Below are 72,089 nucleotides of genomic sequence, written 5' to 3' on the forward strand. Positions count from 1 at the left end.
AGTATCTATGGGAGTTAGTCTAGGAAGGGTCCTGCCAGATGGTCTTGCATCTGTTGCAAGCAGTGGTCACTCCATAGCCAGTCCTGCCTCAGCATTGGTTACACTGTTACCCGAACTGTGTCATGAGCAACAAATCCTTCAATTCTCCCAGATCCATAGGTGATGCTGAAGGTCTTCCTGCTAAGCCGGAAGGTGGAAGAATCGACATGTCTGAACCTAATGCGTTTAGCTGCAGACATAAGACATGAGTGTTATCACGTGCCAAGGGTGGAAACAGGGTGACAGGGCAAGTGAAGGATTGTCCGGGTAGGGAGTGTCTGTACTCACAACAGGTTGTGCTGATGCAAAAGATGGAGGGCACCCACAACTCAGATGAGCCTGTGTCAAAGATAACCTGGAATTCCTGAGGGGGTGTTCCAATGGTGATGTTACCCAAGTAGAACAACTACAGGGAGAAGGAGGGAGTGGGTTAGTGCAGAACTGGCTACCCTCTATTCCCACACTGATGCCTCCCTCTTGGTGTCACATATCTCTTGAGATCACTTTCTAACCACCGTGCAGCTCACAGACTTTGGTCACAGATGTATCTGCATTTGATATATTTTTCCTGTGCAACATTGTATGCAGGATATTGACTCTATGAACAGGCATTGAAGTGGTACCTCCTGCATGGAAAGCCAAGAGATAACCTCTGGGCCTCCAGGATCACTGGAAATCCAGGGAGGTCCTGGTGCCTTCATTTGAGAATTTCTGTCGTCTCTTCAAACCCAGCCTTAGTACCTGCTTCTCCAGGAGGTCTTTCTTGATCAACTCCAGCCACTCCCTCTAAACTCAGACCACATCCAATCCACAGCACACAGCTGACCCTCTCATTTGACATGCATTTACTCTTTGCCTCTCTCTCAGGCCAGCATGGGCATTTTTAAAGACATCTTGAAGACAAAATAAGCCCTTTTTCTAATCTAAAAACAGTAAGCATGGTGCTAGATTCTTATGGCTTTACACGGAATATGAGCTCAGCATAACTTTTTACTGCTGTGGTTTTTGCATCTGTGGAAACTGACGTCCTCTACCTGGGATTCACAATTGTTTTGCAGTTGGTTCTACCTTTTGATCAGTGATGGTTCACTTTTCATCTATAACTGAGTGGCTCACTTAGTTCAGAAGGAACAATCGCCCTCAAACTAATGGCAAAACTCTAACACACAAATGGATGTTTACCTGCCACCTGGTAATTGCGAGGCCCAATCAAAGACCAAAAGTTGAGGATGAAAGTGCGCTCTCCTCTGGGTCGGGTCCCTCTTTTCCAGTGTCTCTGCCTCCTGCAGGAACCCCAACCCCATCATCCCACCTGACACCTCCAGATGAGCCCCAGTGCTAGACTAGAGAACCAGAAGGCCCTGTGGAGCACCATTCCCCCAAAATACTCACATCTCTGAGGTTTCTCAGGGAGTGACTAGTTAGATTAGAGCCACGAAAAGAAATCTGGGACAGTTTGTAAGCATGCTCCTTCACAAAATTGTTCAGCATGTTTCTTCCACTGACCGTATTTCTCATGGTCTTCACTCTCTTTAGAGGTATTCTTTCACCAAACATTTGACAAAAACAATGAAGATGCTACAATTAGCTGTCAGTGTTAAGGTATAAAAAACATAGATTTGAATACAGGTTCTGTTCTGCAGTCTTGGGTAAGCCATATGACCATATGGTGTCTAAGTCTCCCCTTCAGTAAAATGGTGAAATGTAACAATACAAACCCTCCATATAAAATATCTTGGGGATAAGTGAAGTGATGGATATGAGGTACCTGAAAATAGGAAGTCTCAACAATGACAGCCATTAGCATTGCTGCTGTCATCTCACTCATTCCTTCTCATAGAACCTCAAGGAAGGAGATAGAAGGGGGACTCTTAACTTCTTTTACAAGGGAGCAATTTGAAGTGCAAGAGGTTTCTGAGTCGACTGTGTTCATAATGCTTGTCCGATATAAAACAGGGTTAAACTGTGTATCTTTCTCCAAGTTGAAAGAGAAGAGAGAGTTGAAAGAAGAATCCAAGATATAGGGAACAAGTAAGGGAAATTGAGAGAATTGAGAAGGAAGTAAGGGTCAAATGAAAAATTAAAAGAAAACCACACAAAGAAAAATACACGCCCAGTGACTTCCAAAGAGATGGAGAGATAAATGACAGTGATACAGAGATGCTGACGTAGACATATACACACTGATGTAGACCGGGAAAAAAGAGGACATGTTGAATAAAATGTAGAAAGGTGCTATTCCACACGATCACATCAACATCTGCATAGACTTGCACTGAACAGTTGCAAGGAGTTGCATTTTCAATAGGTCATGACATGACTGGACCCCAAGATTTGTGCAACTCAAATCTACACCAAAACCTTGGGATCCACAGTTCCTATAGCAAGTTACTTATCAATAAGTAAGAGTTGAACTTTAAGACTCTTAGGGAAATATTCCATTCCCTTCTAACCCTGATGGCTGGAAGAATAATCAGATGAAAAGAAAAATCCGAGAAAGGAATATGATGTGACTTACAGTCCCCATACTTACTTGACTATGCACTTTGAGAAGGCCACCAGCCCGAGGAGCACAAGCCACTTCATGTTTCTTTCCTGGCTCCAAGTATTCAGGGAAGTTTGGGTTCTTAGCATGTAGTGGTGACCAGGACCCCCTAGTTATATATGCCCTGACTTACCCTAGTTTTCACCTTTAGGCCACTAAAAAATCTGAAAAAAAAAAAAAAAAAAAAAAAAAAACCCCGCACACAAAGGTCTCGATAAAATCTTTACCTTCATCAGTGTCCTTGGCGAGTGGCGTTTGAAGCTTTTCAGAATACAGAGAATTGAACAGTAATCTCTTCTTTGAAGCTTGGGTGGACAATCAAACTGATCTGCATGTATATCTAAGAAGACGGAAAACTTTGCCTACTTGGAGAAAAAAACTGCTAAGAACATCATGAAAATGGATACTAGGGGCCATGCTCGACACTCGTGGTTTCATGTCATCTTCCTAGCCACTTCGTGATATATGCATTGCTGTCTTCATTGGAGAGGAGATTGCTAGGAGGATAAGTGGTCAAATGGCAAACTGAAGACTTCATGGGCAGCCCAGGGAAATGCAATTGGCTTTAGGTAGTGGGTCTAATGGCAGACATCAGGGGCACTTATGGTGCCAGTCTGCATCAAATATTTAAGACAGAGCAGTGCTTCAATTGCATGGTTTCAATATTGGAAGAAATGTCATATGCATCCACAAAATATTTTATACCATCCAGCAACTGTACAAGGAAGAACTGTGTACTAGGCTCTGGGTTAAAGGCTTCAAAGTCAAAGTTGATCAAGACAAACATAGTCTTTATCTTAAGAGAGCTAGAAGTCTAGTTCTTACCAACTCATGGCCCCAAGAGGCAGGAGATATGATACTAGGACCAGGTTGCCCTGTTGGAATCTGGGCATCACAGGCCTTATCACTGGGAGCAGCCTTTCCTCCACTTCACACATGCTGGAAAGCAGGCCTGTTGGCCATGTTTTCAAGAGAATCAGAACTTTGGGTGTATATGTATAATCTACTGATTTTAATGTTAGAAACTAATTTTTTTTTTTAACCTGAAAAAAGGATTGGGAACGAAATCTCCACAGCAATGTGCTGGAATCAGCCTTCAGTCTCAGCAGGTTTTTGTTTCTGGCCTAGAGATGGGAGTGCAGTGGGGACAGAGAGGAATTTAATTCATGTTGGTTGATTTCAAAAGAGACTGAATGCATACTAAACATGGTGACTCATTGGCAAAGACCTTGATATTAGGAAAGATTGAAGGGATGAGAAGTGGAAACAGAGGATGAGATGGTTGGATGGCATCACCAAGTCGATGGACATGAGCTTGAGCAAGCTCTGGGAGTTGGCAATGGATGGGGAAGCCTGGCATGCTGCAGTCTGTGGCATTGCAAAGAGACAGACACAACTGAAGGACTGAACTGAACAAATTGAGAGCAAAGACTAATAAATCTAATTGTGTCAAGTTCTTGACTAGCTACTTAAAACAACACATTACTTAAGTCGCTTTAAAATTCAGGCTTATGACTCTACATTCTGCATCATTCTGTACTCCAAGGCCAAATTTGTGTGTTACTCCGGGTGTTTCTTGACTCCTCCTTTTGCATTCCAGTCCCCTATTATTGAAAATGACTTCTTCTAGGCTGTTAGTTCTAGAAGGTCTTGTAGGTCTTCATAGAACTGTTGAACTTCAGCTTCCTCAGCGTTACTGACCGGGACATACACTTGGATTACCGTGGTATTGAATGGTTTGCCTTGGAAATGAACAGAGATCATACTGTCATTTTTGAGATTGCATCCAAGTACTGCATTTCAGACTCTTTTGTTGACTATGATGTCTACTCCATTTCTTCTAAGGGATTCCTGCCCACAGTTGTAGATATAGTGGTCATCTGAGTTAAATTCACCCATTCCAGTCCATCTTATTTCACTGGTTCCTAGAATGTCTGTGTTCACTCTTGTGGTCCCTCATGTTCACTAGAATATCTATGTTCACTCTTGTGGTCCCTCATGGTGGGATTAGCCTCTCACTCTTTTTCTCTCTTATTCTCCCTCTTCTTCTTCTTTTTTTTTTTTTCTCTCCCTCCCTGAGTTATGATTTATACCTTACTGACAAATTTATTTGAAAAGTGATTGAATGACTTCATCCTATATTTAAATATAGGTAATAAATCATCTTTGAAAGATACTTAGAATACTGGAGAATTGGTCTTCACAAAGTGACAGAATTCACTTTTTTTTTTTTTTTTACTTTATTTTAGTTTACAATACTGTGTTGGTTTTGCCATACATTGACATGAATCCACCATGGGTGTACATGAGATCCCAAACATAAACCCCCCTCCCACCTCCCTCCCCACAACATCCCTGTGCACCAGCCCCAAGCATGCTGTTCTCCCTCTTCTTCCTTCCCTTCAACCACCACATGTGAGAACATATAAAAAGAGAAAGACTGATGCAAGTCAAGATGTCTCCACTGGGAAATCAATTGGCCACCACCTTGATATTGCATAGTCTCCAGTCTATGACAACCGGTGGGACTAAGAGATAAGTTTTGTAGTTATTGATGCCGAATGATGAAATATAGGGCTCATGACACTCTTCTTTCTTATATTTGTTATGTTTGAAGTTGATTTCCAGTAAGAAGTTTATAGAAAGTCCATTTTGAAATTTCTGTCTTAGTGATATCCTGACGAGCCCAAGATAGCAGATTCAGGCATGTCCCCAATGAATGAGTGGTTGGAGGACCACAGGCTTCTTGCTCCAACTCATCTCTTGCCATCTGAAAACTGTCCCCCACACCTGACACCCTTACCACCCCCCATCCCCATCTACATCTCCATTCCTCTGCTAAGCTGAGTCATCTAGCTGGAGATGTGGATGATTCAGGACAGGGTCTGGAAGCAGAAGGAATGCAGACATTTTTAAGAAAGAATGAACTGGAAAGACCCATCTCGGTTTTCCCTTCTTTAGTGCCATCTGCAGGTGAGGGATTGGGCCTGGGTAAGGAGGGAGCCACAAGTGGGACTGCCTAGATATCTACAAGTGAAGGGAGGAGGAATTCAGAACCCAGTAACCAGGAGGTGGGCAGCTTGCACAGGACCCAGGAGGGAAGGAAGAAGCATTGGGAAAAGAAGAGTGCCTACCTGAGGGCCAGACCTACCTGAATCTTCCGGTTACACTTGGAAGTCACTGCCTTCCTGCTGGAATTCTTGCTCCAGATGTGGTGGGGACAGAGCTGTACTCACTGCTAATGACTGACAGGGAGAAGGACAGCCTCCCCCAGAGGCCCTTTGAATCCTCTCTAACTGTGGGCATCATCCCAAGCCAGGGAGCAAATGGCAGGTCATCCAAAAGATGACCTACTTTAAATGGCATTTAAAATACTACAAAATTTGTCTAAGAATCCTGGAATATCTAGTTCCCAGAGGTTTTTTTTTTTTTTTTTTTTTTTTTTTTTTTGAGAGATGATTCATCAGTGCAATTTGGGTTTCTGCTGAGGAATATACAAGCATCCCCATTGGTAACTTCTGGCTTATAACTACCTGATCTCATCCCACAGATCGCAAATGATGGTAAGTTCCAGTGATCAAGGCCTCTAAGGTCCTCGGTGTCACAGCAGCTGTGTGCCAACTGGTCTACCACTCTCAGTTCGGATCCCAGGCACATGAATATCACCAACCAATTACTTGCCCCTGCCCACCAGAGGCAAACTCATCATCCTCATCAACACCCACTTCTGAGCCACTTGTCCACTGATTGGCATTGAGCTTCAGTCTGTAACAAGTGTTCTGGAGCAAGTCCAGTTTCCCTCATTCAAGAGATGGGAAACATAAACCTGGGGTGTATGACTCACTTTAGCTGCAGGTGAGTTAGTGAAAACTTGGGACTCAGGAACTCTGCTTCCCAGGCTAGGAGACTTCCAGGAAGGGAAAGATGAGAGAAAGCTCAATTTCATCCACTGCTGGATAGCTCTAAGACGTCTTCAAGCACCAGAGTGGAAGTTTCTTTCCTGTTTCCCCTTAAGTCTGGTTCCGATTTTATCAGCAGACTTGCTTCCATGTAGCAGAAGGAAAGCAGTATTCAGGGCTGTTTCTTCTGGGTTCCAGGCACAGTGGGAGAGCCCCAGCTGTAGTGACCCTATGAGGCCATCATGAAGGTGGTGACTGATTCACTCCCAGCTCAGACCCCCAGAGCTTCCGCTCCTCATTCACACAAGACAGACCCTTGGATGACTTGGTAACATGAACCTGCATTCACAGCGAGAAGCTTTCTCTTCTCAGCTTTCTAGCAACTTAGATATGGGGCTTATATTTCCTCAGGGAACCCCTGGCTGAGCGAGGTTGGAGTCTGAAACTAGCCTGGATGGAGGGAATGTGTTCCCTCTTTGATGCTCCAAATAGACCTTGGAGATTCAAAGGCCTTGAGAAAATGACAATCACCCTTATATTTTGTAAGGACTTTGCTTTATGAATCTGGTTGGAGAAAAAGGACAGAAACACAGGACAAGGCTGGACATCTCTGGGTCTCAGCTGACTGTGAGTTGAGTTCCAGCCACTAGGCTTCACAGTCAGTGCTGATGTAATTCACAAGCCACATTTGAGGAAGCAAAAGAGGAAAGAATTTTGGGCAGAGCAGTGTGGTTAAAGGGCCATGGGAATCATGCAGGGCAAGATGAAACAAGAGTCATAACTTGTTTCTTTGCCCTATCAGCTCCTTGGCATTATTACTCCTGAGAACAAGTACATGGAGATAGTCAGAGGCATTGGTGGTGATCCTGCCACCTGATGCTCCTGGTTTTAACCAGTTTGTGGACACATCCCTTAGTCCAGAGCATATTCAGTCTCGTAATAGACCCATGTTCTCCCTTCTTGGGAAGGCTGACATGGCTCATTGCTGCTAACTCACAGCTGAAGCATAGAATGAGGTCATGGTGGTTGACCTGTAGGCCAAATTCCAAGGATGGAAGGAAGATTAGCAGTGGAAGGGTAACCGTTCATTAAACTTGGTTACCTTGCTCCTTAGCAGGGGCTACTTCCCACATCTAGAATATTTATCTCCCAGCTTCTTGCATGGCCGGGTCCTTCTCAACATTTAGCATCATCTCAAATGAGTCTCTCGCAGGCTTGCTTTCCCTGGCCACTGCACTCTCACAAGCACAGACCCTGATACAAAAAGTGCCTAGAACCTTCTCTGTCAAAACAATAATTATAGTTATAAAAGTGGATAGATGGAGAGGGATAAATTGGGAGTTTGAAATCAATATATGTATACTACTTTATTTAATAGATAATCAACTAAGACCTACCGTATAGCACACAAATTCTGCTCAATAATCTGTAATATCCTGTATGGGAAAAGAATCTAAGAAACAATGGATACATGTCTATGTATAAGGAAATTAATTTCTCATGCAACTAATATTAATACAATGCTGTAAATCAGCTACACTCCTATATAAATTAAAACCTTTTTTTTTTTTTAATGCTTACATGTAGAAACTCATGGAGTTTTTTAGACTCGCAGGATTTCTGATATGATGCTGGATATGGCAGAATGGGTGCAGAAATCTAGATATTATCTGAGGTTGCATTTTCCTGAGCTTTTGTGTCTTTTGCTTCTAGTGTTACCTTTGATTTGTCTTTAGAGGATCTAATACAAGAGCTTCGAGACACCAGCTGGTTGTTAGTTGAAGGATGAGAGGGTGGCACTAATGGGAGGCTAGCTCCCTAGCCTTGGGTTGGGGCACGTTTGAGGCACAACTTATATCCCAATTTCCCTGTGAAAACAGGTTGTAGGTTCCCTCTCCATGACTTGCATGATATCAGACCCAGACTTTTTTTTTTTTTTTTTCCTTTTTCATGTCCTGTTTCCCCTGAGACCTCACTGCTTTCTCCTGGAGAATATTTTTTTTTTGGAAGCACTAGGTCTTCATTATATAGAAGGCAATGGCACCCCACTACAGTACTCCTGCCTGGAAAATCCCATGAAAGTAGGAGCCTGAAAGGCTGCAGTCCATGGGGTCGCTGAGGGACAGAAAGGACTGAGCTACTTCACTTTCACTTTTCACTTTCATCCATTGGAGAAGGAAATGGCAACCCACTCCACTGTTCTTGCCTGGAGAATCCCAGTGATGGCGGAGACTGGTGGGCTGCCATCTATGGGGACACAGAGTCGGAGACGACTGAAGTGACTTAGCAGCAGCAGCAGGTCTTCATTGCTGCTCAGGACTTCTCTATTTTCAGTGAGCAGGGGCTACTCTGTAATTGCAGTGCACTGGCTTTTGAATCCTCTGCTTCTCTTGATGTAGATCACAGGCTCTAGGGCACTCAGGCTCAGTAGTTGTGGCCCTCTGGCTTAGTTGCCCTGGGGCATTTGCAATCTTCTGAAACCAGGTCTCAAACGCACATCTAAAGCTCTGGATCAAAAGGGAAAGTGCTGGGAGCCAGGATGAGGAATCCTGGCCATGGCAAAGGTCATGAGGAAGGGGCCTGATATGCAAAGGCAGGATCAGGCCTTGTGGAGCCCCCCTGGAACTTCTCGAGCATCTACCCCAAAACCACAATCTGTCTGTCTTATTATTTTATGACTTTTACCAACTCCTCTGACATTAACAGGGTCTATCCCCAACCACCTTTCTAGGGAAAAAGTTAACTTAGAGCTTCAGTTAACAGTCTCCTGCATATAAAAGGAGTGTGTCAGCTCAAATCCCTCTGATGGCTCTCTAACTTGCCTAACAGGTTTACCCAGACTTTTACAAGTACGCATGTGATTGTTTACAGTCCCCCAACCGCAAGAGGCATGAAGCTTAAAACATCTTAAAGATATAGAGCCTTTTTTTTAAGAGCTAAGAATTATATTGGTAAAGGGTTTTCATTGTTGAGTTAATGATTGCTGCCAGGCCTCTATATCCTTTATCTTTTAGACACCTGGAGGATATTAATCAATGTAATCAGGATGTAGAAAAAGGAATATAGTAGTTTTGATGTTAGCAATACTAGACTTTGAGTTAATGAATTTTCTCTTTGTTATAAATCACTGTACTCCTCTTTCCTTATTGTAAATTATTGTATCCTTGCTATGTAAGAATGTAACCTTAATTAGTGCTTTCTGAGAGTGGCACCAGACTTTAGTAAGAAAAACACTTTTAGGGCAAATAAGTTTTCTGGTTGACTGACCCTTATCAGGAAAGGACCATAAAATGCTAATAGGCCTCCTGGCCAGAAGATGATGTAAATCACCTAAGACTTGTGTATACAGCTAGGTATACAGAGAGAAAGCCTGGTCTTGATAAGCTCAGGGCTGCTGACACTGCATGACTCTGTATTATCCACTGATCTCTATGCACAACTTAAAGTATAAAAGCTTTCCAGGAAAATAAAGACACGGACTAGTTTCTCAGAAATCTGGCTCCCCCTGTGTCTTCTTTTCTTTCTTACTCTATTTTCTGGCTGATCCCCAGCTGGAGCATAGAGGCTCGACGTGTCTACTTATTTGCCTGGGCTTCTAAGGCCCATGCGAGAGGGAGCCCAAGGCGGGGCACCCTCCGCTATTCAAGCGGGTGCCTGCAGTCCACGTAGATGGTGCAAGACCCTTGTCTCCAGCTTTATTGGCTTTCTATGTAAACAAAGGAAAACAGCCTCTTTTCCTCCTCTATTTTCTCTCCTCTCTCTCACTACACTATTCTACCCTAATCTCTCTTTATATCTCTAATTAAATAATTCTTTCTTAAATGCTGACTCCGGCTCCGCTTTGAATTACCCTGGATCCACCGGGGCTGGACTCTGGCAGGAAAGCACTCTGGAAGGATTTTGAAATAAATCACTTTTACATGAAACTTGGCACCATGGACTATTTATGAGGAGACTGATAGAAAATTGTCCCTGTTTCAAGCAACCTCCTGAGGTCAGGAATGATTGAGTTTCCCCTCCCCAGGGTTCCTACAGGATCTTGAAGCTCTCCTGCCATGTGGCTTTGTTCACTCTTCAGCTACTAAATCCCACACTAGACCACAGCTTCCAGAGAGCAGGGCTGTCACTTGACTCACTTCAAAGTATACATCAGTAGATACCGTCTCATTCAGACCCTAATGTCAAGACAAGGCTAAGACAAAGATTAGCTATTCTATGATGAGTGTCATGTTACAGGTTCAATGATTGTAATCAAAAGCTAAATAACATTGTCTTAACTACAATACAATTTCAATTCTTTGTCATATAATGTTAGTGCAGGTCTCTCCACAGAGATGAGGGCCCACTTCTTTCTTGTCACATCTTCCACCTGTGCTACTTACCTCTGGTCTAACATGGCTGCTCCAGCTCCTGTCATTATATCTGCATTCCATCTAGTGGGACAGAAAATGATACTTCCATTTGGAAGTGACATATCACCTTACTCAAATTCCACTGGCCGAAGTATCTTCCATGATCACGGCAAAGCTGAGGTTGGTGGGCACACAGAAGGGCAGAGGAATGTGATCCTACTTCAGAACATTCATGATGAGTAACAAGGGCCACAACCCTTCATTCATGTCTCTGTAATGCGTTCTTCTTTGGTTCTCCCCACACAGCTCTCAGTCTGTTTTAGCTTGCAGAGATGGCTGTGGATGAGGTTATAAGCGAGGACATGGTACAGGCTGTACAAATACGGGAAAAACAAGAATTGAAAGAAGATAAGAAAGTATAAAAATTCAAATCCATTGAAAGCATGCTTACAATAATAATTTTGCATTTATACAATTTAGGTATAATGGTTGATGAACTAATTTATCAAATAAAAAATTAGAGAAATGTAAAATATAAATATATTCACTAAACCAAACAAAATAATAAGACAATATCATAATAAACACATAGTAGTATCAGGATTAAGTTGGGAAGCACATTGCAAAAAAACTAAAACAACTATAACTTTAGCAAGATAAATTTGATTTTTCTCTCCCACTGAAACACAGCTGGAGGTGGGCCAGCCAGAGCTTGGGTGGTATCCATCTCCAAGGTTCAGTTCAGTTCATTTCAGTTCAGTCGATCCATCATGTCCGACTCTTTGTGACCCCATGAATCACAACACACCAGGCCTCCCTGTCCATCACCAACTCCCAGAGTTCACTCAGACTCACGTCCATCGAGTCAGTGATGCCATCCAGCCATATCATCCTCTGTCGTCCCTTTATCCTCCTGCCCCCAATCCCTCCCAGCATCAGAGTCTTTCCCAGTGAGTCCACTCTTCGCATGAGGTGGCCAAAGTACTGGAGTTTCAGCTTTAGCATCATTCCTTCCAAGGAAATCCCAGGGCTGATCTCCTTCAGAATGAACTGGTTGGATCTCCTTGCAGTCCAAGGGACTCTCAAGAGTCTTCGCCAACACCACAGTTCAAATGCATCAATTCTTTGGTGCTCAGCTTTCTTCACAGTCCAACTCTCACATCCATACATGACTACTGGAAAAACCAAAGCTTTAACTAGACGGACCTTAGTCGGCAAAGTAATGTCTCTGCTTTTCAATACTCTATCTAGGTTGGTCATAACATTCCTTCCAAGGAGTAAGCGTCTTATAATTTCATGGCTTAAGTCACCATCTGCAGTGATCTTGGAGCCAAAAAACAATACAGTCTGACACTGTTTCCACTGTTTCCGCATCTATTTCTCATGAAGTGACGGGACCAGATGCCATGATCGTTATTTCCTGAATGTTGAGTTTTAAGGAAACTTTTTCACTCTCCTCTTTCACTTTCATCAAGAGACTTTTTAGTTCCTCTTCACTTTCTGCCATAAGGGTGGTGTCATCTGCGTATCTGAGGTGATTGATATTTCTCCCAGCAATCTTGATTCCAGCTTGTGTTTCTTCCAGTCCAGCGTTTCTCATGATGTACAATGCATATAAGTTAAATAAGCAGAGTGACAATATACGGCCTTGACGTACTCCTTTTCCTATTTGGAACCAGTCTGTTCCATGTCCAGTTCTAACTGTTTCTTCCTGAGCTGCATACAGATTTCTCAAGAGGCAGGTTAGGTGGTCTGGTATTCCCATCTCTCTCAGAATTTTCCACAGTTTATTGTGATCCACACAGTCAAAGGCTTTGGCATAGTCAATAAAGCAGAAATAGATTTATTTCTGGAACTCTCTTGCTTTTTCCATGATCCAGAGGATGTTGGCAATTTGATCTCTGGTTCCTCTGCCTTTTCTAAAACCAGCTTGAACATCAGGAAGTTCACGGTTCATGTATTGCTGAAGCCTGGGTTGGAGAATTTTGAGCATTTCTTTACTAGCATGTGAGATGAGTGCAATTGTGTGGTAGTTTGAGCATTCTTTGGCATTGCCTTTCTTTGGGAATGAAATGAAAACTGACCTTTTCCAGTCCTGTGGCCACTGCTGAGTTTTCCAAATTAGCTGGCATATTGAGTGCAGCACTTTCACAGCATCATCTTTCAGGATTTGAAACAGCTCAACTGAAATTCCATCACCTCCACTATCTTTGTTCGTAGTGATGCTTTCTAAGGCCCACTTGACTTCACATTCCATGATGTCTGGCTCTAGATGAGTGATCACACCATCGTGATTATCCAGGTAGTGAAGATATTTTTGGACAGTTCTGTGTATTCTTGCCACCTTTTCTTAATATCTTCTGCTTCTGTTAGGTCCATACAATTTCTGCCCTTTATTGAGCCCATCTTTGCATGAAATATTCCCTTGGTATCTCTAATTTTCTTGAAGTGATCTCTACTACTACTACAAAGCTGCTTCAGTCGTGTCCGACTCTGTGCGACCCCATAGACGGCAGCCCACGAGGCTCCCCTGTCCCTGGGATTCTCCAGGCAAGAACACTGGTGTGGGTTGTCATTTCCTTCTCCAATGCATGAAAGTGAAAAGTGAAAGTGAAGTCGCTCAGAAGTGTCCGACTCTTAGCGACCCCATGGACTGCAGCCTACCAGGCTCCTCCGCCCATCAGATTTTCCAGGCAAGAGTACTGGAGCGGGGTGCCATTGCCTTCTCTGGAAGTGATCTCTAGTCTTTCCCATTCTGTACTTTTCCAAGGTTACATTATTGTCAAATACAAGTGCAGGAGTTCCAGACATCACAACTAAAATCCAGACAACAGTTAGGAAGACAGTAGGGAAGAGAAGAATCCCATCACTCAGCTACATCAGCTCCTTGAAGGCAGTCTTCCAAGAAATCCCTCTTACAGATCTGCTTGCATTTTTAAGTCACCAGTCATGACTAAGAGCACGAGTGGGTAGGAAGTGCAGTCTTGTAGCTATTGAGCTCATGGCTATATAACAAACTATTTTCAGTTTTGAAAGAGAAGCAGAGAATAGATCATTTTGTACGTAGTCTGCTGCACTTGCCTTAAAGAACAACAACAACAACAACAACAAATGAATTGATTAGGGTGAACGGCTGGGCACAGTGTGGAAGCCAGGAGAAAGGAGTAGCAATGAGAAAGAGCTAGATGGATCTGAACTGTGCTCCAGAAAATAGAGGCAGACTGGTCAGTAGAGATCTTCTAGGGACTGAAGTGAAGATTACACATACCACATGACCCAATCTGGTTTGAAAACTGCTTTTTCAACTCAGGACTCAAATTTCTCTCAATTCTTCACCTTCTAAATACCTTGTCTTTGTTACCTCACATTCTGACCTACCTGTCTCACCTTCCATATTTCTGTTCACATCACTTCTCCATATAGTCCACCAGCATTACAAGATCCAGCATTGAGAACTTAGCAACACTTTCTAGAAGTGGGTAGAAACACAATGACTATTTCTACTTTGGTATTTGTTTGTCCTGATCAAGGTCTTTTGAAAAAACTGAAATGACTAGAATTATGGAGATCTCATGTTTCCTGTAAAATCCCAACCAAGAATGTGACTTCCTTGGACCTGGAGGGGCTGTGTTCACTTTTGGATCTACAGGTCCTAGCAGAGCAGTAAGTCCCCTTTATATGAACAAGTTACATTTGAAAAGGGTGTTCAAAACTCCCAATTTCTTCAAAAATCCAGCAAAGTTACCTAGGTAGCCAACTAAGACAATTGGCTATATATTACTGTAGTCTATTAGCTTTATGATACTTTTCACAGAAATAATACATAAAAAAACAAACACAAACTTTAAAAGAAACATTTTAATCTTGCAATACCTGGATAGGGCATGGCAACCCACTCCAGAATTCTTGTCTGCAAAATCCCCATGACAAGAGGAGCCTGGCGGACTGCAGTCCATATGTTGAAAATCAGACACAGCTGAGCAACTCTGCACACCTTTAAAAATAGAAAAGTAGTACCATCTTCACTACCACTGCATTCATGCTTCTTTGCAGACAGTGTAGGCTGGAAGTAGTGCACTATTGTACTCCATACTGTTCTGTACTGTAAAGTACACAAATGCATGCCAACTTTTTTTAGATGTGCCCACTATAACATGTGTCAGATCTGTGAACTAACTGATGTGATTGCACATGCAAATGCACTTTTACATTTTGAAAGCTTTATACTTGAACGTTTGTATGTAACAAACTTGCTACACAGGTTTTCAGTGAATGTATGTAGTGAAGGAACAAGAGAGGAGAATAAGGAGCTGCCTGGTTTTTCCCCTTTTGGATGTATTATGGCCTCTCTAAATAGGAATTTCATTGGGTGTAATTGAGGCCTAGTGTATGGGAACATTGCTGCAATTGACAAGACTGGAATCCCAGGAGGTAGGACAAGAGCCGTGGTTTCTTGAAAAGAGCCAAGAGTACGAAATAGGAGGAAACAAGTTTTCACTGGTTCATGTGAAGGACGCTGCAAATGTCATCCAGCTTTGTGTGTATTGATTGAGCTGTGTGTTAAAGCAACAGTCCCTCTTGCCCAGGATGAGCAAGCGAGGAGGAGAGAGAGGAGACTGAACTGTGAAAATCAAACATGAATGTCTAGTATTGTTTGTGCATGTCACGTATGTCTAGTATTGAAGAGATGTAAGTCCTGTCAATTTTTCTGTTCCCTCCTGAGAAGAATTAGAGTTGTAAAAGAGGGAAGGTCCACACTATGCTAGCACCTTATTCTTCTGTCCAGTGAACATTGATTTCTAATGCCATTTCTTTATAAACAGAAGATGTACTTTGTATGATTGAAGTCTTCTAATTTACTGTTCCATATAAACTTTTGGTGCTTTTCTGTGCCCAGGCACATGGGGCCCTGTTGCCTGACAGGCTCTGTTCAGCTACACTGTGAAGTGTATGGGGATCTGCTGTCGTCTGGGCCCTGGGTTGTATCTTCAATCTGGGTTCACATCTGAGGGGGTAACTCTAGTTGGCTTTAATTTGATCATCTTGCTCTTTATCTTCAGTTTGTCCCATGTTCTTTCTTTCCATGTCTCTTTTTATCCCTGACTTCTTTGTGATAGAGTAGTTTTTCTGATTCCCTTTTATGTCCTTTGTCACTTTATTAACTGTAATGGTTTTTTAAGTGGTTTTTAAATCCATGGTATGCATATTTAACTTCCTAGTCTATAATTATTAATTATGATAATTTAAAATGTTTTATCATTTATCATTTCTTTGTCTGTACTGGGTCTTAGTGTGGCATGCAGGATCTTCCTTGTGGGAGGGACTCTCTATTTGAGAAGGGCATGCTTAGTACTAGCAGCATGTAAACTATATTTGAGACATGCAGGCCTAGTTGCTCAGTGGCATGTGGGATCTTAGCTCTCTGGCAAAGGAACAAAACTTTGCCATTTGCAAATGCTTTGCATTGCAAAGCAGATCCTTAACCACTGGACCAAGGAAGTCCCTATATTTACCTTTTAATACATATTACATGTTTATCCTTTTGGGTACTGTTCATTCCCCTTGTAGATCCAGAATTTCACTTGGTTTTAAATTCCTTCTGACTTGAGACCTTTTAGAAAACACTTGTTACGTTGGTCTGTTGGTGGAGATTCAGTCTTGTAGTTGTTGTATGTCTGAGAATGTATTTTATCTTGTTTTTGATATGTATTTTTCTTGGGTATTTAATTCTGAGTCAATTATATTTATCTCAGCATTTAAGATGTGGCACCAGTGTCCCCTGGCTAACATTGTTTCATTTGCCTAATCTGCTGTCATCCCCATTTTTTGTTCTACTGTGTCTGTCTTTCCTTCTAGTTACATTTCTTTGGTTGATTGTCTTAAACCATGAATTATGATGTATCTTTGTATAGTTGTCATATTTCTTGTCCTTGAATTAACTGAGCTTCTGTGTTAATGGGTTACAAGCTTTCATCATACCTGGAATATTTTCAGCCAGTAATTATGAAGTCCTTCATTTATTCTCCCGTCTTTCACTTCCTGTGGGATTCATTTTTACATACATTTTAGCACTCTTAAATTTACTTCAAAGCTCTCTGTTGCAAAATTGATTTTCCCATAGCTTCTGCATTTCTATTTTGCATGTCTCTATTTAACATACTCTATATTCTTCAGCTTCATGAATATAAGGATTATTGTTGTAGTAAATTCTGAAAGAGATGGGAATACCAGACCACCTGACCTGCCTCTTGAGAAATCTGTATGCAGGTCAGGAAGCAGCAGTTAGAACTGCACATGGAACAACAGACTGGTTCCAAATAGGAAAAGGAGTACGTAAAGGTTGTATATTGTCACCCTGCTTATTTAACTTATATGCATAATACATCATGAGAAACGCTGGGCTGGAAGAAACACAAGCTGGAATCAAGATTGCTGGGAGCAATATCAATAACCTCAGATATGCAGAGGACACCACCCTTATGGCAGAAAGTGAAGAGGAACTAAAAAGCCTCTTGATCAAAGTGAAAGTGGAGAGTGAAAAAGTTTGCCTAAAGCCCAACATTCAGAAAATAAAGATCATGGCATCTGGCCCCATCACTTCACAGGAAATAGATGAGGAAACGGTGGAAACAGTGTCAGACTTTATTTTTGGGGACTCCAAAATCACTGCAGATGGTGATTGCAACCATGAAATTAAAAGACGCTTACTCCTTGGAAGAAAAGTTATAACCAACCTAGATAGCATATTCAAAAGCAGAGACATTACTTTGCTGACTAAGGTCCGTCTAGTCAAGGCTATGGTTTTTCCTGTGGTCATGTATGGATGTGAGAGCTGGACTGTGAAGAAGGCTGAGTGCCGAAGAATTGATGCTTTGGAACTGTGGTGTTGGAGAAGACTCTTGAGAGTCCCTTAGACTGCAAGGAGATCCAACCAGTCTATTTTGAAGGAGATGAGCCCTGGGGTTTCCTTGGAAGGAATGATGATAAAACTGAAACTCCAGTACTTTGGCCTCCTCATGTGAAGAGTTGACTCATTGGCAAAGACTCTGATGCTGCAGGGATTGGGGGCAGGAGGATAAGGGGATGACAGAGGATGAGATAGCTGAATGGCATCACTGCCTCGATGAACGTGAGTCTGAGTGAACTCCGGGAGTCAGTGATGGATAGGGAGGCCTGGCGTGTTGTGATTCATGGGGTCGCAAAGAGTCGGACACGACTGAGCGACTGAACTGAACTGAACTGAACTGAAACATTTTAATGTACTTCCCTGCTAATTATGTAATATATATTTTACTTGTGTTTTTACTAACTGATTTTTCTTTGTTATGGATATGTTCATGCTTCTTTACACATCTGGATTTTTTTTCTTTTTAAATTTAATTATTTATCTTAATCAAAGGATAATTACCTTACAAAATTGAGATGAAACTGGGACAAATACTTTCACAGTTTATATGGAAGTTTTAAATTGGTTTGTGGATGTGGTCACTTTACCTTTGGATGCTGGAGATTTTAAATTTTTATAAATTATTCCTTTCACTGTTTGCAAACACTGTTAATTTCTTGGAAACAAATGCATTTTTTGTAGGCTTGCTGTAGCGTGTTTTAAGCTGAGATGAAACCAGCCTTTAGACCAGGTTTACTATTCCCCACTAGCAAGGCAATATTGTCTTCAGGGCCCTATTGATCTCATGAGAATTATGAGTAATTTCAGGGGCAGTCCTAAGATGTTGGAGGAATAGGACAAAGAGACCACTTTCTCCCCAACAAATTTATCAAAAGAACATTTGAACTTGGAACAAATTCCACAAAACCACTTATGAATGCAGGCAGAGGACGTCAGGCACCCAGGGAAGCAGCTCATTGTCTTCGAAAGGATGTAGGAAAAAATGTAAAAGATAAAAAGAGAGACAAGAAAGGTAGGCATGAAGATGTGTCCCAGGAAGGGAGTCTTAAAATTACAGAGGTTTCCAAACACCAGGAAATACTCTCACTGGTGAGTCTGTGGTGAGCCTTGGAACCTCTAGGGCAACATAACTGGGAGGAAAAATAAATAAATAATTTAAACCCACAGATTGCATGCCCAAAAGTAACTCCCAGCAGAGAAGCTGCACAGACGCCTGCATCCAAACCTAGCAAGTGGGAGCTGGGCAAGGAGGTGTGGGCTGCATTGCTTAGAGTAAGTGCAGGGCCTGTGTGGCCAGAGGGCAATCTGAGGGAACTAACATGAGATAGCAAACCAGATCCTGGGATAGCTACCCCGGTGAAAAGCCCTAAACTAAGACACCACCAGGCCTGCTCACAGAACAAAGGAGTGAGCAGAGGTAGCCGGCTGCAGACTGGCCATTACCTGCCCGGGACAGGGGAGTGAGGGCAGCCAGAGCTGGAAGGGGGCAATTGCAGCCTCAGAGAGACATCATCTACCAAACTGCAAACAGGCTTCATTGCTAACCTAGATTTCATGAGATTCTGGATGGTCAAACTCCACCTGAGAATGTGAGCCAGTTGTACACTCAGAAAACCAAGCAGAAGGAACAGGAGAGGTGACAAGCAAGAGTGACCGAACTCACCAAACACCTTGTCACCTGAGCAGCTCAGACCAGGGAAGGGCACAAAACGAAGGCCCAAAAGTGTCTGCACCTTTGAGGTGTACCCGAGTACCTGAACCTGAGCACCTTAGACCTGGGAAGTACATGCAACCCAAGGGCACACCTCAGACAGTTCCCAGCAGAGCAGCTTAGAACCTGAGCAGTGTAGACTGGGAAAGCATACACGTCGTGAATGGGAGCAAACTCAGTGTGGCCAAATTACTGTGAGCATACACCAGTGTTATCTGTTTGCAGCGTCCCTCCCTCCCCACACCACAACTGAACAAGTGAGTCTAAAAAATTGTCCACCAGCACCCCCTTGGGTCAGGGTGGAAATTAGACACTGAAGAGACCAGCAAACAGAAGAAACTACAACAGAGGGAACCTCCTTGGAAGTGACAGGTGCAGTAGATTAAAACCCTGCAGTGAGCACTGACTACATAAGAAGGGGCCTATAGATCTTGAGAAGTATAAGCTGGATCAAGGAACTATCTGAAAGTGAACTGACGCCACACTGTCCAAAACAACATCAGAGAAATCCTAGATATATTTTTACAATTTTCATTCTTTAAACTTATTTTTTTTGAAGTCTTCTACTACTCCTTTAAATTTCATTTTTATAACCTATTATTACTTTGGGAAAAAAAGGACTCTATTTCTTAAAGCAAACTTTATATATATATATATATATATATATATATATATATATATATATATATATATATATATATATAATTCTTTTGATTTTTTCTTTAATATTGTATTTTTGAGAATCCAACCTCTACTCTAGATTTTTAATCTTTGCTTTTGTACCTTTAAGAACTGAATCTTCAGTAACCATTTGTACTTGGGAGCAAGATCACTGGCCTGATTGCTCTCTCCCTCTTTGGCTCTCCTTTTTCTCCACCAGGTGGCCTCTATCACTTCCCTCCCCCTTCTCTTCTCCACCCAACTCTGAATCTCTTTGTGTGTTCTGGACTGTGGAGAACACAGGATGGATCTGTCTCTCTCCTTTTGATTCCCCCCTTTATCCCCCTGGCCACCTCTGTCTCATTTCTCCCTCTTCTCTTCATAACTCTGTGAATGTCTCTGAGGGATCCAGACTGTGGAGAGCACATAAGGAAGTGATTACTGGCTAGCTTACTCTCTCCTCTTTTGTTTCCCCCTCTTCTACTCCTGGGCTTCTCCGGTGGCTCAGAGGTTAAAGTGTCTGCTTGGAATGTGGGAGACCCAGGTTCGATCCCTGGGTCGGGAAGATCCCCTGGAGAAGGAAATGGCAACCCATTCCATTACTCTTGCCTGGAGAATCCCACGGAGGGAGGAACCTGGTAGGCTGCTAGTCCATGGGATCACAAAGAGTCTGGTCACCTCTATCTCCCTCTTCTGTCTTCTCTTGTAACTCTGTGAACCTCTCTGGATGTCCCCCACTGTGGAGAAACTTTTCTTCTTTAAACTAGATGTTTTATCATTGGTGCTGTATAGATGGAGAAGTCTCGAAGCTACTGTAAGAATAACACTGAAAACCAGAGGCGGGAGGCTTAAGTCCAAATTGTGAGAGCACCAGAGAACTCCTGACTCCAGGGAACACTAATCGATAGGAGCGCATCAAATGCCTCCATACCTACAATGAAACCAAACAGCACCTAAGGGCCAACAAGTTCCAGAGCAAGACATACCATGCAAATTCTCCAGCAACACAGGAACATAGCCCTGAGCTTCAATATACAAGCATCCCAAAGTCAATCCAAACCCATTGACATCACATAACTCATTACTAGACACTTCATTACACTTCAGAGAGAAGAAATTCAGCTCCACCCACCAGAACACTGACACAAGCATCCCTAATGAGGAAAGCTTGACAAGCCACCCGTCCAATCCACCCACAGCAGGGAATCTCCACAATAAAGAGAACCCCACAAACTGCCAGAATACTGAAAGGTGACCCCCAAAACAGCAATCTAAACAAGATGAAGAGTCAGAGAAATACCCAGCATGTAAAGGAACAGAATAAACGTCCACCAAACCAAACAAAAGTGGAATAGATAGGGATCTACCTGACAAAAAATTCCGAATAATGATAGTGAAAATGATCCAAAATCTTGAAAACAAAAAGGAATTACAGATAAATAGCCTAGAGACGAGGATTGAGAAGATGCAAGAAAGGGTTAACAAGGACCTAGAAGAAATAAAAAAGAGTCAATATATAATGAATAATGCAATAAATGAGATCAAAAACACTCTGGAAGGAACCAAGAGTAGAATAACGGAGACAAAAGATAGGATAAGTGAGGTAGAAGATAGAATGATAGAAATCAATGAAATAGAGAGGAAAAAGAAAAACGAATTAAAAGAAATGAGGGCAATCTCAGAGACCTCTGGGAAAATGTTAAACACCCCAACATTCGAATCATAGGAGTCCCAGAAGAATAAAAAAGAAACACCATGAGAAAATACTTGAGATAATAATCAAAAACTTCCCTAAATTGTGGAAGGATATACTCACAAGTAAGTCCAAGAAACCCAAAGAATCCCAAACAGAATAAACCCAAGGCCAAATACCCTAAGATACATATTAGTTAAATTAACAAAGATCAAACAGAAAGAAAAAAATATTAAAAGCAGCAAGGGAAATAACAACAAATATCACACAAGGGGATTCCCATAAGGATAACAGCTGATCTTTCAATAGAAACTCTTCAGGTCAGGAGGGAATGGCAGGGCATACTCAAAGTGATGAAAAAACAAAACAAAACAAAACAAAACAAAAAAAAAAAACCCTACAGCCCAGATTACTGTACCCAGCAAGGATCTCATTCAAATATGAAGGCAAAATCAAAAGCTTTACAGACAAGCAAAAGTTGAGAGAATTCAACACCACCAAACCAGCTCTAAAACAAACATTAAAGGATCTTGTCTAGACAGGAAACACAGAAAGGGTGTATAAACTCGAACCCAAAACAATAAAGTAAATGGCAATGGGCTCATACTTATCAATAGTTACCTGAAATATAAATAGGTTGAATTCCCAACAAAGACTGGCTGAATAGATACAAAAACAAGACACGTAAATATGTTGTCTATAAGAGACCCACCTTGAAACAAGGGAGCCATACAGACTGAAAGTGAAGGGCTGTAAAGAAATATTCCATGCAAATAGAAACCAAAAGAAAGCAGGAGCAGCAATCCTCATGTCAGATAAAACAGACTTTTAAACAAAAGCTGTGAAAAGAGACAAAGAAGGAAACTACATAATGATCAAAATATTAATCCAAGAAGATATAACAATTATAAATATAAAGGTACCCAACATAGGAGCACCACAATATGTAAGACAAATGCTAACAAGTATGAAAGGGGAAATTAACAATAACACAATAATAGTGGGAGACTTTAATACCCCACTCACACCTATGGCTAGATCAACTAAACAGAAAATTAACAAGGAAACACAAACTTTAAATGATACAATAGACCTGTTAGACCTAATTGATATCTATAGGACATTTAACCCCAAAACAATGAATTTCACCATTTTCTCAAGTGCACATGGAGCCTTCTGCAAGATAGATCACATCCTGGGCCATAAATCTAGCCTTGGTAAATTTAAAAAAAAAAATTGAAATCATTCCAAGCATCTTTTCTGACCACAATGTAATAAGATTAGATGTCAATTACAGGAGGAAAACTATTAAAAATTCCAACATATGGAGGCTGAACAACACGCTGATAAATAACCAACAAATCACAGAAGAAATCAAAAAAGAAATAAAAATATTCATAGAAAAGAATGAAAATGAAAACAAAACAAGCCAAACCCTATGAGACAGTGTAAAAGAAGTGCTAAGGGGAAGGTTCATAGCAATACAGGCATACCTCAGGAAACAAGAAAAAAGTCAAATAAACAACCTAACTCTACACCTAAAGCAACTAGAAAAGGAAGAAATCAAGAAACCAAGTGTTAGTAAAAGGAAAGAAATCTTCAAATTTTGGGCAGAAATAATTGCAAAAGAAACAAAAGAGACCATAGCAAAAATCAACAAAGCCAAAAGCTGGTTCTTTGAGAGGAAAATTAAAATTGACAAACCATTAGCCAGACTCATCAAGAAACAAAGGGAGAAAAATCAAATCAATAAAATTAGAAAGAAAAAGGCAGTGATCACAACAGACAACACAGAAATACAAAGAATCATAAGAGACTACTATCAGCAATTATATGCCAATAAAATGGACAACTGGGAAGAAATGGACAAATTCTTAGAAAAGTATAACTTTCCAAAACTGAACCAGGAAGAAATAGAAAAGCTTAACAGATCCAACACAAGCATGGAAATTGAAACTGTAATCAGAAATCTTCCAGGAAACAAAAGCTCAGGACCAGACGGCTTCATAGCTGAATTCTACCAAAGATTTCGAGAAGAGCTACCATCTATCCTACTCAAACTCTTCCAGAAAATTACACAGGAAGGTACACTTACAAAGCCATTCTATGAGGGTACCATCATCCTAATATCAAAACCTGACAAAGAAGCCACAAAAAAAGAAAACTACAGGCCAATATCACTGATGAACATAGATGCAAAAATCCTTAACAAAAGTCTAGCAATCAGAATCCAACAACACATTAAAAAGATCATACACCATGACCAAGTGGGCTTTATCCCAGGGATGCAAGTATTCTTCAGTATCTGCAAATCAATGTAATACACCACATTAACAAATTGAAAAATAAACGCCATAAATGATTTTCTCAATAAATGCAGAGAAAGCCTTTGACAAAATTCAACATCCATTTATGATTAAAAAAAAAAAACTCTCCAGAAAGCAGGAATAGAAGAAACATACCACAACATAATCAAAGCTATATATGACAAACCCAGAGCAAACATTATCCTCAATGGTGAAATATTGAAAGCATTTCCCATAAAGTCAGGAACAAGACGAAGGTGCTGACTCTCATCACAACTATTCAACATAGTTTTGGAAGTATTGGCTACAGCAATCAGAACAGAAAAATAAATAAAAGGAATCCAAATTAGAAAAGAAGAAATAAAATTCTCACTCTTTGCAGATGACATGATCCTCTACATAGAAAACCCTAAAGACTCCACCAGAAAATTACTAGAGCTAACCAAAAAATATGGTAAATTTTCATGATATAAAATCAACACACAGAAATACCTTGCATTTCTATACACTAATAATGAAAAAATAGAAAGAGAAATTAAGGAAACAATTCCATTCACCATTGCAACGGAAGATGAAAATACTTAGGACTATATCCACCTAAAGAAACAAAAGACCTATATACAGAAAACTATAAAATGCTTTTGACTGAAATCAAAGAGGACACTACTAGATGGAGAAAGATACCGTGTTCATGGATCGGAAAAACCAATATAGTGAAAATGAGTATACTACCACAAACAATCTATAGATTCAATGCAAACCCTATGAAGAAACCAATGGTATTCTTCATAGAGCTAGAACAAATAATTTCACAGTTGGTATGGAAATACAAAAAACCTCCAATAGCCAAAGCAATCTTGAGACAGAAGAATGGAACTGGAGGAATCAACCTGCCTGACTTCAGGCTCTACTACAAAGCCACAGTCATCAAGACAGTATGGTACTGGCAGAAAGACAGAAATATAGGCCAATGGAACAAAATAGAAAGCCCAGAGATAAATCCACGCACCTATGGACACCCTATCTTTGACAAAGGAGGCAAGAATATACAAACACATGAAAAGATGCTCAACATCACTCATTAGCAGAGAAATGCAAATCAGAACCACAATGAGGTACCATTCCATGCCAGTCAGAATGGCTGCTATCCGAAAGTCGACAAGCAGTTAATGCTGGAGAGGGTGTAGAGAAAAGGGAACCCTTTTAAACTGTTGGTGGGAATGCACACTAGTAGAGCCACTATGTAGAACACTGTGGATATTCCTTAAAAAACTGGAACTAGAACTGTCATATGACCCAGCAATCACACTGCTGGGAATACACATCATGGAAAATATAACTGATTGAGACATGTGTTTGTTATCCATCTGTTGTCTTCTTTGGATTAATGTCTGTTTATTTCTTTGGCCCATTTTTTTATTGCATCATTTATTTATCTGGACTTGAGGTGCAGGAGTTGCTTGTATATTTTTGACATTAGTTCTTTTCAGTTGCTTCATTTGCTATTATTTTCTCCCATTCTCAAGGCTGTCTTTCCACCTTGCTTATAAGTTCCTTTGTTGTGCAGAAGATTTTAATTTTGATGAGGTCCCATTTGTTTATTTTTGCTTTTATTTCCAACCTTCTGGGAGGTGGGTCACAGAGGATCCTGCTGTGATTTATGTTGAAGAGGGTTTCGCCTATGTTCTCCTCTAGGAGTTTTATAGTTTCTGGATGTACATTTAGATTTTTAATCCATTTTGAGTTTATTTTTGTGTATGGTGTTAGAAAATGTTATAGTTTCATTCTTTTACAAGTGGTTGACCAGTTTTCCAAGCACCACTTGCTAAAGTGATTGTCTTTATTCCACTGTATATTCTTTCCTCTTTTGTCAAAGATAAGATGTCCATAGGTGTGTGGATTTATCTCTGGGCTTTCTATTTTTTTCCACTGATCTATATTTCTGTCTTTATGCCAGTGCAATGCTGTCTTGATGACTGTGGCTTTGTAGTAGAGCCTGAAGTCAGGCAGGTTGATTTCTCCAGTTCCATTCTTCTTTCTCAAGATTGCTTTGGCTATTTGAGGTTTTCTGAATTTCCATACCAACTGAGAAATTATTTGTTCTAGCTCTGTGAAAATACCACTAGTAGCTTGATAGGGATTGTATTGAATCTAACAAACACATGAAAACATGCTAAACATCATTCATTATCAGATAAATGCAAATCAAAACCACAATGAGGTACCATTTCCCACCAGTCAGAATGGCTGTGATCAAAAATTCTACAAGCAATAAATGATGGAGAGGGTGTGGAGAAAAGGGAACCCTCTTACACTACTGGTGGAAATTAATCTAGTACAGCCACTATGGAGAACAGTGTGGAGATTCCATAAAAAACTGGAAATAGAACTGCCTTAGGACCCAGCAATCCCACTGCTGGGCATACACACCGAGGAAACTATAATTGAAAGAGACACGTGTACCCCAATGTTCATCGCAGCACTGTTTATAATACTAGCACATGCAATCAACCTAGATACTCATTAGCAGATGAATGGATAAGAAAGATGTGGTAATAAAAAAAGTCAGATAAATAACCTGAATCTACACCTAAAGCAACTAGAAAAGGAAGAAATGAAGAACCCCAGGGTTAGTAGAAGGAAAGAAATCTTCAAATTCAGGCAGAAATAAATGCAAAAGAAACAAAAGACACCATAGGAAAAATCAACAAAGCCAAAAGCTGGTTCTTTGAAAGGATAAATAAAATTGACAAATCATTACTCAGTATCATCAAGAAACAAAGGGAGAAAAATCAAAGTAATAAAATTAGAAAGGAAAATGCAGAGATCACAACAGACAACACAGAAATACAAAGGATCATAAGAGACTACTATCAGCAATTATATGCCAATAAAATGGACAACGTGGAAGAAATGGACAAATTCTTAGAAAAGTACAACTTTCCAAAACTGGACCAGGAAGAAATAGAAAATCTTAACAGACCCATCACAAGCACAGAAATTGAAACTGTAATCAGAAATCTTCCAGCAAAAAAAAAAGCCCAAGTCCAGACGGCTTCACAGCTGAATTCTAACAAAAGTTTAGAGAAGATCTAACAACTATCTTACTCAAACTCTTCCAGAAAATTGCAGAGGAAGGTAAACTTACAAACTCATTCTATGAGGCCACCATCACCCTAATATCAAAACCTGACAAAGATGCCACACACACAAAAAAAAACTACAGGCCGATATCACTGATGAACAGAGATGCAAATATCCTTAACAAAATTCTAGCAATCAGAATCCAACAACACATCAAAAAGTTCATACACCATGACCAAGTGGGCTTTATCCCAGGGATGCAAGGATTCTTCAATATCCACAAATCAATCAATTTACGCCACATTAACAAATTGAAAAATAAAAGCTATATGAGTTTCTCTATAGATGCAGAGAAAGCCTTTGACAAAATTCAACATCCATTTATGATAAAAACTCTCCAGAAAGCAGGAATAGAAGGAACATACCTCAACATAACAAAAGCTATATATGACAAACCCACAGCAAACATTATCCTCAATGGTGAAAAATTGAATGCATTTCCCCTAAAGTCAGAAACATCTACAAGGATGACCACTTTCACCACTACTATTCAACATAGATTCGGAAATTTTGGCCACAGCATTCAGAGCAGAAAAATAAATAAAAGGAATCCAGATTGGAAAAGAGGAAGTAAAACTCTCAATGTTTGCAGATGACATGATCCTCTACATAGAAAACCCTAAAGACTCCATCAGAAAATTACTAGAGCTAATCAATGAATATAATAAAGTTCCAGGATATAAAATCAACACACAGAAATCCCTTGCATTTCTATACACTAAGAATGGGAAAATAGAAAGAGAAATTAAGGAAATGATTACATTCACCATTGCAACGAAAAGAATAAAATACTTAGGACTATATCTACTGAAAGAAACTAAAGACCTATATATAGAAAACTATAAAACACTGGTGAAAGATATCAAAGAGGACACTAATAGATGGAGAAATATACCATGTTCATGGATTGGAAGAATCAATAGTGTGAAAAATAGTATATTACCCAAAGCAATCTACAGATTCAATGCAATCCCTATCAAGCTACCAATGGTGTTTTTCACAGAGCTAGAACAAATAATTTCACAATCTGTATGGAAATACAAAAAACCTCGAATAGCCAAAGCAATCTTGAGACAGAAGTATGGAACTGGAGGAATCAACCTGCCTGACTTCAGGCTCTACTACAAAGCCACAGTCATCAAGACAATATGGTATTGGCACAAAGACAGAAATATAGATCAATGGAAAAAAATAGAAAGCCCAGAGATAAATCCACACACCTATGGACACCTTATCTTTGACAAAAGAGGCAAGAATATACAATGGAATAAAGACAAGCCCTTTAGCAAGTGGGTGCTTGGAAAACTGGTCAACCACTTGTAAAAGAATGAAACTAGAACACTTTCTAACACCATACACAAAAACAAACTCAAAATGGATTAAAAATCTAAATGTACAACCAGAAACTATAAACTCTTAGAGGAGAACATAGACAAACCCTCTCTGACATAAATCACAGCAGGATCCTCTATGACCGACCTCCCAGAATGTTGGAAATAAAACAAAAATAAACAAATGGGACCTAATTAAACTTTAAAGCTTCTGCACAACAAAGGAAATTATAAGCAAGGTGAAAAGACTGCCTTCAGATTTGGAGAAAATAATAACAAATGAAGCAACTGACAAACAAGTAATCTAAAAAATATGCAAGCAAATCCTGCAGCTCAATTCCAGAAAAATAAACGACCCAATCAAAAAATGGGCCAAAGATCTAAATAGACACTTCTCCTAAGAAGACATATGGATGGTTAACGAACACACGAAAAGATGCTCAACATCACTCGTTAACAGAGAAATACAAATCAAAACCACAATGAGGTACCATTTCATGCCAGTCAGAATGGCTGTGATCCAAAAGTCTACAAGCAATAAATGCTGTAGAGGGTGTGGGGAAAAGGGAATCCTCTTACACTGTTCATGGGAATGCAAACTAGTACAGCCACTATGGAGAACACTGTGGAAATTCCTTAAAAAACTGGAAATAGAACTGCCTTAGGACCCAGCAATCTCACTGCTGGGCATACACATCAAGGAAACCAGAATTGAAAGAGACACGTGTACCCCAATGTCCATCACAGCACTATTTATAATAGCCAGGACACTAAAGCAACCTAGATGTCCATTAGCAGATGAATGGATAAGAAAGCTTTGGTACATATACACAATGGAGTATTACTCAGCCATTAAAAAGAATACATTTGAATCAGTTCTAATGAGGTGGATGATGCTGAAGCCTATTATATAGTGTGAAGTAAGCCAGAGGAAATAAAACACCAATACAGTATACTAACACATATATATGGTATTTAGAAAGATGGTAAAGATAACCCTGTATGCGAGACAGCAAAAGAGACACAGATACATAGAACTGTCTTTTGGACTCTGTTGGAGAGGGAGAGGGTGGGATGATTTGGGAGAATGGCATAGAAACATGTATAGTATCATATAGGAAATGAATCGCCAGTCCAGGTTTGATGCATGATACTGGATGCTTGGGGCTGGTGCACTGGGACGACCCAGAGGGATGGTACGGGGAGGGAGGAGGGAGGAGGGTTCAGGATGGGGAACACGTGTATACCTGTGGCAGATTCATGTTGATGTATGGCAAAACCAATACAATATTTAAAGAAGTTAACCTCCAATTAAAATAAATAAATTTATATTAAAAATACATTAAAAAAGAAATATAAACCCCACTACCTATGAAAAGAAAATGACTGAAACACAAAAGTTAAGGAATTTAACCCTCTGTCCTCAAAAGATTGTGAGGTAATGTGAAATGCTAAAGAAATAGGTAGAGATAACAGTTTGGATAGCTTTAGATAGCTTTCTGTGGTAACCTCTAAATCCCCATGGTTCTGGATGATTTTGACAGAGAATTGTACCCTGAATGGGTTTCTCTTGCTTTGCTTTGAATGTGACATTGGTTATTCAGCCATGTTTGGAAACACCAGGGGGTGATTGGCAATAAAGTTTACTGGTTTTTAAACCCTTCGCTCACCAAAAAGAGTAATAGATACAGCTGGAATAAACTACTCCATCAAAAGATAATATAAAAAATAAATTTAGTTAGCCTTGTTATAAACTGAATAGTATCCCCCAAGTTCACAAGTTGAAGACCCACTGCCAGAACTTTATAATGTGACTGCATTTGAAGATAGGGCCTTTAAAGAGTTTGAAATAAAGGCATATGGGTGGGACCTAATGTAATATGACTGGTGTCGTTAGACGAGAAGGACACAGACAACATAGACAGAGGGAAGAACATGTGAAGACACAGTGAAAAGGCTTCTATCTGTAAACCAAGGAAAAAAGCCTCAGGAAAAACCAACACTGTCAACACTTTGATTTGGGACTTCCAGCCTCCAGAAATGTGAGGGAATAAAGTTCTGTTGACTCAAAAAAAAAAAAAAAAAAAAGAAAGAAAGAAAGAAAGAAAGCCATGGTACATATACACAATGGAGTATTACTCAGCCATTAAAAAGAATACATTTGAATCAGTTCTCATGAGGTGGATGATACTGGAGCCTATTATACAAAGTGAAGTAAGCCAGAAGGAAAAACACCAATACAGTACACTAATGCATATATATGGAATTTAGAAAGATATTAACGATAACCCTGTATACGAGATAGCAAAAGAGACACAGATGTATAGAACAGTCTTTTGGACTCTGTGGGAGAGGGAGAGGGTGGGATGATTTGGGAGAATGGCATTGAAATATGTATAATATATATGAAACAAATCGCCAGTCCAGGTTTGATGCATTTTACAGGATGCTTGGGCCTGGTGCACTGGGATGACCCAGAGGGATGGTACAGGGAGGGAGGTGGGAGGGGGGTTCAGGATGGGGAACACGTGTACACCCATGGCGGATTCACATTGATGTATGGCAAAACCAATGCAATATTGTAAAGCAATTAGCTTCCAATTAAAATAAATAATTTTTTTTTTAATGAGTAATTTCCACCCTGGTGGGTGGGGCCAGAAGTAGACATGGTGCAATTTGAGACTCATGGATTGTTCCCTATAATTCAGACCAGTACTATCAACTCTCTGCAGAAAACTGGAAGGGTATCACCTATACCTTCCTACAGTTCTCTGTATGTAGCTCTCTCCTGTGAACTCTAAATATATAGAGTCATAAGTCTCTCTTCTTGGGGAGACTGTTTGTCTCTGCCTAGGTACACCTTCCATGTATATGTTGGAGACTAATTCTAGAGTTGGGGCAACTGTAGAACTCTCTGCTTGCTCCCTGCCTCAGAAATCCATTCTCGGATGCCAGATGTTTGATGTAAAACAATGCTCTTCACTTGTCTTTTCTGCTTTGGAGTTAGTTGAGACAGGAGGATAAATGTGTCCTTTATTCCTTTATGTTGACTAAAATGGAGGTCCCCCTGCAATCAGAACTCACTGAATGTCTTGTGAATGCTAGGCAATGACCTCTGTGCATGGGTGCAAACTTGATTGAGGATATGTGTTGGGGCCTTAGGGAGCCCCAGTCTTGCTGGAGAAAATGCACATTACAAAAAGTATTTGCTATGTGGTATGTTCAGTTCAATTCAGTCACTCAGTCATGTCCGACTCTGCAACCCTATGGACTGCAGCATGCCAGGGCTCGCTGTTCTTCACAAACTCCTGGAGCTTGGGCAAACTCATGTCCATCGAGTTGGTGATTCCATCCAACCATCTCATCCTCTGTCATCTTCTTCTCCTCCTGCCTTCAAGCTTTCCCAGTAACAGGCCCTTTTCTAATGAGTCAGTTCTTCACATCAGTTGGCCAAAGTATTGGAGGTTCAATTTCAGCATCGGTCCTTTCAATGAATATTCAGGATTGATATCCTTTAGGATGACTGGGTGGATCTCCTTGTAGTCCAAGGGACTGTCAAGAATCTTGTCCAACATCACAGTTCAAAACCATCAATTCTTCATTGCTCACCATTCTTTATGGTGCAACTGTCACATCCATACATGACAACTGGAAAAATCATAGCTTTGATTATACTGAACTTTTTCAGCAAATTAATGTCTCTACATTAAAAAAAAATTGTATAGGTTTGTCATAGCTTTTCTTCAAATGAGCTTCTTAATTTCATGGCTGCAGTCATCATCTGCAGTTATTTTGGAGTCCCCGAACATAAAAAGTCTCTCACTGTTTCCATTGTTTCCCCATCTATTTGTCATGAAGTGATGGGACCAAATGCCATGATCTTCATTTTCTGAATGTGAAGTTTAAACCAGATATTTAACTCTCCTATTTCACTTTCATCAAGAGGCTCTTTAGTTCCTCTTCAATCTCTGCCATGAGGGTAGTGTCTTCTGCATATCCAAGGCTATTGATATTTCTCCCAGCAATCTTGAATCCAGCTTGTGCTTCATCCAGTTGGGCACTTCACATGATGTACTCTGTATATAAGTTAAATTACCAAGGTGACAATATACAGCCTTTATATACTCCTTTCCCGATTTGGAACCAGTCTGCTGTTCCATGTTCAGTTCTAACTGTTGCTTCTTGACCTGCATACAGATTTCTCAGAAGGCAGGTAAGATGGTCTGGTATTCCCATCTCTGTAAGTGCCGGGAGGCAGCAGATAGAGTCCCGCCCGTGGCAAAAGTCATGAGGTTAGGGGGTCTGACAGGCAAAGGCGAGTTGGGCCTTAAGGGAGCCTCACTGAATTTTCTCCAACATCTCCCCTCATAACCAGAGTCTGCCCGCCTTACTGCATTATGCTCTCACCAACTCCTCTGACATCGACAGGGGGCTGTCCCCACCACCTTCCTCTAAAAAGAATTAACTTAGAGCTCCAGTTAACAGTCTTCTGCATATAAAAGGAATGTCTCAGCTTAAATCCTTCTGATAGCTTTAACTTACCTGATTGGTCTGTCCGGATTTTTACAACTACAGGTGATTGTTTACACTCCCCAACCGCGAGAGGCATCTTAAAGATATAGAAAGCTTAAAGCATCTTAAAGATATAGAGCCTTTTATAAAAAGCAAAAAATTATATTGGTGATGGGTTTCACTGTTGAGTCATTGACTGCTTCCAGGCCTCCATATTCTTTATCTTTTAGGCACCTGAAGGATATTAATCAATGTAATTGGGATATAGAAAAAGGAATATAGTAGTTTTGATGTTAGCAACACTAGACTTTTGAGTTAATGAACTTTCTTTTTGTTATAAATCACTGTACTCCTCTTTCCTTGTTATAAATTGTTGTGTCCTTGCTATGTAAGAATGTAACTTCATTTAGTGCTTTCTGAGAGTGGCACCAGACTTTGGGAAGAACAACACTATTAAGGCATATAAGTTTTCTGGTTGACAGACCCTTATCAGAAAAGGGCTGTAAAAGGCTAATAGGCCTTCTGGCCAGAAGATGATGTAAATCACCCAAGACTTGTGTATACAGCTAGGTATTCAGAGAGAAAGCCTGGTCTCGATAAGAGTCAGGGCTGCTGACACTGCATAATTTTGTATTCTCCATTGATCTCTATGTACAAGCGAAAGTATAAAAAGCTTTTCCAGACAATAAAGGATGGGCCAGTTTCTGGAAAGACTGATTCCCCTGTGTCTTCTTTACTCTATTTTCTGGCTGAATTCCCATCTGGGGCATGGAGGCTCGCCATGTCTACTTACTTGCCCTGGCTTCTAACACCCACGTGACAGGGAGCCCAAGGCAGGGCACCCTCCACTATTCAAGTGGGCACCAGTGGCCTACGTAGATGGTGCAAACCTCTTGTCTCAAGGTTTTATTAGCTTTCCACGTAAACCAAGGAATACAGCCTCTTTCTCTCCTCTATTTTCTTAACTGCAAACTCTTTCTTTATCTCTCTCTAAATCTATACATCTCTCTTGCCAAGCCGTCCCTGCTTCAAATTACCCTGGATCCACCGGGGCTGGACCCTGGTAATTTTCCCATTAGTAGGGAATATGAGAGTTCATCCACAACCAAAAAGGGCCAAGATATGAGGTTGACATGAGGAAGGGTGTGGGGGAGTGGTGGACTCAGCGTTGGGGACATAGAGGAATGATAAACAACAAAGTCCTACAGCAAAGCATAAGGAAGTATATTAAATATCCAGTCATATACCACATGAAAAAGAATAAGAAATATATGTCTGTCTGTGTGTGTGTGTGTGTGTGTGTATAACTGAGTCACTTTGCTGTGCAGCAGAAATTAACCCAACACTGAAGATTCTCCCCAGTTCAATGAAATTTTTAGAAAAGAAAAAGAGTGTCCATAGTTCCCCTCTCTCCCTGTTTCTTTACTTCTGACTCCTGCTCCTTGTTTTCTCTGCAGAGACTGCTGGTCCTCCTCCTGCATCCCCACAATCCATACTTTATTAAAAAAACTTTATTTTGTATTGGAGTATAGCTGATTAACGATATTCTGAGTTTCAGGTGGACAGGAAAGTGACTCAATCGTATGTATCCCTGTATCCTGGTCCCAAAGATACCCCTCTCATCCAGGCTGTCATATAACTGAGTGGAATTCCCCATGCTACACATTAACTCATTGTAGGTTATCCATCTTAAATAGAGCAGTGCCCACAACACGTTCTTGAAGACTTAACTTAGGAACTCTGGGAATCCTCCTTTGGCCTGCACTCACCCACTTTGGCCACTCCAGGCTTGGCTGGGTAATGTACTCTGGTTCCCCAGCCCCACCGGCCAGTCTGTAGCCCTCATCACCCTGAGTAAGTCCCCAGTGCCCCAATGCAGAGCACCATGGGATGCCATTTGCATGGAATCCAGGGCAGTTTTCCCTAGAACCAGGCAAACCTCCATATGGCTCCATGAGTTTACAGTTTTAGAATTCCTGAAATTCCATCTCTTCCTCAAAGCCTTCTTTGAGCCCGTCAGCCAGCTCTGAACTCCCCTAGGGAGCTGACATGAAGCCTCCACCCTGTGCTGGGGCTGAGTAGTCACTGTGCACCCTTTATTCACATTAGCATCCAGCCTCCGCACAGAGAGGTCAGGTAGCCTGACTGACAAACGGGGCACCCTACCAGAGCTAGGGGAAGATGCATCTGAGAATTAGGGTGACAATGTAATTTATCATCGAAACAAGGAAAACTGAAAGAAGGGAAGGGAGACTGTTAATCCTTATGGTGGGACAGCACACTGGGAGTGTCCCCAGCCATTCTCCATGTCACATGACTTATTCAAGGACTGCTAGAGCTGACTTTCCGGGTTCATCCATCTGAGGGTTCAGATAGAACTGAAACTCTTTGAGGACTGAGCACCTGAGTGTTCACCTCTCCTTGTGACTCCCACCATGCCAGCATGGTGTGGTGTTCTACATTTATTTCAGGATGATCAGTGTCCCAGACAGCCATTTACTCTCAAGTCATTCGTCTTGTGGGAGGCTCTGGCCAGCCCCAGGGCTCAGCAGCATGTGCAATAGTGCGAGAAGGCCTGAAGAGGGAGCCTTCCTCTCAGCTGCAGCCCAAAGTTTCCTGCAAGTTCCTATTTGAGAACCACCCCTCAGGGTTCTCCCCTCTTCTTGAGGATGGAGGCTTGAGCTGGGACAGGGTAGTTGATACCATTAGTGGTGAAGATATTAGAGGGCAGGGTGTTGACCACAAAACATGAAACGTAGTGATGTTAGAGAGAGAGGGAGAGAGGTTGGCCCTGGAGATACTTCTTGCGTGTGGAGACTGGGAGTGACCCTGGGGCATGATCTTTCACCTCGGAACCTCGTGGCATGGCGCTGGTGAGCTTCTGGATGTTACTGACCAGTCTTCTTGGGCCAAGGATCAGTGATGTCCTGGTATCCACAAGGGCATTGCAGCTGCCAAAACAAACAATAACCTTTCTTTTCATGGAGTTGCTGAGATACATTGTGACAAAGCAGGCATCAAGGTCACTCTGAGTCTCCCCAGAGCTGCCCCCTTCCTGAATGTCTTCTAAACAGCCCTTTGTCTCTTGCCTTCTTTTCCTTTGCTCCTGACACGGCACCTTTCTTGACATTTTTGAATGCAGTACTTGAATACATCAGGCTCTTTTCCACTTTGCCACAAGCTGGTCTTTCTTCCTAAAGGAGCCCCCTGCCCTTTGACTGGCGAATTTCTTCTCATTTTCCAGATTCCAGCTTAATTGTCATGGTTTTAGGGAAGTCTTTCCCCCGGTGTTTATCAGTCTCCTTTCTTGACAGTCTCTGTAGACACTTCCTTATATCTAGCATGTACCAAAATCACAATTCACTATGTGTGTGTCTCAATTCCTGTGCATCTGCCTTCTTAGACGTGAGGGCAAGTTTTATTCTCATTGCCTCCCTAAAGTGCCTGGCACACAGTAGATGCCCAAAGCTTGTCTGTTTAGTGAGTGAATGAAGACTGTGAAAATAATGAATGAGAAACTTCCAGAGAGCTGTATCTGGTGGGGAACAAATAATGGGTCAATCACAGAGTGAAGATGGAGATTTGCGAGGGCAGCAGATTCTCATAGTGGTGGGAGAGAGGGGCTCCTCTGGGAGATGGTGTCTCCCAGCACTGCTCCTACAGCCAGTTCAGACCCTGAGTCCCTGGCCAGGAAATATATGACTAGCCCACAGAAATTCCAAAGGACAGGTCACCTTTTTCCTGTGGGTATCACACAGAATCCTATCAATTATGCCTCTTGTCTATAGGTCACTACTGGATCCCACCTTCCTGGTTCTCTGTTATAGCCCCTGCCCCACTGAGTGCCCATGAACTTGTGGTGTCTTTTTTATTAGGTGCTTTCAAATCTTAAGACTTCAGCAAATCTCTCTACACTTCTCAGTCGTTGCTCCCTTAGGAGACTAGTTCTCCCCATTTGCTCAGGACTTTCCCTGTTTTTAAACTGACATTTATCTGTACTGAGAACTTCCTATGTCCCAGGTAGCCCCGGAAAGTTGGTCATCATATCTCTGTTCAGGTTGGAGGAATTCTCCCTGATCCTCTGTTCAACACGCTGTAAAGTCCTCCATCCATGCTCCATGTCTCACAGAGCAGTAGGTGCAATACTCTCCCAGCTGCACAGACCTCTCCAGACTCTTTTAAGACCCTGGTCAGACCCCTGGTCAGAAGGCCCGGGGATTATGAACCCATTGGTTGTTTGCATATCTATCTGCTTGTGTGTTTTTTTGTATATGTGTTTGTATGTGTGTTTCTATGTGTCTCTGTGAGTGCTTGTGTGTCTCTGACTAGCTATGCATGTTTATATGTGTCTCTGTGTATGTTTATATGTGTCTTCTTATGTGTTTCCATGTGTCTATGTGTCTGCCTGTGTCGTCGTGGGTGGTGTATATGTCTGTGTGACTGTGCGCATGAGAATGTATTTGTGTGTGTCTGCCTGTGTCCATGTACAGTAGTGGAAGCATCACCTGGGCTGACCCTCAGAGGAAGAGGTTACCAGTCCATGTGTACACTCCAGTCACCCACTTTGATCAATGTTATCCAGTTGAGCGCTCCCTGGAAGTAGGATTTATCCACCCCACCAAACATCACCACACTGCCTTTTGTCCTGCATGTGTAGAGAGAAGAGAGTGGGGGGATCCTTGGAAGACAGTAACAGCAGCAGTGTCTGAGAGCTGTGCTGGTCCACCCATCAAGGCCCTAATAAGGTCCCCATGTACAGATGCAGAAATCGAGTCTAGGAATGATTGAGATCCAAACTAATGTCGGTTCCTGGCTAATGAGTGGCACAGAGGAGTTTAGAAGCTGAGTCACCTGGCTGGGCTCCACCCACTATATCTTCTGAAGATGTCCTACCTCCTGCCACCTGAGTTCTCAGACACACTCAGTGGATACAGTGCTGAAGCATAATGGGTTTCTCCTTGTCCAGATTGTCATTTTTCAGGAAAATCAAACCCTGGGAGTTCTAAGGATGTGGTTTCAGGTCACCCAGAGTTGGCTCTGCTGGCCTGTGACCCCTGCTGTCCAAAGGGCCCCACACTAGAAGGGACCACATCTCTGCTCTCTACATGTGTGCCTTCAGCAAGGCCCTTGCTGTCTGCTCCTCAGTTTCCTCATATGTCTCATGAGCTAATCAGACCACCTGTTGTGTGGCGTTGTTGCAGGATTAAACCAATTATTATCTGAAATGCAAGGAACAGTCTGTGAATATAAATGTGGATGCTTTTCCCCCCTCTTCTCGCTAACAGCAAAATGAACCTTGAACTGCTCATGGCCAGAGGAGCTGCAAGTCCACACCTCAAGCCACTCTCTGGGTTAGCTAATCCATTTGCTCATGTGTCACCATGGGCATTGCCTCCCCATGCAGAGGATCCTGTGGGTAGGATGGCCAATGTCTATGGGAGTCAGGCTAGGAACGTCCTGCCAGATGGTCCTGCATCTGTTTTGCAAGCAGGTATCACTCCGCAGCCAGTCCTGACTCAAATTTTCTTTACATGTTACCCGAATAGTGTCATAAACAAGAAATACCTTCATGCTCTCAGATCCATAGGTGATCGTGAAGGTCTCTTGGGTAGTTCAGAAGGTAGAAGACTTGTAATGTCTGAACCTAACTTGTGTAGCTGCAGACACAAGACATGAGTCTCATCAGGTGCCAAGGGTGGAAACAAGGTGACAGGGCAAGTGAAGGATGGTCCGGGTATGGGGTGTCTGTACTCACAAAAAGCTGGACTGGGGCAAAAGTGGGAGGGCACCCACAAGTCAGATAAGCCTGTGTCAAAGATAACCTGGAAATCTTGAGGGGGTGTTCCAATAGTAATGTTACAGTCAAAGAGCATCTACAGGGAGAAGGAGGGAGTGTGGGTTAGTGCAGAACTGTCTACCCTCAAATAACACACTGGTGTCTCCCTCTGGGTGCTATATATGTCTTGAGATCACTTTCCAACCACTGTGAAACTCACAGAATTGATCACAGAGGTGCTCATTTTTGATATTTTTTTCATATGCTACATTGTATGCAGGATATTGATTCTATGACGAGGTGTTGAAGTGGTACCTCTTGCATTGGAAGCACAGAGGCATAACCACTGGACCTCTAGGACCATTGGACACCCAGAGAAGTCCTGGTGCCTTCATTTGAGAAACTCTGTAGTCTCTTCAAACACAGCCTTAGCACCCTTTTCTCCAGGAGGTCCTTCTAGATCAACCCCAACAACTCCCTCTAAATTCTGACCACATCCAATCAACAACAAATATGTGACCCTTTCATGTGACATGTGTTTACTCTTTGCCTATCTCTCAGGGTCACATGCTCATTCTTGAAAACAACATAAGCCCTTTTTCTAATCTAAAAACAGTAACCACTGTGTTAGACTCTGATGGCCTTACATGAAATACAGGTTCATTAACTTTTTACTGCTGTGGTTCTTGCATCTGTGGAAACTGAATTCCTCTGCCTGGTTATTCACAATTGTTTTGCAGTCGGTTCTACCTTCTGATCAGAGATGGTTCACTCTTCATCTGTAACTAGTTGACTCCCTCAGTTCAGAAGGAACTGCTGCTGCTAATTCACTTCAGTAGTGTCCGATTCTGTGCAACCCCATAGACAGCAGCCCACCAGGCTCCACCGTCCCAGAGATTCTCCAGGCAAGAACACTTGAGTGGGTTGCAATTTCCTTCTCCAATTCACGAAAGCAAAAAGTGAAAATGAAGTTGCTCAGTCATGTCTGATTCTTAGCGACCCCATGGACTGCAGCCTACCATGCCTCTCCATCCTTGGCAAGAGAATGGAAGTGGGTTGTCATTGCCTTCTGCTCAGAAGAAACAATCTCCCTCAAACTAATGACACATCTTTGACACATAAATGGATGTTTACCTGCCACCTGGCAATTTTTGGGCCCAGCCACCAAGATCAAGAGTTGAGGATGATAGTGTCTTCTCCTCTGTCTGGGGCCACAGTTGCCCAGTGTTTCTGCCTCTTGCAGGTGCCCCAGCCCCAACACCTCACGTGGTATCTCCAGAAGAGCCCCAGTGCTAGGCTAGAGCACCAGGGGATGCTTGGAGCACCTCCCAAAACACTCACATCCATGATGTTCCTCAGGGAGTGAATAGTTATATTAGAGCCACGAGAAGAAATCTGAGACAGTCTGTAAGTGTGTTCCTTGAGGAAATTGTCCACAATGTTTTTTTTCACTTAATGTATTTCTCATGGTCTTCACTTTCCTTAAAGGTATTCTTTCACCGAACATTTGACAAAGAAAACAAAAAAGATCCTACAATTAGCTGTCAGTGTTAAGCTATAACTGTCATTGCAATGGCACTGTGTATTTTCTAATCATTTTTATGAGTCACCTTATTATAAGAATTTTATGCATATTCCATGGCAAAGACATAGGTTTGAATAAAGATTCTGTTCTGTAATATTGGGTAAGCCATAGGACCATGTGCGGTCTCATTCTCCCCTTCGATAAAATGGTGGAATGTAACGATTCAAACCCTCCAAATAGAATATCTTGGGGATAAGTGAAGTGATGGATATAAGGTACCTGATAAATAGGAAGTCTCAACAATGACAACCATTGGCACTGCTGTTGCCATCCCACTGTATCCTTATCATAGAAGCTCAGGGAAGGAGGTAGAGGGGGATTCCTATCCTCTTTTACAAGGGAGGAATTTGAAATGCAAGAAGCTTGTGAATTGGCTGTGATCACAGTGCTTGTCAGATATAAAACAGTGTATAAGTAGCTCTCCCAATCTTTCTCCAAGTTGAAAGAGAAGAGAGAGTTGAAAAAAGAATCCAGGAGATAGGGAACAAGTTCAGGAAATGTAGAAAGTTAAAAGAAAACACCACAGAGAGAAATCCACTCACAGAGACTTCCAAAGGGATGGAGAGATTAGTGATAGTGATACAAAATGCAGACATAGACATATACACAATGAAGCATAGAGGGAACAAAGAGGTCATGCTAAATAAAAGGTAGAAAAGTGCTATTCCACAGGACCAAACCTACATCTGCATTGACTGTGCACTGAACAATTGCAAAGCATTCCAATTTCAATAGGTCATGACCTGATTGGACCCCAGAGTTGTGTAAATATGCAAATCTACACCAAGAACCTTGGGTCCCACATTTCCTATAGTTAAGTACTTAGCAGGAAAGGGTTGAACTTTAAGATTGTCAGGGAACTATTCCATTCTGTTCTAAACCTGACGAGTAGAAGAATAATCAGATGGAAAGAAAAATCACAGAAAGGAAGACGATGTGGCTTACAGTCTCCATTCATACATGACTCTCCAATCTGAGGAGGCCACTGGCCCAAGGAGGACAAGCCACTTCACACTTCTTTCCTGGTTCCAAGGACTCAGGGAAGTTCAGGTTCTTAGTATGTAGTGGTGACCAGGAGCCCCTAGTTATATATGCTCTGGCATGCCCTAGTTTAGCCCTTTAGGCCAATAACAGGTCTGAAAAAAAAACACAAAGGTCTCGATAAAACCTTTATCTTCATCAGTGTCCTTGGCGAGTGGACTTTGAAGCTTCTCAGAATACAGAGCATTGAACTGTAACCTCTTCCTTGAAGTTTGACTGGAAAATCAAACTGATCTGCATGGACACCTAAGAAGATGGAGAACCTTGCCTACTTGGAGAAAAAAAACTGTTAAGAACATCATAAAAATGGATACTAAGGGCCATGCTCGACATTCGTCAATTCATGTCATCTTCCTAGCCACTTCATGAGATATGCATTACAGTTTTCATTGGAGAGGAGATTGCTAGGAGGATAAGTTGTCAAATGGCAAAGTGAAGACTTCAGGGACAGCCTAGGGACACGCAACTGGCTTTAGGTAGTGGGTCTAATGGCAGACATCAGGGACACTTATATTGCCAGTCTACGTCAAAGATTTAGGGCAGAGCAGTACTTCATATCTATTTTTTCAGTATGGGAAGAAATGTCATATGCATCCACAAGATATTTTATAGCATCCAACAAATGTACAAGGAAGAACTGTGTGCTAGGCTCTGAGTTAAAGGTTTCAAAGTCAAAGTTGATGAAGACAAAAGTAGTCTTTATCTTAAGAGTGCTAGCAGTCTAGTTCTCACAAAGTCATGGCCCCCAGAGTAAGGAGATATGATACTAGGACTAGGTGGCCATGTTGAACCATGGGCCGCACAGACTTTGCCATTGGGAGCAGCCTTTCCTCCACTTCACCCATGCTGGAAAGCAAGCCAGTTGGCCATGTTTTCAAGCGAATCAGAAGTTTGGATATTTATGTACAATCTACTGATTTTAATGTTAGCAACCATTTTTTTTTTTTTCCCCCAAAAAAACAATGGGAATGAAATCTCCACAGCGATGTGCTGGAATCAGCCTTCAGTCTCTGCAGGTTTTTATTTCTCACCTAGAGTTGCGAGTGCAGTGGGGACAGAGAGGAATTTAATTCATGTTGGTTGATTTAAAAAGACACTGAATGCATATTCAACATCTGTGTTTCCTTTCTATTTATAAAGAAAGAACATCAGGGGCATACAAGCCAACAAAGTTTAACGCTCTGCAATTATTCAGTGCAAAGTCAATGCAGATGTAGGTGTGGTCCTGTGGAATAACACTTTTCTACCTTTTATTTAGCATGACCTCTTTGATCCCTCTCTACTTCAGTGTGTATATGTCTATGTCTGAATCTCTGTATCACTATCACTTATCTCTCCATCCCTTTGGAAGTCTCTGTGAGTGGATTTCTCTCTGTGGTGTTTTCTTTTAACTTTCTACATTTCCTGCTGAAGATAAATGGATATATTTCTGATATAATTTCCCCTAGGGTATATGTCATGAAAAATTTTGTCTGCCATACCAAACATAGAAAAGAAAAAAAAAAATTGAAATGCCTTCACAATTAAAGAAGACAAAACAACTGTGGCCGCCAAAGTAAAGACAATAGTGTTTAATGACTCATTCATGACTCCCAGGGCCTATTCCTGCATAAGATATATCCATGCCTGTCCCTTGAATACAACAGGAAACTCTCCTGTTGCTAGGTGTGTTTAGATGGAGAACTGTGACTTAATCCTCATGTTTGCATGTTGTTTAATGGCACCCCACTCCAGTACTCTTGCTTGGAAAATCCCATGGATGGAAGAGCCTGGTAAGCTGCAATCCACGGGGTCGCTAAGAGTTGGGCATGACTGAGCGACTTCACTTTCACTTTTCGCTTTCATGCATTGGAGAAGGAAATGGGAACCCACTCCAGTGTTCTTGCCTGAAGAATCTCAGGAACGGGGAGCTTGGTGGGCTGCTGTCTATGGGGTCACACAGAGTCGGACACAACTGAAGAGACTAGCAGTAGCATGGCTGTTAAATCCAAACAGGGGGAATATGACATCACTGACAAATGACACACATATATGCCCTTTAAACTATGGTGTTGGAGAAGACTCTTGAGAGTCCCTTGGACTGCAAGTAGATCAAACCAGTCCATCCTAAAAAATAATCAGTCCTGAATATTTCCTGGAAGGACTGATGCTGAAGCTGAAGCTCCAACTATTTGCCCACCTGATGGGAAGGACTGGCTCATTGTAAAAGACCCTGATATTAGGAAAGATTGAAGGCAGGAAGAGAAAGGGAAGATAGGATGAGATGGTCTGATGGCATCACCAAGTCGATGGACATGAGCTTGAGTAAGCTCCGGGAGTTGGTGATGGATAGGGAAGCTTGGCATGCTGCAGTCCATGGCATTGCAAAGAAATGGACATGACTGAAAGGACTGAACTGAACTGAACAAATTGAGAACAAAGAGACTGATAAATCTAATTACATCAAGCTGGTGACTAGTTGCCCATAACAACATATTACTTAAGTGGCTTTAAAGTTCAGAATTATGACTACATTCAGAGTGGAATATCTTCTAAGGAAAAACAAAAATACTGTCCATCCAAAACAAAACCAAAGAAAATCAAAAGAAAAACAGGAAAGAAATCTGAAACTATATTCAGCAACTTACTGTTTCTCATAACTTCTGTTATTGTGACAGAATCATATGCATGTTAACAGGTAAAAGCAAGACAATACTTAAAACTAATGTTCTGAAGTAATCCTTTCAGTGGCTAGAAAAAGGTTCACACATACCATAAAGAAGTTTAATTAAAACCCTGCTGTCTTAATCTGGAACTGAAAGCAAGTTTGTAACAAAAAATTATATTCATTCTTATTTTTTTTTTTTAAGGAAAATGTGTACTTCCTACTCTGACCAGTGTAGAGCCTACTAGCAATGACAGCTTGATAACAGTGACTATTCTGAGGTCTATCATGTAGCTTCTAAATACGTTTCCCATCAGATGATGCATGGATTCTTAAAGAGATGGCTGATTTCAGGACTGGGTAAAGAAATGCACAAAATAATCTTGGGAGTTGTGAAAGACCAGAAAGCTAAGGGGCTTCAAAGACCAATGGGGACTGGACAGAAAGTTGAGGAATCCAAATGAAAAGCCCAAATATCTACCAGTTTTTTGGGCAGAATGATGTTTCTGCTTCTCAACACACTGTTTATGTTTCTCATAGCTTTCCTGCCAAGAAGCAAACGTCCTCTGATTTCATGGCTGCAGGCAGCATACACAGTGGTTTTAGAGACTGAGATGAAGAAATCTGTCATTGCTTCCACCTTTTCCCCTTCCATTTGCCATGAAGGATGGGGCTGGATCCCATGATCTTAGTTTTCTAAAATTTAATTTTAAGTGGCCGAGTGTGTCCAAATGGTAATAGGCAACATCTAATTTGTCACTGTGATAGATTCCTGGGGCACCAACTCACCATTCCAAGCAATGAGAAAGGAAAATAATCATCAATATTTATGCTATTTTTGTTTCTATTATCATATGTTATGTAACTACAAACAGTTCCAGGAGAACAAGCTAGAATGTCCCTTCTTGGGGTGATGAGAGAGTGTAGGGGAGCAGCTATAATACAGATGAAGCCTCACTCAGTGGCCTGCAGCTCATCTCCTTCTGTGGAGGTCTGGTTCCTAATAGACCAAGGACTGGTACTGGTCCTGATGACTGTGCTGGTATTGTGGACTCCTAAACCCAATAGGAGGGATATTCTGTAAGAAAAACCACCCTGCTTCTGCCCAGTTTCTGAACAAATAAATGACATTAAAATTGGGAGAGAAACAGTTATTTAGTCTCAAAGGAGAACAACCAAGTGCAACATATGACAACATTCTTTCAATAAACTGTGAACTGCTTTTTGAGAATCAGGGGAATGTGTACATGGACTGGATATTAGATGTTATTTCTATTGGGAACAAATGAGCATTTTTTTTTTCACATCCTATCATTTTACCCCAATACTCATTATATATATTTTTTGCAATGTTCATCTTGTCCTTAAAATACTTCAGAAAAAATGAATAGGGAGTAAAACAGTGAATGAAATGAGGGTCTGTCTTGATTTAAAAATAGATCTGCATAGCTGCTATGGATTGAATTGTGTCCACCCTTGACTCCCAATGTGATGGTATTAGGAAGTAGAGCCTTTGGGAGGTATGCAAGTTGACATGGGGTTTTGATGGTGTCCCTCTAGATGGGATTACCCTCTCCTTTTTCTCTCTCATTCTCCCTCTTCCTTCTTCCATTCCCCCACCACAAATGAGAACATATCAAGAAGAGAAAGACCTGATGTAAGTCAAGAATATCTTCACCAGGAACTCAATTGTCCAAAACATTGATATTGTATAGTCTCTGGTTTATGACAACCTGTGGGACTAAGAGGTTAGTTTTGTAGTTATTGATGCCAAATGATGAAATATAAGGTTCATGACTCTCTTCTTTCTTATATTTGTTATGTTTGAAATCATTTTGTAATAAGAAATTTATAGAATGACATTTCTGTCTTAGTGATATCCTGAGGGGCCCAAGATGACAGATTTAGGCAGGTCCCCGATGAGTGAGTGGTTGGAGGACCACATGCTCCTTCCTCCAACTCTTCTCTTGTCATCTGAAAACCATCCCCCCCCCCATACCTGACAACCTTGCCTCCAACACTATCTGCATCTCCACTCCCCTGTTAAGCTACTGGGGCATCTAGTTGGAGATCTTGATCATTCAAGACAGGGTCTGGAAGGAGAAGGAATGCAGACATTTTTAGAAAGAATGATCTGGGCAACCTTTCCTTGGTTTTCCCTTCTTTATTGCCATCTGAAGGAGAGGGATAGGGCCTGGGTAGAGAGGAAGCCACAAGTGAGACTGCATGGATATTTGCAGGAGAAGGGAGGAGGAATTCACAACCCAATAAACAGGAGGTGGGCAGCTGCACAGGACCCAGGAAGGAAGGAAGAAATACTGGGGAAAGAATAGTGCCTACCTGAGGGTCAGACCTCCCTGAGTCTTCCTGTTAAACTTGGAGGTTGTGTCCTTCCTGATTTAATTTCTGCTCCAGATGTGGAGGGGATAGAGCTGTACTCATTGTTAATGAGTTATGGGGAGAGGGACATCCTCCCCCAGGAGCCCTTTGATTTCACTCTAACTGTGGGTATCATCCCAAGCCAGAGAGCAAATGGCAGGTCATCCAAAAGAGGACCTACTTTAAATAGTATTTAAAATACTACAGCATTTATCTAAGAGTCCTGGCATCTCGTGTTCCCAGAGGGTTTTTTTTTTTTTTTAGGAGAGATGATTAGTTATCCTAATTTGGGTTCTGCTGAGGAATCTACAAGCTTCCCCATTAGTAACTTCTGATTTATAAACACCTGATCTCATCCCACAGAACCCAAATCATGGTAAGTTCCAGTGGGAAAGGCCTCTAAGGTCCTCAGTGTCCCAGCAGCTGTGTGCCAACTGGTCTACCACTCCCAGTCCTGAGCCCAGGACCCATGAACATCACCAGACAGTTACAGCCCCCTGCCCACCAGAGGCAGCCTCAGCATAGTCAGCAGCACCCACCTCTGATCCACTTGTCCACTGATTGGCACTGAGCTTCAGTCTGGAACAAGTGTTCTGGAGCAAGTCTAGTCTCTCTCATCTAAGAGATGGGAAATTGAACCCTGAGGTGTATGACTCACCTTGGGCTGCAGGTAAGTTAGTGAATACTTGGGACCAAGGAACTCTACTTCCCAGGCTAGGAGACTTCAAGGAAGGGAAAGATGAAAGAAAGCTCGATTGCATCCACTGCTGGGTAGCTCTCAGATGTCTGCAAGCACCAGAGTGGAAGTTCCTTTCCCTTTGCCCCTCAAGTCTCATTCTGATTTTATCAGCAGACCTGCCTTCTTGTAGCAGCAGGAAAGCAAAATTCAGGGCTGTTTCTTCTGGGTTCCAGGCACAGTGGGGGCGGCCCAGCTGTAGTGACCCAAGGAAGTAGTCCTGCAGGTGGTGACTGACTCACTCCCAACTCTAAATCCAAAGAGCTCCCACTTCTCATTCACACAACACAGACCTTGGGTGACTGGATAACATCCACCTGCATTCAAGTGAGAAACATTCCTTTCTTAGCCTTCTGGTAACTTAGATAAGTGCCATATATTTCCTGAGGGAACCCCTGGCTGAACGAGGCTGGGGTGTAAGACTAGCCTGGATGAAACGGATGTGTTACCTCTTTGATGCTCAAAATAGACCTTGGAGCTTCAAAGGCCTTTGGAAGGTAACAATCACACTTATGTTTTTTCAGGACTTTGTTTTATGAATCTGGTTGGAGAAAAGGGATAGAAACACAGCACAAGGCTGGACATCTCTGGGTCCCTGCTGACTCTGAGTTGACTTCCAGCCACCAGGCTTCACAGTTAGGTGCTGCTGTTATTCATAAGCCACCTTTGAAGAAGGAATAGAGGAAAGAGTTTTTGGACAGACAGCAGTGTGGTCAAGGGGCCATGGGAATCACATGGGGCAAGATGAAACCAGAGTCATTACTTGTTTCTTTGCTCTATCAGTTCCTTGGTGTTTCTACTCCTGAGAACAAGTACATGGAGATAGTCAGAGTCATTGGTGTTGCCCCTGGCACCTGATGCTCCTGGTGATAACCAGTTTGTGGATATGTCCCTGAGTTCATAGCATATTCAGCCTCGTGATAGCCCCAGTTTCTCCCTTCTTGCGGGGGGATGACATGGCTCATTGCTTATAACTCACAACTGAAGCATGGGATGAGGTCATGGTGGTTGACCTGTAGGCCAAGTTCCAAGCATGGAAGGAAGGCTGGCAGTGGAAGGGTAGCCATTTATTAAGCTTGGTTACTTTGGTCCTTAGCAGGGGCTATTTCTCACATCTATAATGTTTTTCTCCCAGCTTTTTGCATGGCCAGGTCCTTCTCAACACTTAGTATCATCTCAAATGTGTCTCTCTCAGGCTTGCTTTCTCTGGCCACTGCACTCTCATGGCACAGACCCTCATCCAAAAAGTTCCTAGGCCCTTCCCTCCATCAAAACAATAATTATAGTTAACAAAGTGGAAAGGTGGGAGAGGTTTGAGAGTTTGAGATTAATATATGTATACTATATGTATACTATTTTATTTAATAGATAATCACCAAGGACCTACTGTACAGCACAAGAATTCTGCTCAATAGTCTGTAATATCCTGTATGGGAAAAGAATCTAAGAAACAATGAATACATGTGTATGTATGATGGTATTCATTTCCCATAAAACTATTGTTAATACAATGCTGTAAATCAACTACACTCCTATATAAATTAAAACCTCAGTTTTTTTGTTAAAAAATGATGACATGTAGAGACTCATGGAGTTCTTTAGACTCACAGGATTTCAGATATGATGCTGGAGAAGGCAGGCTGGGTGCAGAAATCTAGACATTATCTGAGGTTGCATTTTCCTGAGCTTTTGTGTCTTTTGCTTCTAGGGCCACTTTTGATTAGTCTTTGGAGGATCTAATACTAGGGCTTGGAGACACCAGCTAGGTGTTAGTTGAAGGATGAGAGGGAAGCGCTAGTGGGAGAGTGAAATCCCAGCTACCTAGCCTTGGGTTGGGGAACGTTTGAGGTACAACTTACATCCCAATTTCCCTGTGAAAACAGGCTGTAGGTTCCCTCTCCATGACTTGCATGAAATCAGACCCAGACTGGTTTCATCCTTTTTCATGTCCTTCTTCCCCTAAGACCTCACTGGTTTCTCTAGGAGAATTCTTTTTTCTTTTTTTAAGTTTGGTAGCACTAGGTCTTCATTGTGGAGAAGGCAATGGCACCCCACTACAGTACTCTTGCTTGGAAAATCCCATGAATGGAGGAGCCTGGAAGGCTGCAGTCCATGGGGTCGTTGAGGGTCAAACACGACTGAGCAACTTCACTTTCACTTTTCACTTTCATTCATTGGAGAAGGAAATGGCAACCCACTCCACTGTTCTTGCCAGGAGAATTCCAGGGACGGGGGAGCCGGGTGGGTTGCCATCTATGGGGTCGTACAGAGTCGGACGCAACTGAAGTGACTTAGCAGCAGCAGCAGGTCTTCATTGCTGCTCAGGACTTCTCTATTTTCACCGAGCAGGGACTACTCTGTAATGGCAGAGCACTGGCTTTTCAATCCTGTGCTTCTCTTAATGTAGATAACAGGCTCTGGGGCACTCAAGGTCAGTAGTTGTGGCCCACCAGCTTAGTTGCCCTGGGGCATTTGCAGTCTTCCCAAACCATGTCTTAAATGCATATCTTAAGCACTAGATCAAAAGGGAAAACACTCTGAAAGGAATTTGAAATAAATCACTTTTACATGAAACTTGGCACCATGGCCTATTTATGAGGAGACTGAGAGAGGGTTGTCCCTGCTTCAAGCAGCCTCCTGAGACCAGGACTGATTGAAGTTCCCCTACCAAGGGTTCCTACAGGATCTTGAAGCTCTCCTGCCATGTGGCATTGTTCTTGTTTCAGTTTCTGAATCCCACACTGGAGCACAGCTTCTAGAGGGCAGGGCTGTCACTTGACTCACTTGGAAGTATACATCATAGATATTGTCTCATTCAGACCCTAATGTCAAGACAAGGCTAACACAAAGATCAGTTATTTTATTAAGTGTTAGGTTAAAGTTCAATGACTGTAATCAAACCTTAATAACATTGTCTTCAATACAATATAATTTCAATCTAGATAGCATATTGAAAAACAGAGACATTACTTTGCCAACAAAAGTCCGTCTAGTCAAGGCTATGTTTTTTCCAGTGGTCATGTATGGATGTGAGACTTGGACTGTGAAGACAGCTGAGTGCCAAAGAATTGATGCTTTTGAACTGTGGTGTTGGAGAAGACACTCGAGAGTCCCTTGGACTGCAACCACTCCATTCTGAAGGGGGTCAGCCCTGGGATTTCTTTGGAAGAAATGATGCTAATGCTGAAACTCCAGTACTTTGGCCACCTCATGTGAACAGTTGACTCACTGGAAAAGACTCTGAAGCTGGGAGGGATTGGGGGCAGGAGAAGAAGGGGATGACAGAGGATGAGATGACTGGATGGCATCACTGACTCGATGGATGTGAGTCTGAGTGAACTCTGGGATTTGGTGATAGACAGGGAGGCCTGGTGTGCTGCGATTCATGGAGTCGCAAAGAGTCAGACACGACTGAATGACTGAACTGAACTGAACTGAATTTCAGTTCTCTGTCATAATATGTTAGTGCAGGTCTCACCACAGAGATGAGGGCCCACTTCTTTCTTGTCACATCTTCCACATATGCTACTTACCGCTTGTCTAACATGGCTACTCCAGCTTCTGTCATTATATCTCCATTCCAGATAGTGAGACAGAAAGTAATACTTCCATTTGGAAGTAAGATATCACCTCTACTCAAATTCCACTGGCCAAAGTATCTTCCATGGTCATGGCAAACCTGGGGGTGGTGGGCACACAGAAGGGCAGGGGAATATGATCTTATTTCAGAACATGCATAAGGAGTAACAATGGCCACAACCCTGCATTCATGTCTTTGTAATTTATTCTTCTTTGGTTCTCTCCAGACAGCTCTCAGTCTGTTTTGGCCTGTAGATATGGATATGGATGAGGTTATAAGAGAGGACATGGCCCAGGCTGTACAAATATGGAGAAAACAAGAATGGAAAAAGATCAGTTCAGTTCAGTTCATTTCAATCACTCAGTCGTGTCCGATTCTTTGTGACCGCATGAACCGCAGCACGCCAGGCCTCCCTGTCCATCATCAACTCCCAGAGTTCACTCAGACTCACGTCCATCGAGTCAGTGATGCCATCCAGCCATCTCATCCTCTGTGGTCCCTTTCTCCTCCTGCCCCCAATCCCTCCCAGCTTCAGAGTCTTTTCCAGTGAGTCAACTCTTCGCATGAGGTGGCCAAAGTACTGGAGTTTCAGCATTAGCATCATTCCTTCCGAAGAAATCCCAGGGCTGATCTCCTTCAGAATGGACTGGTTGGATCTCCTTGCAGTCCAAGGGACTCTCAAGAGTCTTCTCCAATACCACATTTCAAAAGCATCAATTCTTCAGCGCTCAGCTTTCTTCACAATCCATCTCTCACATCCATACATGACCACTGGAAAAACCATAGCCTTGACTATACAGACCTTTGCTGGCAAAGTAATGTCTCTGCTTTTGAATACGCTATCTATGTTGGTCATAACTTTTCTTCCAATGAGTAAGCATCTTTTAACTTCATAGCTGCAGCAACCGTATGCAATGATTTTGGAGCCCCAAAAATGAACTGTGACACTGTTTCCACAGTTTCCCCATCTATTTCCCAAAAAGTTATGGGACCAGATGCCACGATCTTCATTTTCTGAATGTTGAATTTTAAGCCAACTTTTTCACTCTCCTCTTTCACCTTCATCAACAGACTTTTTTGTTCCTCTTCACTTTCTACCATAAGGGTGGTGTCATCTGCATATCTGAGGTTATTGATATTTCTCCTGGCAACCTTGTTTCCAGCTTGTGCTTCTTCCAGCCCAGCATTTCTCATGATGTGCTATGAAAGAGGATAAAAAAGTATAAAAATTGAAAATCTAAACGAAAGCATGCTTATACTCATAATTTTGCATTTATACAATTTAGGTGTAATGGTTGATGAATTAATTTATAAAATAAAAAAATAGAAATGTAAAATATAAGTATATTCACTAAACCCAACAGAATAATAAAGGTATATTGTATTAAACACATAGTAATATCAGGATTAAGTTTGGATGCACAGTGCAAAAAAACTAAAACAACTATAACTTTATCAAGATAGACTTGATTTTTCTTTCCCACTGAAACAAAGCTGGCGGTGGGCAAACCAGAGCTTAGGTGCTATCCGTCTCCAAGGTTACATGATTGTCCAATACAACTGCAGGAGTTCCAGCCATCACAACTAAAATCCAGAAAACTATTAGGAAGTAAGTGGGGAAGGGAGGAGTCCCATCTCTCAGCTAAATCAGCTCCTGAAAGAAGTCTTCCAAGAAATCCCACTTACAGATCTGTTTGCATGTAAAAGACACCTGTCATGAGCATGGGTGTGTAGAAAGTGCAGTCCTATAGATACTGGGCTCATGGCTATATAACAGACTATTTTCAGTTTTGAAAGAGAAACAGAATAGATCATTTTCTATGTAGCCTGCAGAGCCTGCCTTAAAGTACAAAAATAATAATAATAATAATAATGGAATAGGCTGAACGGCTGGGCACAGTGTGGAAGCCAGAAGAAAGGAGTAGCAATGAGAAAGAGCTAGATGGATCTGAACTGTGCTCCAGAAAATAGAGGCAGACTGGTCAGTAGAGATCTTCTAAGGACTGAAGTGAAGATTACACATACCACATGACCCAATCTGGTTTGAAAACTGCTTTTTCAACTCAGGTCTCAAATCTCTCTCAATTCTTCACTTTCTAAATACCTTGTCTTTGTTACCTCACATTCTGACCTACCTGTCTCACCTTCCTTATTTCTGTTCACATCACTTCTCCATATAGTCCACCAGCATTACAAGATCCAGCATTGAGAACTTAGCAACACTTTCTAGAAGTGGGTAGAAACACAACGACTATTTCTACTTTAGTATTTGTTTGTCCTGATCAAGATCTTTTGAAAAGACTGAAGATCTCATGTTTCCTGTAAAATCCCAACCAAGAATGTGACTTCCTTGGACCTGGAGGGGATGTGTTCACTTTTGGATCCACAGGTCTTAGCAGAAGAGTAAGTCCCCTGTATATGAACAAGTTACATTTGAAAAGAGTGTTCAAAAATCCCAATTTCATCATAAATCCAGCAAAGTTACTTAGGTAGCCAACTAAGACAATTGGCTATATATTACCACAGTTTGATAGCTTTATGATATTTTTTCACACAAATAACGCATAAAAAAAACAAACACAATAAAAGAAACACTTTTAATCTTGCAGTACCTAGATAAGGCATGGCAACCCACTCCAGTATTCTTGTCTGGAGAATCCCCATGGCAAGAGGAGCCTGGCGGACTGCAGTCCATATGTTGAAAATTCAGGCACAGCTGAGCAACTAATCACACTTTAAAAATAGAATAGTAGTACCATCTACATTACTACTGCATTTATCCTTCCTTGCAGACAGTGTAGGCTTGAAATAAAAGTCCTGTACTATTGTACTCCATACAGTTCTGTACAGTAAAGTACACAAATGTACACCAACTTGTCCTGGATGTGCCCACAACAATGTGTGTCAGATCTGTGAACTAACTGATGTGATTGCACATGCAAATGCACTTTTACATGTTGAAAGCTTTATACTTGAACGTTTGCATGTAACAAACTTGCTACACAGGTCTTCAGTGAATGTATGTAGTGAAGGAACAAGAGAGGAGAGTAAGGAGCTGCCTCTTCTTTCCCTTTTGGCATGTATTATGGCCACTCTGAATAAGAATTTCATTGGGTGTAACTGAGGCCCGGTGTATGGGAACATGACTGCAAGTGACAGAGGACCAGAATCCCAGGAGGTAGGACAAGAGCCGTGATTGGTTGAGAAGAGCCAAGAGTGTGAAATAAGAGGAAAGAAATTTTCACTGGTTTATATGAAAGACTCGGCAAATATCATCCAGCTTTGTGTGTAGTGATTGAGCTGTGGGTTAGAGGAGCAGTCCCTCTTGCCCAGGATGAGCAAGAGAGGAGAAGGGAAAGGAGACTGAACCGTGAAAATCAAACATGTATGTCTAGTGTTGTCTATTTATGTCAAGTATGTCTAGTATTGAAGAGATGTAAGTCCTGTCAATTTATCTGCTCCCTCCTGAGAAGAATTAGAGTTGCAAAAGAAAGAAGGTCCACACTATGCTAGCACCTTATTCTTCTTCTGTCCAGTGAACATTGATTTCTAATGTCATTTCTTTATAAACAGAGGATGTACTTTGCATGATTAAAGTCTTCTAATTTACTGTTCCATATAAACTTTTGGTGCTGTTCTGTGACCAGGCACATGGGGCGTTGAGGGCAGGCAGACTCTGTTTTGGCTGCACAGTTCAGCGTATGGGGATCTGCTGTCATCTAGGCCCTGGGTTATCTATTCAGTCTGGGTTCACATCTGAGGGGTTAACTCTAGTTGGGTTTAATTCGATCCTCTTGCTCTTTATCTTCAATTTGTCCCATGTTCTTTCTTTCCATGTCTCTTTTTATCCCTGACTTCTCTGTAATTGAGTAGTTTTTCTCATTCCTCTTTATATCCTTTGTCACTTTATTAACTGTAACTTTTTCATAAATACTTTTAAGATCTATGGTATGCATCTTTAACTTGCCAGTCTATCATTATTAATTATGATGATTATAAAATTATTTATTTATTTATCATTTTTTGTCTGGGTCTTAGTGTGTCACGCAGGATCTTCCTTGTGGTAGGAATTCTCTATTTAAGGAGGGTAAGGTCAGTACTTGCAGTGTGTAAACTCTATTTGAGACATGCAGGCTTAGTTGCTTAGTGGCATGTGGGATCTTAGTTCTCTGGCAAAGGAACAAAACTTTGCCATTTGCAAATGCTTTGCATTGCAAAGCAGATCCTTAACCACTGGCCCACCAAGGAAGTCCCTATATTTACCTTTTAATACATATTATATGGTTATATTTTGGGGTACTGTTCATTCCCCCTGTAGATCCAGATTTTCACTTGGTTTTAAATTCCTTCTGACTTGAGGCCTTTTTAAAAAATTTATTACATTGGTCTGTTGGTGGTGATGCAGTCTTTTTCTTGTTGTATATCTGAGAAAGTATTTTATCTTGTTTTAGATATGTATTTTTCTTGGGTATAGAATTCTGAGGCAATTATCTTTCTCTCCGCATCTTGATGTGGTGCCAGTGTCCTCTGGCTAACATTGTTTCATTTGCCTCATCTGCTGTCATCCCCATTTTTTGTTCTACTGTGTTTTTCCTTATGGTTATATTTCTTTGGTTGGTTGTCTTAAACCATGAATTATGATGTGCCTTTGTATAGTTGTCTTATTTCTTGTCCTTGAATTAACTGAGCTTCTGTGTTAAGGGGTTTAAAGCTTTCATCATTCCTGGAAATTTTTCAGCCAGTAATTATGCAGTTCTTTGCTCTATTCTCCTGTCTTTCACTTCCTGTAGGATTCCATTTACATATATTTTAGCATTCTTAAAGTTACTTCAAAGCTCTCTGATGCACAATTAATTCTTTTCCCACAGTCTTTGCATTTCTATTTTACATGTCTCTATTTAACATAGTCAATATTCTTCAGCTTCATGAATATAAGGATTATGTATGTAGCAAGAATTTTAATGTCCTTCCCTGCTAATTATATAATATATATTTTACTTGTGCTTTTACTAATTGAAATTCCCCTCGTTATGGATATTTTGTTGCTTCTTTACACATCTGGATTTTTTTCTTTATAAATTTATTTATTTGTCTTAATCAGAGGATAATTACCTTAAAAAGTTGAGATGAAACTAGGACAAATACTTTTACAATTTATATGTAAATTTTAAATTGAATGGTGGATGTGGTCACTTTACTTTTGGATGCTGGATATTTATTTAATTTTTATAAATTGTTCCCTTCATTGTTTGCAAACACTGTTAATTTCTTGGAAACAACTGTATTTTTTGAAGGCTTGCTATAAAGTTTTTTAAGCTGAGATGAAACCAGCCTTTAGAACAGGTTTACTATTCCCCACTAGCAAGGCAATATTGTCTTCAGGGCCCTGTTGATCTCATGAGAATTATGAGTAATTTGGGCGGTGGTCGTAAGGTGGCAGAGTAATAGGACAGAGAGACCAATTTCTCTCCAACAAATTCATCAAATGAACATTTGAATGCTGAGTAAATGCCACAAAACAACTTGAATGAAGGCAGAGTACATCAGGCACCCAGAAAAGCAGCCCATTGTCTTCAAAAGGAGGTAGGAAAAAATGTAAAAGATAAAAAGAGAGGCAAAACAGGTAGAGATGGAGATCCGTTCTGGGAAGGGAGTCTTTAAAAAGACAGAAGTTTCCAAACACCAGGAAACACTCCCACTGGTGAGGCTGTGGTGAGCCTTGAAACCTCAGAGGGCAACATAAGTGGGAGGAAAAAGAAATAAAAAGACTAAACCCACAGATTACATGCCCAATGGTAACTCCCAGCAGAGAAGCAGTGCAGAGGCCTGCATCTGCCCCTAACAAGAGGGGGCTGGGCAGGGAGGTGTGGGCTGCATTGCTTAGAGTAAGGACCAGGCCTGAATGCCCCAAGGGCAATCCGAGGGAACTAACTTGAGATAGCAAACCAGATGCTGGGATAGCTACCCTGGTGAAAAGCCCTAAACTAAGACACTGACAGGCCTGCTCACAGAACAAAGGACTGAGCAGAGGTATCCAGCTGCAGACCAGACCATCGCTGACAGACAGGGGAGTGAGGGCAGCCAAAGCCAGAAGGGGGCAATCGCGGCCCCAGAGAGGCATCACCTACCAAACTGCAAGCAGGCTTCATTGCTAACCAAGATTTCTTGGGATTCTGGATGGTCAATATCCGCCTGAGAAGGTGTGCTGGTTGTACACCCAGAAAACCAAGCGGCAGGAACGGGAGAGGCAATATGTTGCAACAACCGCACATATTGACCACACATCTGGTCACCTGAACAGCTCGGACCTGGGAAGGGCACAGAACTCAGGCCCAACCGAGTATGCGTCTTTGTGGAGTACCCGAGTACCTGAACCTCAGTAGCTTAGACCTGGGAAGTGCATGCAACCGAGGGCCCACCTCAGACAGTTCCCAGCAGAGCAACCTAGAGCCTGAGCAATGTAGACAGGGAAAGCATGCACGCCATGAGTGGGGGCAAACTCAGTGTGGCCAAATTACTGTGAGCAAACACCAGTGTTATCTGTTGGCAGTGTCCCTCCCTCCCGACAGTGCAACTAAACAAGTGAGCCTAAAAAATTGTCCACCACCACCCCCTTGGGTCAGGGTGGAAATTAGACACTGAACAGACCAGCAAACAGAAGAAGCTAAAACAGGGAACTGCCCTGGAAGTGACAGGTGCAATAGATTAAAACCCTGATGTTAGCACTGACTACATTGGAAGTGGCCAATAGATCTTGAGAAGTATAAGTTGGATCAAGGAACTATCAGAAAGTGAACTGACCCCACACTGTCCACAACAACACCAGAGAAAATAATAGATATATTTTTACTATTTTCATTATTTAATTTTTTTTTAATTTTTAAGTCCTCTACTACTTTAATTTTCATTTTTATAACCTACTACTACTTTGAAAAAAAGACCCTATTTCTTAAAGCAAAATTCATGTGTATATATATATATATATATATATATATATATACACACACACACACACACACATATCTACACATATATATATATACACACACACATATATATACAATTTTTGTGACTTTTTTCCTTTAATATTGTATTTTTGACAATCCAAACTCTACTCTAGATTTTTAATTTTGCTTTTTGTTATTTTTTTGCAATTTTGTACCTTTAAGAACCCAATCTTCACTAACGATTTTTACTTGGGAGCGAGATCACTGGCCTGATTGTTCTCGCCCCCTTTGGATCTCCTTTTTCTCCACCAGGTCGCCTCTATCTCCTCCCTCCCCCTTCTCTTCTCTACCCAACTCTGTGAATTTCTTTGTTTGTTCTGGACTGTGGAGAGCACTTAGGGAACTGATTACTGGCTGGATGTTTCTCTCTCCTTTTGATTTCCCCCTTTATCCCCCTAGCCACCTCTGTTTCCTCCCTCCCTTTTCTCTTCTCTGTGTAACCCTGTGAACATCTCTGAGGGATCCAGACTGGAGAGCACATAGGGAAGTGATTACTGGCTGGCTTGCTCTCTCCACTTTTGATTCCCCCTCTTCTCCTCCGGGTCACCTCTAACTCAATCCTCCCTCTTCTCTTCTCTATGTAACTCTGTGAACAACTCTGAGGGATCCAGACTGTGGAGAACACATAAAGAAGTAATTACTGGTTAGTTTGAGGAGAGTGAAAAAGTTGACTTAAAATGCAACATTCAGAAAACTAAGATCATGGCATCTGACCCCATCACTTCTTGGGAAATAGATGGGAAAACAGGGGAAACAGTGTCAGACTTTATTTTTGGGGGCTCCAAAATCACTGCAGGTAGTGATTGCAGCCATAAAATTAAAAGATGCTTACTCCTTGGAAGAAAAGTTATGACCAACCTAGATAGCATATTGAAAAGCAGAGCCATTACTTTGCCAACAAAGGTCCATCTAGTCAAGGCTATGGTTTTTACAGTAGTCATGTATGGATGTGAGAGTTGGACTGTGAAGAAGGCTGAGCACCAAAAAATCGATGCTTTTGAACTGTGGTGTTGGAGAAGACTCTTGAGAGACCCTTGGACTTCAAGGAGATCCAACCAGTCCATTCTAAAGGAGATCATGCCTGGGTGTTTTTTGAAAGTAATGATGCTAAAGCTGAAACTCCTGTACTTTGGCCACTTCATGCAAAGAGTGGACTCCTTGGAAAAGACTCTGATGCTGGGAGGGCTTGGGGGAGGAGGATAAGGGGATGACAGAGGATGAGATGGCTGGATTGCATCACCGTCTCGATGGACGTGAGTTTGAGTGAACTCTGGGAGATGGTGATGGACAGGGAGGCCTGGTGTGCTGTGATTCATGGGGTCACAAAGAGTTCGACACGACTGAGCGACTGAACTGAACTGAATTGAACTGAAGTTTCTCTCACCCTTTTTGATTCCCCCTCTTCTCCTCCTGGTCACCTCTATCTCCCTCCTCTCTTTTATCTTCTCTATGTAACTCTGTGAACCTCTCTGGGTGTCACTCACTGTGACTAAACTTTTCATCTTCAACCTAGTGTTTTATCATTGGTTCTGTATAGATGGAGAAGTCTTGAGGCTACTATAAGAATAAAACTGAAAACCAGGAGCAGGATGCTTAAATCCAAATTCTGAGAACACCAGAGAATTCCTGACTCTGGGAAGCATTAATTGATAGGAGCTCATCAAACGCCTCCATACCTACACCACCCAAGGGCCAACAAGTTCCAGAGCAAGACAAACCACACAAACTCTCCAGCAACACAGGAATATAGCCCTGAGCTTCAATATACAGGCTACCCAAAGTCACTCGAAACCCACTGACATCTCATAACTCATTACTGGACACTTCACTGCACTTCAGAGAGACTAAATCCATCTCCACCTACCAGAACACTGACATAAGCTTCCCTAACCAGGAAAGCTTGACAAGCCACCCATCCAACCCCACTCACAGTGAGGAAACTCCACAAAAAAAGAGAACTCCACAAACTGCCAGAATACAGAAAGGCGACCCCAAACACAGCAATATAAACAAGATGAAGAGGCAGAGAAATACCCCGCAGGTAAAGAAACAAGATAAATGTCCACCAAACCAAACAAAAGAGGAAGAGATAAGGAATCTACCTGATAAAGAATTCTGAATAATGATAGGGAAAGTGATCCAAAATCTTGAAAACAAAAAGGAATTACAGATAAATAGCCTGGAGACAAGGATTGAGAAGATGCAAGCAAGGTTTAACAAGGACCTAGAAGAAATAAAAAAGAGTCAATATATAATGAATAATGCAATAAGTGAAGTTGCTCAGTCGTGTCCAACTCTTTGCGACCCCATGGACTGTAGCCTACCACACTCCTCTGTCCATGGGATTCTCCAGGCAATAGTACTGGAGTGGATTGCCATTCCCTTCTCCAGGGGATCTTCTGGACCCGGGAATTGAACCCCGGTCTCCTTCATTGTAGACAGATGCTTTACCATCTTAGCCACCAGGGAAGTCCAGAATAGTGCAATAAATGAGATCAAAAACACTCTGGAGGGAAAAAAGATAAAATGGAGGCAGAAGATAGGATAAGTGACTTAGATGATAGAATGGAAGAAATAAATGAAACAGAGAGGAAAAAAGAAAAACAAATCAAAAGAAATGAGGACAATCTCAGAGACCCCTGGGACAATGTTAAATGCCCCAACATTCGAAACATAGAAGTCTCAGAAGAAGAAGACAGTAAGAAAGACAATGAGAAAATACTTGAGATAATAGTTGAAAGCTTCCCTAAATTGGGGAAGGAAATAGTCAAGCAAGTCCAAGAAACCCAGAGAGTCCCAAGAAGGATAAATCCAAGGTGAACCACCCCAAGACACATATTAATCAAATTAATAAAAATAAAACACAAAGGACAAATATCAAAAGCAGCAAGGGAAAAATAACAAATAGCACACAAGGGGATTTCCATAAGGATAACAGCTGATCTTTGAATAGAAACTCTTCAGGCCAGGAGGGAATGGCAGGGCATACTTAAAGTGATGAAAGAAAAAAACCTACAGCCCAGATTACTGTATCCAGCAAGGATCTCATTCAAATATGAAGGAGAAATCAAAATCTTTACAGACAAGCAAAAGCTGAGAGAATTCAGCACTACCAAACCAGCTCTCCAACAAGTCCTAAAGGATCTTCTCTAGACCGGAAACACAGAAAGGGTGTATAAACAATAAAATAAATGACAATGGGATCATACTTTTCAATAATTACCTTAAATGTAAATGGGTTGAATGCCCCAAACAAAAGACAAAGACTAGCTGCATAGATAGAAAAACAAGACCTCTTTATATGTTGTCTACAAGAGACCCACATTGAAACAAGGGATACATACAGACTGAAAGTGGAGGGCTGGAAAGAGATATTCCATGCAAACAGAGACCAAAAGAAAGCAGGAGTAGCAATCCTCATATCAGATAAAATATACTTTAAAACAAAGGCTGTGAAGAGACAAAGAAGGACACTACATAATGATCAAAATATTAATTCAAGAAGATGATGCAACAATTATAAACATAAATGCACCTAACATAGGAGCACCACAATATGTAAGGCAAATGCTAACAAGTATGAAAGGAGAAATTAACAATAACATAATAATAGTGGGAGACTTTAATACCCCACTCACATCTATGGCTAGATCAACTAAACAGAAAATTAACAAGGAAACACAAACTTTTCCTGAAGAAGGAAATGGCAACCCACTCTAGTATGCTTGCCTGGAGAATCCCATGGACAGAGGAGCCTGGTGGGCTACAGACTGTGGGGTCCCAAAGAGTCAGATACAACGGAAGCAACTTAACATGTACACACAATGTTTAATTATATGGATAATACCACATTCGATTTGTGTATTCATCGAGTAGACACTGCATTATTTCTTCTTTTTTTTTTCTATTACAAATAATGCTGTTATGCATGTTTTATAGAAGTTCTCGTGTGGATGTGTGCTTCATTTCTCAAGGTATACACCTAGGAACATAGCTCAGTTGGTAAAGAATCTGCCTGCAATGCAGGAGACCACGGTTCAATTCCTGGGTCAGGAAGATCTGCTGGAGAAGGTATAGGCTATCCACTCTAGTATTCTTGGGCTTCCCTGGTTGTTCAGCTGGTAAAGAATCCGCCTGCAATGTGGGAGACCCATGTTGGATCCCTGGGTTGGGTAGATCCCCTGGAGAAGGGAAAGGTTACCCACTCAGTATTCCAGCCTGGAGAATTCCATGGAATGTATGATCAGTGGTTGCAAAGAGTTGGACATGACTGAACGACTTTCACATACCTAGGAATGAAATTGATGATTTGGTAACTCTATGTTTCACATGAGGAGTAATTGTCAAACTGTTTTCCAGAGCTTCTCTACTATTTTACATCCCCCACCAGCAACATAAAAGGGTTTCAGTTTCTCCACATCCTTGCCAATGCTGGTTTAATTTTGTCTTTCTGATTATAGCCATCATAATGGGTGAAAAATGGTATCTCACTGTGGTTTTGACTTGTATTTCTCTATTACTTGCATTATGTTGAAAATCCCTCAATGTTTATATGGTCAGTTGTATATTTTCTTGGAGAAATCTCTATTCAAATCCTTTACCCATTTTAATTAGATTATTTGTGGTTTGAATTATTGTTATTTGTATTTTGTGAGAACAAGTCCACTTATCACATATACAGTTTTTTCAATTTTTTTTTTAATTCTGTGGTTTGCCTTCTACTTTCTTGATGGAATTTTTGCAACACAAAAGTATTTAATTTTGATTTGGTTCTATTTATCTTTTGTCACTTGTGCTATTGGTATTGCATATAACCTATAAACTCAAGGCCCCATACTCACATGTTTTTAGTGTCATAATTCATAGTTTTCTCTATCACATTTAGGTTCATGCTCTATTTTGAATTATTTTTTGTGTTTGTTTTAAGATAGGTGTTCAGCCTCTTTGCCCATGGATATACAGTTGCCCTAGCACCACTGTTCGAAAAGACCACTTTTGTCCCTCATTGAATTGTTTTGGCACTGTTGTTTAAAGTCAACTGACCATAAATTTATGGGTCATCTCTGGATTAAAATTGATGTTTGAAAATTCTAAAAGCCTATTAAGTATAAGGTAGAGGTCTAATTAATCTTCTTTTATGTGAATATCCAATTCATCTGAATCAGCATCATTTATTAAATAGACTATGTTTACATTTTCAATGTAAAAAAAAAAAAGAAAGGAAACACAAACTTTAAATGATACAATGGACCAATTAACCTACTTGATATTTACAGGACATTTCATCTCAAAACAATGGATTTCACCTTTTTCTCAAGTGCACATGGAACCTTCTCCAAGATAGATCACATCTGGGCCATAAATCTAGCCTTGGTAAATGAAAAAAAAAAAAAAAACTGAAATAATTCCATTCATCTTTTTTGACCACAGTGCAGTAAGATTAGATCTCAATTACAGGAGAAAAACTATTAAAAATTCCAACATAGGGAGGCTGAACAACACGATGCTGAGTAACCAACAAATCACAGAAGAAAACAAAAAAGAAATCAAAACATACATAGAAATGAATGAAAATGAAAACAAAGCAACCCAATCCCTGTGGGACACTGTTAAAGCAGTGCTAAGGGGAAGTTTCATAGCAATACAGGCATACCTTAGGAAACAAGAAAAAAGTCAAATAAATAACCTAACTCTACACCTAAAGTAACTAGAAAAGGAAGAAATTAAGAAGAACCCCAGGGTTAGTAGAAGGAAACAAATCTTCAAAATTCTGGCAAAAATAATGCAAAAGAAACAAAAGAGACCATAGCAAAAATCAACAAAGCCAAAAGCTGGTTCTTTGAGAGGATAAATAAAATTGACAAACCATTAGCCAGACTTATCAAGAAACAAAGGGGGAAGAATCAAATCAACATAATTAGAAATGAAAATGGAGAGATCACAACAGACAACACAGAAATACAAAGGATCATAAGAGACTACTCTCAGCAACTATAGGCCAATAAAATGGACAACGTGTAAGAAATGGACAAATTCTTAGAAAAGTACAACTTTCCAAAACTGAATCAGGAAGAAATAGAAAATCTTAATAGACACATCACAAGCATAGAAATTGAAATTGTAATCAGAAATTTTCCAGCAAACAAAAGTCCAGGACCAGACAGCTTCACAGCTGAATTCTACCAAAAATTTAGAGAAGAGCTAACATCTATCCTACTCAAACTCTTCCAGAAAATTGCAGACGAAGACAAACTGCCAAACTCATTCTATGAGGCCACCATCATCCTAATACCAACACCTGACAAAGAAGCCACAAAACAAAACAAAACAAAAAAACTATAGGCCAATATCACTGATGAACATAGATGCAAAAATCCTTAACAAAATTCTAGCAATCAGAAGCCAGAAAGAAAAACACTAATATAGTATACTAATGCATATATATGGAATTAGAAAGATGGTAACAATAACCCTGTATGCGAGACAGCAAAGAGACACAGACGTATAAAACAGCTTTCTGGACTCTGTGGGAGAGGGCGAGGGTGGGATGATTTGGGAGGATGGCATTGAAATATGTATATTATCATATGTGAAATGAATCGTCAGCCCAGGTTTGATGCATGATACAGGACGGTTGGGGCTGGTGCTCTGTGATGACCCAGAGGGATGGTATGGGGAGGGAGGTGGGAGGGAGGGTCAGGATGGGGAGCACATGTACACCCGTGGTAGATTCATGTCAGTGTATGGCAAAACCAATACAACATTTTAAAATAATTAACCTCCAATTAAAATAAATAAATTTATATTAAAAATATGAGTAATTTTGACACTGGTGGGTGGGGACACAATTAAACTTGGTGCAATTTGAGACTCAAGTATTGTTCCCTGTAATTCAGGCCAGTACTATCATCTCTATGCCGAAAACTGAAAGGGTATCACCTGTACCTTCCTACAGTTCCCTGTATGTCCCTCTCTCCTATGAACTCTAACTATATAGAGTCATAAATCTCTCTTCCTGGGGAGACTGTTTGTCTCTGCCTAGGTACACCTTCCATGTATGTGTTGGAAACTATTTCTAGAGTTGGGGCAATTGTAGAACTCTCCTTGCTTGCTCCCCGCCTCAGAAATCCACTCCCTGCTGCCAGATGTTTGATGTAAAACAATGCTCTTTCATTTGTCTTTTCTACTTTGGAGTTAGTTGAGACAGGAGGATAAATGTGTCATTTACTCCTTTATGTCGATTAAAATGGAGGTCCCCCTGAAATCAGAAATCACAGAATGACTTGTGAATGCTAGGCACTGACTTTTGTGCATGGGTGCAAACTTGACTGGGGATATGTGTTGGGGCCTTAGGGAGCCCCAGTCTTGCTGGAGAAACATGCACATTACAAATAGTATTTGCTATGTGGTATGTTCAGTTCAGTTCAGTCGCTCAGTGATGTCTGACTCTTTGCAACCCCATGGACTGCATCACGACAGGGCTTGCTCTTCTTCACCAACACCTGGAGCTTGGGCAAACTCATGTCCATCGAGTAGGTGATTCCATCCAACCATCTCATCCTCTGTCATCTTCTTCTCCTCCTGCCTTCAAGCTTACCCAGTAACAGGGTCTTTTCTAATGAGTCAATCCTTCACATCAGTTGGCCAAAGTACTGGAGGTTCAATTTCAGCATTGGGCCTTCCAATGAATATTCAGGTTTGATTTCCTTTAGGATGACTGGGTGGATCTCCTTGTAGTCCAAGGGACTCTCAAGAGTCTTGTCTATACCACAGTTCAAAACCATCAATTCTTCATCACTCACCATTCTTTATGGTGCAACTGTCACATCCATACATGGCAACTGGAGAAATCATAGGTTTGATTATACTGAACTTTTTCAGCAAATTCATGTCTCTACTTAAAATATCTTTTCTTCAAACAAGGAAGCATCTTATAATTTGACTGCTGCAGTCATCATTGGCAGTGATTCTGGAGCCTCCAAATATAAAGTCTCTCACTGTTTCCATTGTTTCCCCATCTATGTACCATGAAGTGATGGGACCAAATGACATGATCTTTATTTTCTGAATGTGAAGTTTAAACCAGATGGTTCACTCTCCTATTTCACTTTTATCAAGAGGTTCTTTAGTTCTTCTTCAATTTCTGCTGTAAGGGTGGTGCCTTTGGCATATCTGAGGCTATTGATATTTCTCCCAACAATCTTGATTCCAGCTTGTGCTTCATCCAGTTGGGCATTTCACATGATGTACTCTGCATATAAGTTGAATAAGCAAGCTGACAATATACAGCCTTTATGTACTCCTTTCCCGATGTGGAACCAGTCTGCTGTTTCATTGTCAGTTCTAACTGTTGCTTCTTGACCTGAATACAGATTTCTCAGAAGGCAAGTAAGATGGTCTGGTATTCCCATCTCTGTAAGTTTTCCACAGTTTGTTGTGATCCACACAGTCAAAGGCCTTTGCATGGTCAATAAAACAGAAGAAGGTGTTTTTCTAGAATTCTCTTCCTTTTTCTATGATCCAACGAATGTTGACACTTTGATCTCTGGTTCCTCTGCCTTTTCTAAATCCAACTTGAACATATGGAATTTCACAGTTCATGTACTGTTGAAGACTTGCTTGGAGAAATTACTTTGGTATCATGTGAGGTGAGTGCAACTGTGTGGTAGTTGAACATTCTTTGAAATCACCTTTTTGAGAGATTGCAAGGAAAACGACCTTTCCAGTCCTATGGCCACTGCTGAGTTTTCCACATTTGCTGGCATATTGAATGCAGCACTTCAACAGCATCATCTTTTAGGGTCTGATATAGCTCTACTGCAATGCTGTCACCTCACTCTTTGCTCTGATTGATGCTTCTGAAGACCCATTTGACTTCACATTTCAGGATTGTCTAGCTCTAGGTGAGTGATCACACCATTGTGGTTATCTGGGTCATTAATCTTTTTTGTGCAGTTCTTCTATGTAGACATTACTATGTAGACATACTTCTAAGAGACATTACTTTACCAGAAAAGGTCTGCATAGTCAAAGCTATGATTTTACCAGAAATCTTGAGTGGATGTGAGAGTTGGACCATAAAGAAAGCTGAGTACCAAAGAATTGATGCTTTTAAGCTGTGATGTTAAACAAGACTCTTGAGAGTCCCTTGGACTGCAAGGAGATTCAACCAGTCCATGCTAAAGGAAATAAGTCCTGAATATTCATTGGAAGGACCGATGCTGAAGCTGAACTTTCAATATTTTGGCCACATTTTGGGAAGAACTGATTCATTAGAAAAGACCTTGATGCAGGGAAAGATTAAAGGCAGGAGGCAAAGGGGAAGACAGTAGATGAAATTGTTGGGTAGCATCACTGACCTGATGAAGATGAGTTTGAGCAAGCTCCAGGAGTTGGTGATGGACAGAGAACCCTGGCATGCTGCACCCATGATATAGCAAAGGGCAGGACATGACTGAGAGACTGAACTGAACTGATATACACAGGACATCAGGGAGCATGCAGAGGTCTTTGCGGTCCAGTCAAGCCTGTGTCCCTGGTGAGAGTGTTGAAAGATTTAGGTGGAAGGGAATGCTTCCCATCCTCTAGTGCAGGTCCTTGAATCCAAGGAAGGAGCACAAGATTTTGAATGTGTTACCAAATATTGTTTTCTTAAAAAATGAAAAACCTATTTTCTGCAGGAGTGAGAACTTTGACTGAGTCTGTTCTTTAGATATTACTGAGGGATATGGAAGGGATATGGAGTGGGCTGAGTCTGCAAAAATTATGTGAACAGCTGCTGGAGGGCCAGGCTTATGCCTGGCATTCTGCACTAGATGGAAAACAAATCTAGAGAAAAAGTGTCCCTTCTGGAGTGTACATGCCAATGTATCCCATTGTTTCAGCAGATCACTTCAATGGTGTTTTGGGCCAAGCAAGAAATGTATGAAGGGTGGTTTCTTTTGTCAATTCCTGTGGGTAGTTAGATGACTAAATGTTTGGTTACTTCATTGCATGGTTGAAATCATGCTTGGGAAAGAAAACTAGATGAGGTCCACACATATTTTGACATTAAACAGCAAGCATAGGAAGGTTATTAAGGCAACTATACATAATTTAAACATGAGAGGCCAAAAGGGGAAAAATTCATTTAACAGGCTGATATTGGACTGTACAGGTTGCCATAGTTGTTGGTATGACAAGTAGCCATAACAGCTACTTGTTGCTATGCTGGAGATGTGGGAAACTGGCAAGAGAGAAAGAGCCTTTAGGACCCTCCTTGCAGTGTGATTTCAGGGGAGAAGTAGTTGACAAGGAAAGGCTGATTGGTAAGGCTGAAGAAGGGAGTAATCTGATCAGTAATCATTAGTTCTTGTGGGAGCCCAGAAAACAGAAGCATCAGCTCAGTCAGAATTCTGGGTCAGGGTTCAGAGATAGATGTCATTTGGCTGGAATCAATATTTAGCCTTGGGGATGGCAGCCATAACCTCCAAACAGAAGATTTCCTTCTCCCCAGGGGGCAGAATAATTCATATTTGTTCCAGACTCAGGAACCCAGAAAGCCCTCTCAGGGCCACTTGTTCTTAGCAGGCACACATGCAATCTAGAAGGCGGAATTATCATCATGGTGCATGAAAAACCTGAGGTTAAGAGACTTGATCAAGCTCACACAGTGAAGCATGTGAAAAGCCAAGCAGAAACCCAGGGTAACAGTCCTCAAATTGTGTGTTTTTGCTCCACACCCACTGGGAGTGGTGGGTGGTGATATGGAAGCAATGCTTAGGCAGAAGCAAACAATATTCACATTTAAATTGAAGTAAGTAAGGAAAACCACTAGCATTCAGCTATGACCTAAATCATATCCCTTATGATTATATAGTGGAGACGAAAAATAGATTCAAGGGATTAGGTCTGTTAGCCTGAAAACTATGGATGGAGGTTCATAACATTGTACGGGAGGTGGTCATCAAAACCGTTCTCAACAAAAACAAATGTGAGAAGGCAAAGTGGTTGCCTGAGGAGGCCTTAAAAATAGCTGAGAAAATAAGAGAAGTGAAAGGCAAAGGAGAAAGGGAAAGATATATCCAATGGAATGCAGACTTCCAGAGAATAGCAAGGAGAGATAAGAAAGTCTTCATAAGTGAATAGTGCAAGATTTAGAGGAAAACAAATAGAATTGTAAAGATTATAGATCTCTTCAAGAAAAGTGGAGATATAAGAGGAACACTTCGTACAAAGATTGGCACAATAAAGGACATAAATTTAAAGACATAACAGAAGCAGATGAGATTAAGAAGAGGTGGCACGAATGCACAGAACTATACAGAAATGGTCATAATGAACAGGATAGGGATGATGCTGGGGTCACTCACATAAAGACAGATATGCTGGAGTATGAAGTCAAGCGGGCTTTAGGAAGCATCACTACAAGAAAAGCTAGGGAGGGTGATGAAATTCCAGCTGAGCTGTTTAAAAATTCTAAAGAATGAGGTTGTAAAAGTGCTGCATTCAATATGTCCGCAAATTTGGAAAACTCATCAGTGGCCACAGTGCTGGAAAACGTCAGTTCTCATTCCAATGCAAAAGAAAGGCAACTCCAAAGAATTTTCAGCCTATCAGCCATTGTGCTCATCTCACTTGCTAGCAAGGTGATGCTCAAAATTGTTCAAACTAAGTTTCAACAGTACATGAAGTGAGAACTTCCAGATATATAATCTGGTTTGCGGAACCAGAGATCAAGTTGCCAACATCCATTGGATCATAGAGAAAGCAAGGGAATCCCAGAAAAACATTTCCATCTGTTTCACTGACTATGCTGAAACCTTTCACTGTGTGGACCACAACAAACTGTGGAAAATTCTTAAGGAAATGGGAGTACCAGATCACCTTACTTTTCTCCTAACAAGTCTCTTTGTAGGTCAAAAAGCAGCAGATAGAGTCAGACATGGAACAAATGAAAGATTTAAAACTGGGAAAGGAGCATGACAAGGTATACATTGTCACTCTGGTTATGTAATTTATATGTAGGATACATCATTCAATATGCTGGTCTGGATAAATCCCAAGCTGGACTCAAGATTGCTGGGAGAAGTATCATCATCCACAGATATGAAGATAACACTACCCTAATAATAGAAAGCAAAGGACTAAAGAGCCTCTCAATGAGGAGAGGAGATGAAAAAACTAGCTTAAACTCAACATTCAAAAAACTATTCACAAAAAGATACTCAACATTCATGGCATCCAGTCCCACCACTTCATGGCATATAGATGAGGGAAAAGTGGAAATGGTGGCAGATTTTATTTACTTGGGCTCCAAAATCACTATGGACCTTGATTACAGCCACAAAATTAAGACACTTGCTCTTTGGAAGGAAGAAAGGCTATGAAAAACCTGCACAGTGTATTTAAAAGCAGAGACTCACTTTGCTACAGAGGTCTGTAGTGTCAAAGCTATGGTTTTTCAAGTAATCAGGTAAGATGTGCAATCTGGACCATAAGAAATGGTGAATGCCAAAGAATTGAGCTTTAAACTGCGGTTCTTGAGAAGATTCTTGAGAGTTCCTTATACAACAAGGAGATCAAACCAGTCAATCTGAAAAGAAGTCAAACTCTGACCCCTGCTGTCTCAGCTGAGGCATCTACTGAGGGCCTCTAGGTGGAAAGAATGGATGCTCCCACTGTAAAAGTACCTAACCATTGCAGCTCCAAGCAAACAGTTCGTAGCCCCACCCATGGAGAAGCTCAGAAAGGCTGAATGCTCTGTGTACCCTGGGTCTCCAGATACATGTGTTGCATTCTCCCCAGCAGCACTGAAGTCCAAGTAAAGGGCATCGTGTGCCCTGGAGGAGAAGGATGGCTCATGGATCCACTGGGGCCATCACCAAGTAAGATTGGAAAGGAAAGAGCAGGCATATGTGCAGAGACCTGGTGACTGGGTGTGGGACAAAAGGGAAGCAGCTCTCCATGAAGCACCTCACCCAAACTCCCCTAGAGGAGAAGCCAAGTGATAAGCTCATGTCAGATGGGATGAAGAGAGTCTATTTCATTACCCCTTATATTTCCTCTGAATGAGGAAGTGGTAGAGTTGGTGAGTCATCTCAAACTCGTCCATGGCCTAGGCTATCTCCCAGTCACTTTCTCTGGGGCTGCCTCTCCCTAGCTTCAGTCATGTATTTCTGGAGGAAATTGACAATCATGTGTGCTGCTGCGTCAGGACCACAAGACCATGTAAACCCAATCATAAGATCCCATGGACCTGCCAGGACAGCTGATCTAGGTCTATACATGTGATCTGAGGTGGGTCATTCAGAGAAAACCCTTGAACTCTGATGTCTTCAGTATTTCTTTCCTTATTGGAGATGCCATCAGGATATAAAACCTTAGGGAAGGTATCTTGGACTTCCTCATTAGGTGTAGAAGCCTTAAGGAAGAAAGTTGTCAGCCTAAGACCATCAAAGAAGAGGGAATGAAACAGTGAGGGTGTGAAATAGAGAACTGATGACTTCTGATTTCTTGGGTCCAGTCACAGAGATCTTTGTATTTGCTCTGAGTCTTGTGTCCTGGATTCCCAGAGTCATTTCACTGAGTCTCCCATTTCCTGGAAGCCATGTGGAGGTGGGCTCCTCTGAACTGTGATTCAGACTTTGTTCTAGATCCTTCCAGATCATTGTACACCTCCCAGATACAAACAGTGGCACCCATTTGTTTCAGCACCGTTACGAGTGAAACCCTTTATTCTTTACCACAATAGGATCTGCAGACCACCAAATACAGTTCACCAGCATCCTGGGCAGGAGAACCCTAAGTGTGATTTAGTGTTTGCTTGGAGCGGCCTTACTGATTCTTGAACTATTCCAAGCATTTACACTGCCTATGCCAGGCCAATCCTGTCATTTCCTCAATCAAAGACTGAGAAATACTGCCTCAGGAAGATGTCACCCAGGATCCAGGTCTCTCTAGATGCCCTCACTTTGTTCTCTTTAAAGGTGGTATAGAAGTGGCCTCTAGAAACCTGGAGGAATCAGAGACACACACCAGTCAGCCTGAGCCTTTACATGTGACTCCCACAGATATCCAGACCCAGCACAATTGTTGATTTTACTTCCCTCTTTTGATAAGTATCAAGGGATTTTCTCATTAGCAGGGGATATGAGAGTTCATCCACAACCAAAAAGGGCAAAGATTGAGGTTGCCATAAGGAAGGGTGTTGGGGAGGGGAGGACTCGGAATTGGGGATACAGAGGAATGATAAAGAACAAAG

General features: G+C 41.4%; 2 protein-coding genes and 1 pseudogene across 2 annotated transcripts in view; all 3 read right to left on the minus strand.

Moving 5' to 3' along the window:
- Positions 1-2,673, minus strand: part of LOC128068985 (pregnancy-associated glycoprotein 1-like) — a 9,038-nt gene extending 6,365 nt beyond the window's left edge. The window contains exons 1-4 of the mRNA XM_052662270.1: positions 2,573-2,673; positions 1,432-1,582; positions 328-445; positions 111-229 (exon numbers count right to left, since the gene is read on the minus strand). Of these exons, the coding sequence (XP_052518230.1) occupies positions 111-229; positions 328-445; positions 1,432-1,582; positions 2,573-2,673 (489 nt within the window). The remainder of the gene's footprint in view (positions 1-110; positions 230-327; positions 446-1,431; positions 1,583-2,572) is intronic.
- Positions 2,674-31,660: 28,987 nt separating this feature from the next.
- LOC128068562 (pregnancy-associated glycoprotein 1-like) lies at positions 31,661-42,346 on the minus strand (annotated as a pseudogene).
- A 29,380-nt stretch (positions 42,347-71,726) lies between these two features.
- LOC128069152 (pregnancy-associated glycoprotein 1-like) overlaps positions 71,727-72,089 on the minus strand; it is a 10,429-nt gene continuing 10,066 nt past the window's right edge. Inside the window, exon 9 of the mRNA XM_052662431.1 lies at positions 71,727-71,840. Within this exon, the coding sequence (XP_052518391.1) occupies positions 71,727-71,840 (114 nt within the window). The remainder of the gene's footprint in view (positions 71,841-72,089) is intronic.

This window comes from Budorcas taxicolor, chromosome 25 (genome assembly GCF_023091745.1).
Source record: "Budorcas taxicolor isolate Tak-1 chromosome 25, Takin1.1, whole genome shotgun sequence".
In the NCBI taxonomy this organism is placed as follows: Eukaryota; Metazoa; Chordata; class Mammalia; order Artiodactyla; family Bovidae; genus Budorcas; species Budorcas taxicolor.